Below are 59,146 nucleotides of genomic sequence, written 5' to 3' on the forward strand. Positions count from 1 at the left end.
GTCACTTCCGTTTTAGGATTAATTTTCCTTCCATTTTTCTGGAGGTGCATGGGTTTGGGCTCAACGGTGTCAATCATCTTCAGCGTCTGCTAGCTCCGTGATTGTGCCGTTCAGCTGTTAATACAAAACAATACAATACAAGTTAACAGGATACCTTTAGGTTCCCTTCTTTCGGATGGAATGTCGGAGAAGAAATAATGCACAACTGAAACACATAGTTGCCCTTAAAAAGATGTTTTCTGTCCCACAACAACCCTATGGAGATTCAAAGGAAGCTTTGAAGTGATACACTTTCAATCAGCTCACAATCTGCGTTTCTCCTCAAGTTTTGCATCTCTGCCTCCTGAAACCCCACCCCGCTTTTTTTAAAGCAGGCTCCATGCCCAGCATGGAGCCCATTGTGGGGCTTGAACTCAGAACATTGAGATCAAGCGCTGAGCTTGAGATCAAGGGTTGGATGCTTCACTGACTGAGCCACCCAGGTACCCTACCCCCTTTTCTATAGCTGTCAGCAGAAGGTTACCCTAATGCAGGCAGGACAAATTTGTTACCAGGAATCTCACTTATTCATTAATTTGTTCAACAGTTACTTACTGATGGGTTTGAACCTAGGTGCTGAGCACCTCCTACCATATCAGGGGCTTATGGGATGCAAACGTGTATGATCGGCAGCCTCAGGGGGCTTACAGTCTATTGAGAAAATAAAACCTGTTCCCAATAAGCCTGAATAAGATGAATTATGTGATAAAATAATGATGTATTTCTCATGTGCTTGCTGCAAATGACTGAACAATCTTTTTTTAAAAAAAACTTTATTTATCTATTCATGAGAGACACGGAGAGAGGCAGACACAGGCAGAGGGAGAAGTAGGCTCCATGCAGGGAGCCCAATGCAGGACTCGATCCCAGGTCTCCAGGATCACACCTGGGCTGAAGGCGGTGCTAAACCGCTGAGCCACCCAGGGATCCCATGACTGAACAATCTTATAGAAACACCATGACTTGATCTCTGAATATGTATAGCAGAGAGAGAGAGAGAGATACACAGGAGACAAGGATATCTTTGGTGATTTAGTACTTTCAAGTTTGTTTTTGTTTTTAAGATTTTGTTTGTCTGATGGGGTGAGGAGAGAGAGGAGGAAGGGAGAGAGGGAGAGCACAAGCAGGGAAAGTGGCAGGCAGAGGGAGAGGGAGAAGCAAGCTCCCCACTGAGCAGGGACCCCCCTCCCCCAAGAGGGACTCAATCCCAGGACCCTGGGGTCATGACCTGAGACAAAGGCAGACGCCCCCAGGTGCCCTAGTTCTTTTAAGTTTAAAGTGGCTAAGGCAGTGAACACTAGAGATTGTTCTCACTTTCTCCATCTTAGGAAGAGACTTTTCTCCAGTTGATGGATATGTTTACTTGCCGACTAGCAATGATGATCAGCCCACGAATGGCATTCACCTAAAGACGGCCAGTCCAGGAGCTCTGAATTGTATAATTCAGTCTCTGTTATAATTCTGGCTTGTCCAAAGCCTTATTTCTTTTGGTCAGTGCCTATGCTAAATATCGTGGCTGGCAGAAAACACTGCTAGGTTCAGATGCATTGAAATTCATGGCAAAAAGAAAGAAAGCCCTTAATCAAAGGCACAAGATAGATTTTGCAAGGAAATAACCGCCAGAAAATTAATCTAAAACGAGCTTTGGTTTGGGCTTCCGTGCAAGTGTGACTTGGCGGCAGGTCTGGACTCGAGGTTCTGGGAGTGCAGGAGTGGAAAATGGAAATGGCTCATCTGCACCTGCCCTTTCTCCAGAGATTTGGCTCATCATCTCCCATGACACACAAGGCCCGTTTGCACTCAGAAAGAAGGCTGCAGGCCACCCCCTCCCTGATGCCCAGGCACCAGCAGCCTGGTCTCACAAGTCACTGCCACTGAAACTTTATTGTTTTACAAATAACTATATGATTAGATATAGGACGTATCTCTGTGGTCTGTGTGAATTCAGATCGTTCGTCCTAGAACAGCTCTGTTCAATGGAACTTTCTGCAGTGGCAAAAATGGCAAACCTATAAATCTGCAGTCTCTGATACAGTAGCCACTAACCACTTGTGGCTATGGAGTGCTTGGAAAGTGGAACTGAATTCTTAATTTTATTTATTTTTAAGGGTCTGGTTTCTTTTTTTTTTTTTTTTTAAGATTTTTATTTATTTGAGAGAGAGAATGAGAGAGAGGGAGAGAGATCACGAGCAGCGTGGAGGGATAGAGGGAGAAGCAGACTCTGCTGAGCAGAGAGCCTAATGCAGAACTCGATCCCAGGACCCCAGGGTCATAATTTGAGCCGAAGGCAGATGCTTCATCAATTGAGCCACCCAGGCGCCTCTTAATTTTATTTATTTTTAATTAATTTTAATTGAAATAGCCAGCTATGGCTAGTAACTACCATAATGGCCAGTACAGCCCTCTAAGAGGACTTCATCCACTTGGGTTGCCATGAGTAGAAGTGAATAAATGATCACCCTATGACAATGACACAATTTTGACTTAGGAATGTGAACTAATTCTCTTATTTTTTACATAAATAGAATGAACTAGTGTCTGAAAGATTTTTTTTGTCCCCAGTATTCAGGTGGCATCTCGGGCTATGTCTCAATACCCAAATGTCAAGATAAAAAGAAGATAATTTAGGAGACTAGATTTTTTATCTCATGGTTACCTAGGTGTTTGGAATATCAGTAGATAATTATAGCATCAGACTTCTTCATGTCCCTGGTCAGCATTTGTAGGCAATTGAAAGTTATGTATTCTGATCAAGGGAATTCAGAGGAAAACTATTCAGCCTTTCTGCTATGGATAAAAAAAGTAAAGCTTTAACCTCAGCTATCTAGATTGAATATGTAACTGACCAACTAGAAGCTTTGATTTTTTTTCCCGTTGTGCATCTTTGCCATCTTTGCCTCCCACTCCCAGCCACGGACAAGTAAGACTGCAATTTACTAGTCTCTCATCTTATTTTTTTTAAAGATTTTTATTCATTTATTTGACACAGAGAGAACACAGCAGGGGGGCAGCAGGCAGAGGGAGGGGGAGAAGTAGGATCCCACTGAGCAGGGAGCTCCATCTAGGGCTCTACCCCAGGACCCTGGGATCATAACCTGAGCCGAACGCCAGTGCTTAACCTACTGAGCCACCCAGGCACCCCACTAGTCTCCCATCTTAGAAGCAACATTAAGGTCCTCCAACCAGGACCAAAAAACTATGAAAATAGATACATAGTAAATACAAGTAATATTAATAAAACCTCTAGCTAATTAACTCTAAGTGCTGTTTGGAGCAGACTCTTAAACAACGTGGTAACACATCTACCCTGAAGCTAAATCTGCCATTACTTGAAAATTAGAGAATCAAGTACAGAGACGATGTGTTCTAATGAGAAGTAAAGACAACCACCTCTTGAGTGTATGGTGATCAGTAGGACACTAGGCACAGCTAAAGACAAAGCAGCATTGAATCAAAAAATTTTTATTTTAGGTTTTATGATATCTCTAAATATAATGCACATCGTGTCTGGGAAAAAAATGCTCCCAACATCTGCAGCAGAAGTAGAAGCCACCGGAGACTCAGTGGGTCTGATCATGAAGACAGGACGTAAGCACTCCTGAGGGGCCACCTGCACCTCTGAGTCCCCCTCCTGGGACTGAGCCATGTCAGTCAGCCCTCCACACACAACACACTAACATTTTGTCACTTTTAAACCTACTGCTATCCATGAATATGGTTTAGACAAAACTGAAAAAAAGTGCAGTTTTTTTAGGGAACCAGTGGCTTCCGCCAAATTCCAGGCATGAGCTTGAGAGCACCTGCTCCTCTGGTTGCATGGCTATGGCTCCTGGCAAATCAACCCACTTGTTTATACAGCCTGCCTTACTTCACAGGATTCTTGCAAGAATCAAATGACCTCCCGGGAGAGTTAGACGCCTGCAGTATAGAAAGAGCAGTCTGATGATCAAAAACACCTGGATCCTAATCCCGGGGTTTGAGTGAATTTGAGTTTTCATTTTCTTATCTGCAGAATGAGGGTGGGAGTGTCTGCTCCGTGTGTCCCATGCAGTTGCCGCGTGAATTCCAGGAGGCACTCTCGGGGAGCACACTCCGTCATTCCCATTCTGTATAGAGATTTCCGGTCACTGTTTTCCAGATGACAGTCATTGATTCTTACCTTGTCCCTCGGTCACTGGTTGCACATAGATGCAAAGTGATTGGCTGGGATTAGCGGAGCCGTCTGTGAAGGTGAAATTGAGTGAAATGAGAAGAACCATCAACACCCCAAATCCGTGGCCTTGACTTCATCAGGCAGGCGCGATATTCATCAATGTGACCCATCTTCAGTCGAACGCAGCCCTCTGACCTTTTTTTTTTTAAATTTTTATTTATTTATGATAGTTACAGAGAGAGAGAGAGGCAGAGACACAGGCAGAGGGAGAAGCAGGCTCCACGCAGGGAGCCCGACGTGGGATTCGATCCTGAGTCTCCAGGATCGTGCCCTGGGCCAAAGGCAGGCGCCAAACCACTGCGCCACCCAGGGATTCCCCCTCTGACCTTTTGCCAGCTTAGCCCTCTGGTCTGCAGCTGGGGGCCCTGCCAAGGGCAGGGGGCGGCAGCACCAGGTCGCCAACATTGCAGAATATCTCAAGAATATTTGAGAAGGACTGTGAATAAACCCCTACTCTTGTAATTTTACTTCAGAAAGCAAAAGAGCTTCCAGATAATGAGTATTTTGCTCCAACAAGAACTGTAGGATTGATTAGGTTCAAACTGTTAACAGACATCCTTATGGTTAATGAAGCAGCATTGAAAATGCCTCTTGATTCTCCGGAAACGTAAATCATACAAAGGCAGCAAGGACCCAGAAAAGAACTGGAGGTGGGCTAGAATAAACTGTCTGCTCGTTAATGTACTCAAGATAATGAACAAAAAAAAATGTTTGTCCTTTGAGAAGTTAATATTTATTGAGAGTTCTCTCTGTAGTGGGCAAGCAATAAACTTTGATGATTATTGTTAAAACATTCTTTGGATAACATGTTTTTCTCTGAATCTTGAGTTGGGGGACGGAAGCTCCTGCCATTTTAATTCCTTTGTTAATGTCTTTATGAATGCAATTAACACTTCATTCACGCTTCTTTGTTTCTGGATCCCATTAGGATGTGGTTTATGCCAGTTTGTCTCTCCCAGGAGACAGCCCGCATCACACAACACTTCACTCAGCTGTGTGGCTGAGCACTGACAAACTCAATTTACCAAAGGCAAGAGTGAGTTGACACCATGCTGTGGCAGTTGTCCTGATGGGAACAAATGACTCATTTCATTCCAAGGTGGAACCCACCTTCTCTGCAAAGCGCGCTTGGGTACAAGAGTAGGGGAGACACAAAGTAGCATCACTGCAGGTCCAGACCTGCAAAGAACCAACTCCTGAAGAAGGAAAAGCCAGCTACTGTAGGCACCGCAGGCTGCTCCCACCTTTCTTAAACATTCAGTGAGGGCTGACTAGGTGGATGGAAAGTTAGGGACAAGCCTGGATGTAGGGGACACAGTCTCTCCCCTCTGGAGCTTGCACTGAAATGAGAGGCAGGAGACACACATAACAAATATATCAGCAAGGGTGCAGCAGCACAGCTAAGACCTGAAAGAGTGTAGACCATTCGACCATTAGGCTGGGGGGAGGGGGGCTCTGTGTAATGGGGAGTGAGGGGTGGGGGAGCTTTTCTGAGGAGGTGGGACTTGCAGTCAAAGCTGTTCCCTGGCCCTGCTCCGCAGATCTTCAGGAAAGAGGGGAGGGTGGGAGGGGGTGCCTGGAGGGAGGAGAGAGACGGGTATTAGCGAAGATGCAGAGGTGCAAAGTGAATAAGAGGGTTCATGTTCATGAGAAATTATTCTCCCTTTATATTAAAGTCTCTCCTCCAATTGATGGCATCATTTCTATTTCAAATATCAGTGTGATATTTGCTCAACGGCCAAAGGCACTGCGGATGAATATATCTGAATCTTACTAAGATACTGTACAGAAGGTGGTGGAGGAGGTCTGAGGGAACGTCAGAGACAAAGGAAGGAAAGCAGAAAGAGGTACTGCCCATCTTTGGGGTGACACGCTTTCTTAAATGAAAAAGAATCACTTACTTCTAAGCCCTCTACCTGTGCCATAATTTTAAGCTTGGTTCTTTGCCTGACAAAGGCAAAAAGAACAGGATTTCTAATAATCATTACGAAGCATGAAATATTACCAGGAGAGGAAGTAAAACAGCCTATAGCCCCAAGTCATCCGTGCCTGACATTAAAGGTGTGTGAATAAATCAAAGGATTCTATTTGCGGGTTTACCCTTACTTAATGATATGCAGATTGCTTGTTTTCTTTTCTCTGAGTTTCTCCCCAAATCTAGCACATGTTCCATTAGTTATATTTATATCCTTGTTATCAAGACATGTCTCCTGTCTTTTTCAACCAGATCTGGGCTGTCGACGCCACCGTATTCTATTATAAGGGCCGGGTACATCTCTGCCCTACTGGACACCCTTGTGCACTAAAGCATTATAGATACAGACATGCCCTGGCACCTTTTTGCATCAGGAATGGTTCTTTTTGTTTACATTTCATCATATGTGCCCCGCTCTGCATGGGAACAATGGCTTCCTGTCTTACAATGATTCTTGGCCAAAGGACAAGTCACAAAAACATTACCACCGATCCTGATCAAAGGTTCAAGTAAGTGTGGGTAGTCCTAGGGGTACCTGTTCCTTTTCTCTAAAGCAAATAGTTGTCAATTATTAGTTGTACAACTACTCTGTGATTTGCTGGAAGAATAACAACTCATTAGAATTACTTAATGTCCAAACTTTGAAAGGGGAAAGAAAACAAAGTGATACTCTGTGTATACGGAGGTTTGGGTGAGGGGGTCTTCTGGGGTCCCCCCCCAAAAAAAGATCTTTGCGAGAAGTGAAGTCCTTGTGCTTGAGTGTGTTATTTTTTGTTTGTTTGTTCTGTTCTTTTTTTTTTTTTTTGACAGAAAAAAGTCACTCTGCTTTCCCTGGCCTCAAGCCACTGGGTAGCTGTGTAAAACATAAACAGGGTCTGTGTTTTGGTGCCTCGGAGAAAGATGTAAATGTGTGAATATGATGGAAGAGGTTTTATTTTCTTTCCCCCTCACAGGAATGGTCTGACAGCCCCAGGCTGGAGAATGTGTCTCTCCCAAGTGCTCTGTCACCCTGGTAACCATGGAGACCATGACGATCGATTAGATGCCATCTGATCTCAACCTCATAAAAAAAAAAAGGCAGCAGATGGCAACCAGGCCACTAGACCTGTCTCAAGAGAGACGCAAAGGAAGAGACAGAAAGAGAAGGAAGGAGGGGAGAAAGGAGGCGGGGTGGGGGCGGATTGGTGTGGAGAAAAGAAAGCTCAGGAGCAGCTCTGGGAAATGAATGTTTTAGAAAAAAAAAAAAGTAGAAATAGAAACAGAAAACAAGGAGAGCAGGAGTAAGAGAAAGAGGACACACAAAGAAAAAATGAAATTAAACCTGATCATGCAATATGTGTTCCTGATTGGGGTTGGGGGCTGGGGGGAAAACCCGAGAGAAAGCAATCAGTGCTTTCCTAACTTGCTGTTGGTGTTTGCAGGCCTCAGAACGCTGGGGGACTGGGCCCCACGCCTTGCTGAGGGCACTCAAGAGCGTGGGCTCCTGGCTCTGCTATCAGTTGGGATCTGGTGCATCTGTCCAAGAATGCTGAGGGCTGGCTGTCAGAACACAGGGCCCCTGATCACACCGGGGTGGGTGTCCCCAGGGCCCTTCAGATGGCCAGATGCGACAGGACCTGCCACCTCCTCCCCGGCAGTGCTCTGCTTCACCCTTGAAAGGAGCAAGTGATAACCAGGTCAGCAGATACCCAAGGCAAACAGAACGGTTAAATCAGTGCTGGTAACTCAGTGTCTTAGCCCACGTCCCAGAGCAACACCATGGCTAGTATTTATAATGTGCTTATGATGCTGTGGCTGTCACATGGTGCTGATACAGATTATTTAATGTAATCAGATAGCAATGCTGTAAGACAGATGCCAAGCGCCTGGGTGGCTCAGTCAGTGAAGCCTCTGCCTTCAGCTCAGGTCACAATCCTGGGGTCCTGGGATCCAGCCCCCCATCGGGCTCCCTGCTCAGCAGGGAGTCTGCTTCTCCCTCTCCCTCTGCCCCTCCTCCCTGCTTGTGTTCTCTCTCTCTCTCTCAAATAAATGAATAAATAAAATCTTTAAAAAAAAGTGCTGTTATTATCTACATGTTACAGCTAGAAACTGAATTTGGAGAGGTTAACTCACCTTCATTAAGGGCACACCTAGAATGCAGAATGTATATAACAGTTTACTTGTATGAGGAGAGGTAATGGTGTGCTTACTCTTGATTTTTTCTTTCCTTTTCTGAATTTTTAAATAGTTGCAGATTATAAAAATTAAGACATGTTCAATGTAGAAAATGATTTAAAGCAAGAGAAATTAAAAAAAACTCCCATTAGAGATAAGCATGTAGGTTATATACTACACGACATTTTCTACGAGTATATACATTTCCATAGGAATATAGTACATTTTAACCAAATGTAGTATTAAACCTTAAATACCATTTGGTTAATCATCCCTTTTCCAACAATATGTTATGAACATCTTTCCAAATTTTTATTCTATTTCATCTTTATTTATTTGAGAGAGAACGTGAGAGAGAGAGAGAGGGAGAGAGAGAGAGCACACAAGCAGTGGGGGAGAGGGAGAAGCAGGCTTCCCACTGAGCAAGGAGCCCAACGTGGGGTTCCCTTCCAGGATCCTGGGATCATGACCTGAGCCAAAAGTAGATGCTTAGCCGACTGAGCCATCCAGGTGTCCTATTTCATCTTATTTAATGACTACATAGCACTCTACAGTTTGAAGGTACCATGATTTACTTAACTACTCCCTTATTAACTGATTTCTAGGGGTTTGCTATCATAAAAACGCTGTGGTGATCATTCTTCCATGTAAACCTTTTTTCTGTTCCTCTGATTTTTCCTTTAGGATGAAAACATAATTGCTAAATGAAAGGGTATGTTTTCAGAAAACTTTTTAGTTGAAATATAACATATATACATCAAGTGAATAAATCTTAAGTATATAGCTAGTTGAATTTTACATATGTGTGCACAACTGTATAACCATTACCCAGGTTCAATGTATTAAGCATTTGCAGCTCCCCAGACTTTCCCTATAGGCCCCTTCCTAATTGGTACCTACCCCCATCTTCTTGAACTTCATATAAATGGAACGATCCAGGGTGCATACTTCTTTTGTTTCTGGCTTCTTTGAGTCAGCATGATGTCTGTGATACTCATCCATGCTGTCGTGGTAACAGTGATTCACCCTTTATATTGTTGCACAGTATTTTATTTTTTGACTATACTACACTTTGATTCATTTTACTGTTGAGAGACACTTAGATCATTAGGAATAAAGTTGCCATGAACATTTCAGTACAGACCATTTGGAGGACATATGTACATATTATTTTGAAGCAAACTAGAAGTGGAATGAGTAGGTCATGGGGTAGGCATGTTTAGCTTTAAATGCAGGGTAAACATTTTTTTAAAAAAGGTTTTATTTATTCATGAGAGACACACACACACAAGGAGAGAGAGAGAGAGACAGACAGACAGACAGAGACAGAGACAGAGACACAGGCAGAGGGAGAAGCGGGCTCCATGCAGGGAGCCTGACCCGGGACTCAATCCCGGCTCTCTGGGATCACACCCTGGACTGGAGGTGGCGCTAAACCGCTGAGCCACCTGGGCTGCCCCAGGGTAAACATTTTTTAAAGGGTTTTGTTTGTTGCTGTTTTGGTCTACACTTGACCCTCGAACAACACAGGCTTGAACGGCATGGGCCCACTTACACAGATTTTTTGCAGTATAGCACTATGAATGTATTTTCCTTACACTTTTAACAAAATTTCTTTTCTCTAGCTCATTTTATTGTAAGAATACAATATATGATACATAATAACATATGAAAGATGCACGAATCCACTCCACAGGTTCTTGGTGAGGCTTCTGGTCAAGAGTAGGCTACCAGAAATTAGGTTTTTGGGCAGTCAAAAGTCATACACAATTTTCACCTGTGCGGGAAGTGGGGCCTTGGAGCCCCTAAGCCCCACATCATTCTAGGGTCAACTATATTTTTATTTTTTATTTATTTTTTAAAATATTTGATTTATTTGACAGAGCACAAGCAGGGGGAGCTGCAGGCAGAGGACCCTGGGATCATGTCCTGAGATGCTTAACTGACTGAGCCACCCAGACGCCCTCAACTGTATTTTTAAATTGGCCTCCAAACAGTTGTCCCAATTTGAACTCCAGGCAGCCAGTGGTTTGAGAACGCCTCTCCCTCACACCCTTACCATCTGGGGGCAGTCTTTTTCATTCTTCTTACTCTTTGTCAATCTGAGTGATTAAATGGTATTTGATTGTTTACACCATGTTTGACGACCAGGTATGTCAAACAATTCTTGCTATATTACCAGATATTCTTATTTCTTTCTTCATAAATTGTCCATACATGTCATTGCCCTATTCGGTATTAGCTTCAGGATAAGGCAAAAAGGTGAAACATAATCCATATAGTCTGTACAAATTCACCAGCATTGTCAGAAAATGCATTGACATTTATGACCAGAACAAATTTACATCCTTTGCATAAGTTGACATCCTGCTCTATGTATTTCAGAAGGAAGCTAACATTTACAGAACACCTTTTACTGAGCACATTGACTTTAGGATAGCCCTATTCATTTAATTTTTATAGCTTCATTTAATTTCAGTAGTAGCATTTAATTTTCACAAAAGCTCTAAAAGGCACTTAAAATTCTGCCTATTTTTGCAAATGTAGAAATCAAGGCCCATAGTCACACAACTATTAAAGTGGAGGGACTGGGATTTCAACCCAAGACACATGAAGTCTAAAGTCGGTTTTCTTTCCTCTAGATACCATTGCTCAGGGCAGTGACCCTCATTCTTTCTTCTACTTTAGAAAGTCTAGGAGGGCTCCTGAATTCCATCCTCAATACACATATACTATTCTACTATGATATATTTGTTACTTGACTATCTAAAACCCCTGTATGATTTTTCATTCTTTTTGTTTAACTCTGTATGGATTACCTCTTCATATGGCAAATATTTTGTATATTTGTTACCTAGAAAGTATAAATCAATCTTTCCTGTACATGGTTGATCAAATGTGTCTTTCATTGGTAATTTTGAAAAGTTTGTGAGCTCCTTATCTCATTATTGGTACCATCACAGAAGTGTTCAGGATTATAGTCTATCTGGGGAAACATTTTGTCATATATGAGTTATAAGATTTCAGAGCATTTCCAGGTTTTGGTGTTTGGTGCCAAATCATAAATGTTTTGAGTTGGGGCTCACTGTGAACAAATTTGTCGTCAATATCTTCACTGTAGTGATGTATCATTAGTTACATTATCTTTCTCAATATGAAATTCTTGTCAAATCATAAAGAAATTTAAATATTTTTCAAAAATGTTCTCGGAACTCACTCTTCTTCGTTAATTGGATCATTAAATAATCTAGGAGCCTATTTATTATTTCTATTAGCAATTTATCTCTTCCTCTTAATGATTTACTACTCTTGGAATCATCTTTTTTTTTTTGTTACAATTCACGTGTCTAGATGTCAGAATGATTTCTACTACCATCATTTGCAAATACATGAAAAATGATTTTATTATATGGTACCAAAACACAAAAGTATACCCTACATCTTCCTGTGCCTTCCCAAGAAGAGAAAACTTCATTTTGACTAGGTGTCAATGAAAACCGCTTTGTTTACAATTGATTGGAGAGAATTTTCCACAGACTAGCTCCTGGGCTCCATTTCAAATATTTCTTTTCCTCCACTAAGGTCATAGGACATATTCATATTGTGATACAACATTTAGATCTGCCACTTTACGTTGTTAGGACATCAGATGCGTTTCCACAGTTTTCCTGAAATCCACTCCCACCGGAGGAAGGCTAGAAATATCACATTTACAAGTGACTGGGAATCACATAAATATATCACGCTACACCAAAACTAATGTATTTCTGAATCCGCTTGCCTCAGCTGCCTCCCCCCACCACTACCAAATGCCCACAGCGACCGGGTAGGAGAGCCGTTGGAATGGAGACAGGGACACCTGGGTGGCTCAGCGGTTGAGCATCTGCCTTTGGCTCAGGATGTGATCCTGGGGTCTGGGATCAAGTGCCACATCAGGTTCCTTGTGGGGAGCCTGTTTCTCCCTCTTCTTTTGTCTCTGCCTCTCTCTCTGTGTCTCTCATGAATAAATAAAATCTTAAAAAAGGAATGGAAACAGACAGAAGTCTGATCTGTCCAGACTAAACTAACTGACTTTTACAAATTTGCAAAAACATGTGACAAGGGAATGCACTGGTAGGGTTCCTCCTAGCAGACTGAGGGGCACTAATGCTTACCTTTCACCAGCTGCGTGATAAATCCGCCTCTGGAGACTTTCTTCTCTCCTATAAAGGTTTGCCCTTGGTGAGACTCAGATATAGGTCATTCATTTAGTCATAAATGTTTCTTTTGCATGTATTGTGGCTTAAACATCCTTTTGGTTAGAAGGGATAAAGTGATGAACAAGACAAATATCTCTGGCCTTGCAAAGCTTACTTTCTAGAGTCAGTGAAACAGATTTTCGAATGGCCAAGTTTTTAGTACAATATATTAGTGCTCTCATAGAAATTTTCATTTGAGGTCCTTTATCTGTCCTCACTCCTAAGGTAACAATTGCAAACAGCAGGGATTTGGGGGATGTATTTCAGATGGGGGGGGAACACTTTTCCATTTCCTTAAAGCCTTCCATTTTCACTTATGCACAAAACTGACCTTCGCTTCCACGAATTTAAATGTCTTTCCTCCGGCCCATGCCCTTCCATCGGGAACTGTATTATTATTGTCAGAGCCTCCAGAACAATCTCTGGTATCTCAACCCAGGCATCTTGAGGCCCATTTTATGTTTTTTTTTTCCTTTTTTTAAAAGACTTTATTGACTTATTCATGAGAGACACAGAAAGAGGGGCAGAGACATAGGCAGAGGGAGAAGCAAGTTCCCTGGGGGGAGCCCAATGCGGGACTCGATCCCCGGACCCAGGATCACACCCTAAGCTGAAGGAGACGTTCAACCACTGAGCCACCCATGTGCCCCTTGAGGGCCACTTTAAATAGTATGCTAGGTTGCATCTATTTCATGCTCTACAACAGGTCTTATGCTGAGGTTGAGTACAGCCATGGTTGATGGCCAAGAGGGTCATATTCAAGCCATCCTGCGTGAGGACAGTGCTTTAGGTTTGGCACTAAATTATTTGATAGTTTAACCCTTTGCACTGGAAGGAAGCCATCTTATCTTAGTTCTATTACCTTGCAGTTTCTCTTCCTTTTATCCATTGGTCAATATTACATTCTTTCTTTACATAGGCCACATGCTTTGTTTTTCTCATTAGTACTTAGAAGTTTTTAGTTTTTGACAACTTGTATTAAGATTTCTTTATTGCAAGCAATAGAAAACTCAAACTGGCTTATAAGCTAAAATAAAGTACAGCCCCCAAAACCAAAGTCTAGAGGTTTGAGGCTTTGGGGTGGGTGGGGTCCTGTGGCTCCTGCCCCTTTCTCCCACTCTTCTCTTAGCTCTGCCCACTTGTGCTTGCACCTTCATCCTCAACCTGGCAGCAAGACATCTGTCGCAGAGGGACCTCCCATCCAGGAATGGTGATGTTCAGAGAAACTCTTCCCAAGGCAGTCTCTGAAAAATCTCTCCTTTTGTTCATCGGCCAAAATGATTACACACCCATTTCTGAACCAATCACTGGCAGTGGGTTGAGATGACCCCTGACCAGATCAGATCCAACCCCTGGGTCGAGTGGAGGCGGGAACTGGGGTTGGATCCACGTCCCTGGAGGCCGGAGAGCTCTGTGGCAGAAAGAGAAATGCCAGCGGGAGCCAGAGTTCGAGCAGCAAGGAGGAACAGGAACAGAGGACAGAGGCCAACACTGCCCTGCCACTTTGGATGGCATTCTGGTTGCCTCGGGGACATCTTGTTCATTTCTGAACGTACTTCTCCAGTTTCCAGTTAGTAAGACCAGGCTCAGACCTGCCAGATGATGACTATGAAAAAAAAAAAATTCATTGTGTTCAGTATGAAAATGAGGCTGGGTGTGGTACATACATGACTAAAGTACTTCTTTTTTTAGCCAAATCAGTTGAATTTTCGTTTTTGAAAATAGTCCACAGGCTTTAACTGCCAAAGTTTCCATGGAGAGGCTGGAGGGATTTTATGGAGCATACTTACCACACAGAACCAAGCTTCCTTAGAATTCTGCCCAGAGGTGCACATAACTGGGTGGTTTGGTTTCACCTATGCTTTGGCAGATCCTGAGCTACTGGGGGGCTTGGTCAGATTCTCTGGTTCTCTACCTTCTGCCTTCAGAGGCATTTTCTTTATTGAGTCAAACCTCACATGGCTACTGATGTTTGAAGGACATTTGCTGTCCTCTCCCTCTCTCTCTTCTTTGGGGGTGGGACAGAAGTGGGCTGTACAGGATTCTTTAATTTTATGTAAATGACCCACCTTTTCTTCTTCCTCTGGGGTGTTATAAAAATTAGTGTTCTAAAAACATTTTTACAAAGTGCTCCCTTGAGATGCAAAGAAAAGTGCTAGCAGCACAGCAGGTTCTCCATGAAACTGTTTAAGTGGGAGGAGGGAAGGGAAGAGTCATACACGTGCCTCTGGCATTTTTCAGGTATTTGGGAATTCAACGAAAATATATCCTTTTAAAAATGATTTTGGCTTTTCACCATCAACCAGGTCACAGACTGAGCCTCTGTTCACTTTTCCCACTTGGCTGGTTGTGGACTTAACTAGGGCACCTCAATGGGCAAGCTTAGTGCAACAGAGTGGTGTTTGTGGAAACTGACCAAGTGATGAACTAGGTTTGTATTTATTATCATCACGGATACTTTCAATGTCCTTTTGATGTGCTAATAGTTCTTCCTAAGGAAAATTATGCAAACTATTAATTAAATCAAGAGCAGCAGTCCCTACTGAACTACAATATGCAGATTTGCTGATCTAGATGGACCTGAGCCAGGCAGCGGCCTTTGGCTGCACAGATGCTCTCTGGGGTCAGCTCTCCCTCACATCTGTCACCCTTCCAGAAAGGGCTACAAGAACCCTGCATCCATTGGTTGCTGGGCTCTCAGAGCTCCCTCACTGGGGGGAATCCAGACACATTGCTGCAATTCACCCAGGAAAGACCAACTATAGATCCAAATGACTGAACTCGGGGACTCAGGAAGGCAATACAGAACCTTCCAGTTACCCTACGAATTCCTAAGTCGTCACTGGAGTTCCTGTATGGCTTACAAGTTGTAACGGAGGTGGAAGAATGATCACACTGAAACTCAAAAGCCAGAAAGACAATGTGATGTGTTAGAAGTCGAACCTTGGTAGGCTGGGTACGTTTCACCTGCTGATAGCTTTTGGTTCTAGGAGCTACCATCTATACATACGGTGTGAGCATTACTATCACTGGGCTGTTGATGCAAATGCTGGCCCAGGCTGGGCCTGACAATACATGTGCCGATGCCGGGCACACACAGAGGGGAGTCTTGTTATTTCTTGGTTCCCGATGTGTTCTAGTTTCATCCCTAGCCCCAACCAGCCTTTGCCCTCCTGGACCCTTGGCTGCTCTAGCAATGTCCAGCCTGCTGGCTGCCCACTCTTCCTGGTGGAGGACTTTCAGCAGCACAGCTGTAGACAGATGTGATGCACAGGATGCACAGGATGTTTTTATTTTCCTCTCACTCAAGGTTTATTCTCTCCTTCCCTTCCCAGAATAATCCCCATTTGCCCTTTTACTCTGCCCAAACTTCTAATTTTTAGGTCAGTCTTTTTCTCTAAAATGTCATTGAGTGTTGAATTTCATATTTTACGATGTTAACTTTGTGAAATGCTTTTCCATGAAGACCTTCATGACTCCCAGGTCCTGAGCAGGGCCTTTGTGTTAGGTTCTGTACCCTTGTCTCTGCTCCATCTTCATCCAGCCATAGAAGTAGATGGATAAATGTTCTTCCCATGGAGTAGGACAATAAAAATGACATGGAGGCTCCCCCTACCCCAGGTAACAGTTCCCTTGTTAGGGGAACCAGAAGCCTCTGAGGCCACTACTGGAGACATAATCCTTTGGCCTAATTAAGCCATTTCCTCTAGTTAAAATGAATCTTTCTAAGTGGGGTCGCTTCAGCATAAATGAGTCATTTGGGCCTTCTAAGGAGGTTTCTGAAGAAGCAAAAAAATGTCAGAAGATTATGGTGTAAGTTCAGAGTGGGAATGGCAGGGTCATATGGAAAAAGGTTGAGGGAGGCGGGAGGCACAGATACGAAGAATATGTTCTCAACTGATGAGCCTCTTCTGTCTCCAACTGTTGCTAAGGGTTGGTCCATCCCAGCTGCATTGGCTTCTGGATGAAGCAGGGCCCTGAAACTAGGTGCAGGGCTTGCTCATGCTGGGTCCTAATTGACCTCAAGACAACTAGCCTCAGTAGGATTCCTGGATTCTACAAAATAATCAGCTAATCCAATGGAAAAACAAAACAAAACAAAACTGGGCTCTCTGGTTGGAGAGTTTATTTTAGTTCTTTGTTAAACTGACTGGTTGTTCATGGAACTGACCAAGTGCGTCACTGAGCAACCTGGCTGCTTTGCTGAAGAATCACAAATGAATGACATGACAGTTCTTTTGTTCTTGTGTAACAACAGCCGCAAAAAAACCCAGTCTCTTTCAATGCACAAGCAAGGCCTCTGGGAATATGGCCTAGTACCTAAGAATGCAGAAGCCTAGGGTCAATTTTTGCAGTCCCTCTTTGTTAGCTGTGGGACCACTCAATGCTCTTTTCATCTGCAAATGCAGATAATAGTAACACCAACCTTGTAGAGAGTTTTCTTTTAAAGATTTTTTTAGAGAAAGAGCATGTGCAGGGAGAGGAGCAGAGGGAGAGGGACAAGTAGACTCTGTGCTGAGCATGGAATCTGATGTAGGGCTCCACGCAGGGCTCAATCCTATAACCCTGAGATCATGACCTGAGCAAAAATCAAGAGTTGGATGCTTAATCCACTGAGCCACCCAAGCACCCTGGCCTTGTAGAGTTCTTTAAGGAAGAATGATTCTGCACATGAAGTGCTTACTGAGTATCTGGCAAATACTAAGCATTTAATAGATGCCAAGTACAATTTTTAATATTAGTATGAGGCCAGTAGGTCAGTTTAATAACTACTGTCTTGACAATCAGGAACACCTACAGCATCTTCTCAACAAAAATTCATCCCCAGAGTAGTGTCTTGGGAAGAAGAAACAGCTGTGTACGAGGGTGGGGGCAGAAGGAAACAGGTTCCTCTGTCCAGTGTCCTACAAACCACTATTGCAATGTAGGAAACAGCGCCCACATTGCATGTGGCCTTCTGGGGGAAGGAGCAGGGACTGGGAATTTGGAGAACTCTGAGCCAGAGTGATTCCCAGTTCACTGCTCTCAGGAAAATGATTTGTGTCTACAATGCACGTATAAGTGTATGGCCTGAGCACATGTACATTTACACACACACTCACTCCAGGCTGGAACAACATGGCATCGAATGTATTTTCTTTCTTGTGTTCCTTCTTATCTCTTACATCCTTTGCAGTCCATTCGGGCATAATTATTATTGCTTTGCTGGCTCGGTTCTGCAGCTCTCTAGAGTGGAGCAGATGTCGACAGCTCTGAAAGATCCCATGCTATTACACAGCAGAACAAATGAGGATGTCAGAAAAGGCTCTTCAGTCTAACAAGAAAACAGAGGAAAGAGACAAAAAGAATAAAGCCTTTGGAGACCAGCAGACTCGCTCTGATTAGATCTTATGCTAACATGATGCCCACTCTGCGTACTAACAGTGATTTAATATGTTTAAACGATACTGGGGAAATAGGTCTTGGGGAAAAAAAAAGAGAAAGAATTTCTTCCCTGGCAGGCATGATTAAGATGGTGTGGGTTCCCTAGAACACACAACTGCAGCATGAGACTGTGGAGGGCAGGCCCAAGCATTCTTGCCTACAAGGCTGGACATGGTCTCCTAACACTGGGCAGCCGCAGCTCTCCCGCCATGGGGGAGCCAGACTAGCTGCTCTGATGCATTAGCTGGCTGGTGCAGGACGGGGTGGCGGCCTCACTGCTGGGCCACTGTTTCTTCTCTTGATATGGGAAGGTGTACTTTAAAAACATTTTATATTCGGGGCCACGAGTCCACATGTCCTAATTTTTCCTAATCTTTAACAAAGATACAAAATACTCTAGACTTTTGGAAGTGGGGGAGAAGGAAGGCTGAAATCAAATCAATGTATCAAAGTCCATGTATTACATATAGAACGGATGGGGCGATTTACTAATTGAACAGGTCCTTCAGTTCCTTGCTCTGAACCTATTTGTTCACTTCCTATTTGAAATTCTAACTACTAATGTAATAGTTCTTTCACTAGGCCACAGCAGAATAGAGAGAATTTAGAAAGGCCAACTTTGGGATAGAAAAGATGGAGAGACAGCTAGGTATATATAAAATTCTGACCATATGGAAAGGTGCTGATAAGTGGATGTGAAATGAGAAGGCACGAATACCACACTGAAGCAGAGAACACTTTAGGTGTTTGTTAACTTATTTGCTCTGAAGTCCTCCCACAGTGGGTCTGAAGCAGTGGTCTGGCAGCTTTTGTTATATGAATAAAGAATAGCACATACTTCAAAAATCCCCAAAGAATAGAAGTTCAAAAACAATAAAGCAGCTCCCTGGAGGGCAACAAATTATCAGTGTTCATTGTTGAAATGCATGCAATGAATTGAAAACCCCGGGACGTTCCTCTGCCCCTAAAAATGCCTGGACTCTCTCATCCAGGTGTTAGGATCCATCTATAAGCACAGAAGAGAAACTCAATAGGAAGAGAACTCGAAGGTCACCTGGTCCAGCATCAGTTCCTGCCAAGTGATTAGTTGGCCCATGCTGGATGCCATCTAATGACATTCCCCTGTGAGATGGGGCCAGTCCATTGTCAGAGTGGTCAAATTATTAGAAAGTTCGTGCTTGCTGTGATCTAAATATGCCTCTGTATTTTCACCCACTTGGCCATGGCTCCACCGTCCAGGGCCCCAGGAAGGAGCAATCTAAGCCTGTTACACATATGAGGACAGGGATCCTAATACCTGCCTCCTCCTCTGCATCCCTCCCACCATGGCCCAGCCCCAATCCTTTCTCGTTCTATACATCTATGATTTCAAGTCCTCAACTCTGCTTAGAGTGATCATTTTTATAAGGTGAACTGACATACCGAAACCTAGCACAGTTCTTTAGGTATCAACTGAATGGCCCAAAGGCAGTCTTGAGTGGTGAATTAGCACAAGTGCAGTCAGAACATCATGTTCATATCCAAGCTCTTGTAAGTAACTTGTTCAAAGTCACATAATCTCCCTAAGCTTCTGTTTCCTTATCTGTAAAATGGGATAATAGACTCGATGAGGGGATCTATATAAAGAGGTTTACCAGATAGCAAACACTTCACAAATGTAAGTCATCGTTTTGGAGGAAGAAAGGTAACTGCCTCCCTCATATTTGACCTGCCCTCCCATTACAATCTAAGTTTACAGTGAAAGGGTGGTTCATTTTGAGCTGATCACCAACTGAAACATCTCTATCATGTTCACATAGGCTACCATCAAAGCACATCTGCTGCTTATTCCCTCTTATTTGCTTGTTTATTTTAACCAAGTGCAGGACTTTACATTTATCCCCATTAAACATAATCTTATTAGATCTGGTCCATTGTTTCAGTCTGTCAGATCTTTTTTGCATCCCAATTCCACGGTCCAACACATTAGCTAGCTCTTCCAGCTTTGTGTCACCCACAAATTTTATCACCAGGCCATCAATGTCTTCATCCAAATCATTAATAAAAATAGTTAACAAGGCAAGACGGAGGCCAGAAACCTGTGGTGTGAAAGATCCTTTCTCCAGATCGTCATCAATCTATTAATTAGTACTCTACATTCAATCAGTTACTCATCTACCTGACCTGGCTACCTTCAGCTCCCGCCCAGAAGTGCATCTTATATTCAAGGGCAGGGACTTTATCTGCCAAATGTACCACTGCAACCCAAATGCATTGTTTGCATAATACCCAAAAACCAGTCTAGTAACTCTCAGAAACATGGTAAGTCTGGGAAAATGCAGGGACTCCTTACCTCTCACTGGAAGACCACATCCAGCTCACCTGCCAAAGGTCCAAACTGCCTGCCCATATTATATATTAAAGGTCACAGGGATGCTTGGATGGCACAGTTGGTTAAGCATCAACTCTTGGTTTCTATTTAGATCATGACCTCAGGGTCGAGAGATCATCCTTCCTCAAAGCTTCAGTCCCCAAAGCAGACAGTGAACCACCTAGAGCTGAACTTAGCTGGCTGGGCCCCAGGATCCCAAGGGGGCCTTTAGAACCTTTTTTCTTGCCTGGGCTTCCATTTTTTGTCACCAACATCTGTGGGAACCTTACCTCTTCCAGCTTGAAGTTACTTTCCTGGATAGAAAATATGGAAAGAATATAAATGCTAAACAGGTCTGTTTCATCATCTGTTCCCACATTGTGCCAATAACAATATTGATCAAGCAATGGACATAGTTATGTTTGCCAGAAGACAAAAACAATAACTTGGTTTGAAGAATTTGGGTGTCTTTTAGCGGTCTGGGGAGCAGTTGCAACAAAAAACTAGATGGCTCACCACTAGCCATTGTGGGAAGATGGCTTACCACAAGGTAAGCAATAGCTACCAGGAGAGGGATCTGTCCCAGTCCCTGGGTTTCTGACTGTCCCCTGTCTCATTCTCCCACCCTCAGATTCTGGTCCAAAACCCCCCACTAACACTACAGAGAAAGTGTTTAAGATCTTGGAATTCTAAGTTCATCAAATGCCAACACATACTATATATGTGGCCTGGGGCCAATCTGTGTCAGGGAGGAACACCTTACCTTACAGTAATTACCTCAGAGTGGCTATGAAGATCATAGGATATAATGGCCTTACAAGTGCTATGTACAGTGCCTGGCCTGTGTGGGGTTGAATAGTGGTAGTCCACTATTACCTTCTGGTCTCTGCCTTCTTCTTGCCACATTTGGTTCTACTCTTGTCTCCAGTCCCCTGTCTATCCCTTCTTCTCAGCCTTTGCTAGGTCTGTCTCAAGCTTTAATTTTCTACTTACCCTTCATAAACTGGCTTCTTCCCACTCCACCCTTCCCATCGGCTTTTGACAATACCTCATTTACACTGAAAATCCCTTGTTGACTCTACTTCTGGAAATACAGACCAAGTATGTGTGCAAAATCCTATCCCCTACGTGGACGTCCAAGGTCCCCATTTATGACAAGCCCCAAGGAATAAGGAGTAACAGCCTTCAGAACTTTTTCATCAATCTCATTAAGGTTACAGTGTTTGGGATCAAATCATGGCTTCTTCATATTTTAACCACATGACCTTGGACAAGTCAGTTTCCTGCCTCAGTCCCCTCATCTAGAAGATGGATACCATAAGATAGGATTGTTGGGAGCACACACCATTCAGCATCATGCCTATTACAAAGCAAATGTTCAGTAAATGTTGGCTGTTATTACCAGCCTCATTTGCACCAGCCTTCTATACTTTATATTTATTCTAGTATCCATTTTCTTTTTATTTTTTTAAAAGATTTTATTTATTTATTCATGAGAGACACACAGAGAGAGGCAGAGACAGGTAGAGAGAGAAGCAGGCTCCCTACGGGGAGCTCGATGTGGGACTTGATCCCAGGACCTCAGGGTCACAACCTGAGCCAAAGGCAGATGCTCAACCACTGAGCCACCCAGGCACCCCTAGTATCCATTTTCTTAATAGATTCTATTTATTTTATAAAGAATTATTTATTTTAGAGGGAGAGAGTGTATGTGAGAGTGAGAGCATGGTAGGGAGGGGCTTTAACAGATTCTTGTGATTCTATTAGATTTGCTCTTGGTCATGTATTATTCTCTTAAGTTTACTAAATTTCTGAGCTCAATAGCAAGGTCTCTAGAAGCCGTATGAATTATTCTAGATGATGCCTTCCCTTCGATGAGGGAAAGCACACTAAAAAAAAAAAAAAGCACAATGAAAATGATGATTATCGTACTACAATATTTTTAGATCAATTTCAACCATATTCAGATTTTTAGAGATCATACCCATCCTATCCTCTTCCTACAGTTCTCTCAAAACCTATATGGAACCATGTGCTTACGTGTTATACTATGAGTTATTTGACAATAAATCCATGCTTTAGTCACAACTTCCTCCATCTTCAACATTCATAACTTAATTCTTTTTTTTCATAACTTAACTCGTATATTTAATGAGTTTCTGTTATGTGGCTAGCACGACATATAAAAACACTAAGGTGTAATTCCTGCCTTCAAGAAACAACTAAGTTAAGTGGGGGGAGAATTCTGTTTCGGGTTAGCTTGTAAAAGATTGCAGCACATCTTCATTCCCATGGTAACACCAAGAAAAATTTGGATAATATAAAAATTTGGATAATATAAAAATACAGAGCATATTTTCTGGCCACACCAGAATTTAATTATAAACCAGTAATAAGAAGAGATCTCAAAAATGTTAGAATATTTAGATGTTAACCAAAAATCTACAAAAGAAAAAACTCAAGGAAAATTAAATAATATTTTTAAGTGGAAGATAATAAAAGCACACAATATCTAAATTTCTAGGATGCAACTAAGGTGATGCTAAGAGTAAAATTCAGAGTTTTAAATGTTTCCATTAGGGGCACCTGTGTAGTTCAGTGGTTGAGTGTCTTGTCTGCCTTTAGCTCAGGTCATGATCTTGGTCCAGGGATTGAGTTTCTCTTCAGGCTCCACGCAGGGAGCCTGCCTCTCTGTCTGCCTGTGTCTCTGCCTCTTTGTCTCTCATGAATTAAAAAAAAACAAAAAAGTGCTTCCATTAGAAAATAGGAAAGGTCTAGCTAGACAGCCCTTCCTCTGCTGTCCTGCCTGCCACCCCCTTGCGGTGTATTCAGTTAACTTCTAGTTCCTTTAGACCTTATTTTTTAAAAAAAATCACTGATCTAAGCTTCTATCTTAAGAAGCTAATAAAGGAATAAATTAAATAGAAGATGGGAAATAATAAAGAGTGAAGAATCCATGAAATAGAAAACAATGGAGAAAATAAACAGCCAAAAAAGTGTTTTTGAAAAGATCAATAATATTGACAAATTTCTAGTTAGACTCAATAAGGAAAAGAAAATGCAAATGACCAATATGAAGAATGAAAGGAAAGATATTCCCTCAAATCCTACAGATCTTAAAATAAGAGGATATTATGAATAACTTTATGCCAACAAGTTTTACAATGTGAAAGAAGTGAATAATCCCTTGAAAAATACAAATTTTCAAAATGGACACAAGAAGAAATAAATGATCTGAAATCTGTTAAAGAAATTGAATTCACCATTAAATTTCCCCCCCTACGAAGAATGCTTCTGGCCCAGATAATGCTAATGGTGAATTCTATCAAACACTTAAGAAATAATACCGATCTTAATCTCTTACAGAACCAAAGGAGAAGGGGTTACCTCTCAACCCTTTCTAAGAGCCCTCATATTCCTAATACCAAAATCTGACAAATGCACCACAAGAAAACTACGAGCCAATATTCCTCATGAATAGAGATGCAAAAATCCTCAGCAAAACATCAGCAAATCAATGTAGAAAAGGGATAACATATCATGGCCAAGTGAGATTTATCACAAATAAATGCAAAGTTGGTTAAAGTGAGAAAATAATGTAACCCATTCCACTAAAAAAAAAATTAATAAAGGGAGAGAAATCCTATGAACATCTCAGCAGATCCCGGAAAGGAATTTGACAAACTTCAGCATCATTTCAAGATAAAATCTCTAGGCAAATTAAGAGTAGAAAAGAACTGCCTCAATCTGATAAAAGGTATTTACAAAAACTTATACCTAAGACCCTCTGTGGATGAGAAAGTATGGAGCGTTTTCCCTCTAAGTTCAGAAACAAGGTAAGGAAGTCCACTCTCACTGTATCTAGTCAACACTGGATGTGACTCCTTTCCATTAGGCAGAAAAATAAAAGTCATGAAGACTGGGAAAGACAAAGTTTAAATAAGACAAAGTTATCTTTATTTACAAAGACATGATTTTGCATATAGAACATTCAAAGGAATCTACCCCCAAATTCTACTGAATCTAATCATTAAGTGAGGTTTCAGGATACAAGCTCAATATAGAAAATGTAATTATTTGTCTATGTATTATCAATAAACAACTCGAAAAGGAAATTAAAAGTCAATAGTATTTACAATAGAATCAATATGAAATAACTACAAGTCACTTTTTAAAAAGATGCGTAAGACTTTACACTTAAAACTATAAAATAGGGATGCCTGGGTGGCTCAATGGTTGAGCACCTGCCTTTGGCTCAGGTCGTGATCCTGTGGGATCCAGTCCTGCATTGGACTCTCTGTGGGGAGCCTGCTTCTCCCTCTGCCTATGTTTCTGCCTCTCTCTGTATCTCTCATGAATAAATAAAATCTTTAAAACAAAAATAAGACTATAAAATATTGAGAAAAATTAAGACAGACTAAGAAACAGGGAGAGATATACCATACTTACAGTGTAGTATAACCAATATTGTAAAGTCGGTGTTTCCTCACAAAACTGACTTCTAGATTAAATGCAATTCCACTCAAGTTCCCAGGAAGGTTTCTGTAGAAATTGATGAGTTGATAAAAATAAAATAGTTGGAGGGATTTACACAACCTGATTTTAAGTGTTACTGTAAAGCTTTATGGTATTTTTTAAAGACTATTTTGCTTTTTTATGTTTCCATATAAATGTTAGTATTAACTTGTCAATTTCTGAGACAGTAAGTTATTGGTGTAAAGACAGACAAATAGATCAATGGGGCAGAAAAAAACCTCACAATTACTATCTAATGATCTTTGCCAGAGGTGCTGAGGCAAATCAATGGGGCAGGGACAGGCTCTTTAACAAATTGTGCTGGAATCTATTCAGTAGCAAAAGAAACATGGATACTTGAAACAACATGAATGAACCTCAGAAATATCGTGTAATAGTCTGAAAGAAACCAGATGCAGAGGAATACTACTTAAAAATCATATGAAATTCCAAACATCCAAAACTAGTCTGTAGGGATAGAAATTAGGATAGTGGTTACCTCTGGATGGAGGGGGTGAGGACTAGTAAGGTGCACAAAGGGATTTTCTAGAATAATGGCAATGTTTTAGGTCTTATTTGGGATATTAAATGGGTTTTTACATTTATCAAAACTCATTGAATGGTACATTTAAGATCTGTACTTTACTGTTATTATACCCCCATAAGCAAATATTAAAAAAAAAAAGAACCCAGAAGCAGGAAAAGAGGGAAGAAAACACAAAGAAAAATTATAATATGTTGTAAGTATAATGCTAGAGACATGCACAGTTTGATGGGAGAACATGGAAGGAGCATAAACAGCTTGATTGTGGACAAGTCTTCCAGCTGAGATCTAGCTACATGAGAATGACACTTCTCTACCCCTCCTGGCATCCTTGTCAACTTGCTCTGAGGATCTCCTTCTCCAGTAGTTGACTGACTTAACACCAGGAAACAATTTGGGGTCTGCCCTGACTTTTGACTACTTGAACCTAGGACAATTCATTGAGGTATAGGGAGAACCCATACTTGTGGGGAAGGGGAAAAGGAAGAACAATCTAGAATCCTCTCAGTAGCTGTCAAATACTTGTTTTTCCTGTTTTCCTTTCCTGGTGCTCACCCAACAATCCATCAGCATCCTCAACAACCCAGGTGTGAATCCCTCTATCACCAAATCCTCCTAATTGCTCCCCCTTCTCTGCCTTTTTGGTCCAATTTAACATCAAGATTCAATCTCTGCAAATCTGTTGAAAAATCTGGCTATTTGCAAACAAAGAGAAAATTTATTGCCTTACATACCATATATCAAAATAAATCCAGATGGATAGGAGAAAATTATAAAATGGAACCAAAATTTGAAAATATTGGATGAATATTGTCAGAGATCTGAGTGAGGAAAGGACTTCCTGTACAGATAACTAAGAGGGGAGTCAGAACAAAACAGATTCCTTAATGAAAATACAAAACTTAAGTACATCAAAAAGTCATTACAATTTTTAAAAGCCTTACAGCAGTCTGGCAGAAAGCATTTTCTACAAATATTTCAGAAAAAGGATTTATATCCTTAATAACTAAAGAAGGAAAGAGAAACACTGTCATTACAATAAAAAATAAAAGTAGGCAAAGACAATATAAATGATTAACTTAGAAAAACAAAAGTTCACCTCAGGAGTATCCAAACAAATAAAATAACCTTGAGATATCATTTTTAAATCTATTGAAATAACAAAGTGTTTGAAAAATGACAACACTCAAAATCCAGTAAGATCAGCATTTTTTTCCCCACTGTGGAGGGAGTATAAATTAGCGCAGTCTTTCTGAAAAGCAGTTAGGCAAACTTGTATCAAAAATCTTAAAAATGGTCTTACCCCTTAAGAATTCCACATGTATGAATCTATCCTAAACAACCAGAAGGGCAAACACATTTTATACACAAAGATGTTTAACAAAAAAGGAGAACTACCGGGCAGCCCGGGTGGCTCAGTGGTTTAGCGCCGCCTGCAGCCCAGGGCCTGATCCTGGAGATCTGGGATCAAGTCCCACGTGAGGCTCCCTGCATGGAACCTGCTTCTCCCTCTGCCTGTGTCTCCGCCTCTCTCTCTCCTCTCTGTGTATTCTCATGAATAAATAAATAATATCTTAAAAAAAAAAAAAAAGGAGAACTACCTAAGTGAGTACGGATGTGATAATGGACTGAACAAATTGTTGTATATCAAAATAATGGAATATTTTGCAGGCTTTTAAAAGTCGGTTTTTTAAAAAACAATTTTAAATATACTATTGGGATTACACACACACACACACACACACACACACACAAGACCAAGTTTTTACACAGCAAAGGAAACTACCAATAAAATGAAAAGGCAACCTACTGGATGGGAGAAGATATCCTCAAATGACATATCCAATAAGGGGTTAATATTCAAAATGTATAAAGAACTTATACAACTCAACACTGAAAAAAGAAATCCAATTAAAAATGGGCAGAGGACCTAAATAGACATTTTCCCAAAGAAATACAGATGGCCAACAGACACATGAAAAAATGTTCAATATCACTGATCAGGGAAATGCAAACCAAAACCACAATGAAATATCACATCTAGCAGAACGGCTAGAAAAAAAAAAAAAGAAAGAAAAGAAAAGAAAAGAAAAAAGAAAAGAAAAGAAAAGAAAAGAAAAGAAAAGAAAAGAAAAGAAAAGAAAAGAAAAGAAAAGAAAGAAAGAAAGAAAGAAAGAAAGAAAGAAAGAAAGAAAGAAAAGAAAGAACGAATGTTGGCTAAGATGTGAAGAAAAGGGAACCCTTGTGTACTGAAGGTGGGAATGTAAATCGGTGCAGCCACAGTGGAAAACAGTATGGATTTTCCTCAAAAAAATGAAGACTAGAAATACCATATGATGCAGCGATTTCACCATTGGGTATTTATGCAAAGAAAACTAAAACACTACGTCGAAAAGATATATGCACTCCAATGTTTATGGCAGCATTATTTACAATAGCCAAGATATGAAAGCAACCCAAGTATCAATCAATAGATGAATGAATAAAGAAAATGAGGTACATACATGTAATGGACTAATACTCAGCCCTAAAAAAGAAAGATCTTGCCATTTGCAAAAACATAATGACCTAGAGGATATTACACTAAGTGAAAGAAGTCAGACAAAGGCAAATGCTATATGCTTTTACTTATATGTGGAATCTAAGAAATAAAACAAACAAGAAGCAGAAACAGACCCATAAGTACAGACAATAAATTGATAGTTGCCAGAGGGAAAGGGGTGGGGGAGATGGGCAAAATGGGTGAAGGGAAGTGGGAGGTACAGGCCTCCAGCCACAGAATGAATAAATCACCAGGATGAAAGATGCAGGATAGAGAATATAGTCAATGGTATTGTGATAATGTTATATGTGACAGATAGTAGGTAACGTGGCAAGTGTAGCATAGTGTGTAAAATTGTCAAGTCACTATGTTGTATACCTGAAACTAATGTAACATTGTGTGTCTACTATATGTCAATAAATAAAAAATAAAAATTATAAAAAGCTTAAAAAATTTGGACACTCAAAGATACCCCAAATATGTTAATTGCAAAAGGATATAAAACTTTATACATCGTGATTTTATTTTATTTTATTTTATTATTATTATTTTTTATTTATTTATTTATGATAGTCACACAGAGAGAGAGAGAGAGAGAAAGGCAGAGACATAGGCAGAGGGAGAAGCAGGCTCCATGCACCGGGAGCCCGACGTGGGATTTGATCCCGAGTCTCCAGGATCACACCCTGGGCCAAAGGCAGGTGCTAAACCGCTGCGCCACCCAGGGATCCCACATCGTGATTTTATTATGCAGTAAAACAAAATACACACATTGAAAAATACTGGAAGAAAATATGCATATTTACCGAATCCTGCCTCAAGAGCATGCTAGAGTTCCTGGTTTAGGACTCCAGCCTACATAGGCAACTGATTATATACTGCCATGGTTATGCAGAAGAATGTCTGTTTCTCACTATAGGGTATGGGAGGTCCAGTGATGGAGAAAAATGGTCTTATTCCTTAAGAATTCCACATGTATGAATCTATCCAAAGTACTTAGGATCACTCAAGGACAAGAAGTGCTCTTCTAGATTTCTCCCCAGGGTCACAGGTCCTAACAGCATCCCTATAGGATTCTCCCCTTGAATAATAAGCTGGAAAGAGCTCTGTTTGGAGAAGAGCCAGACTGAATTCTGCCTCTTTAGCAGGAATGCGAATCTAAAGTGAGGAAGAGAAGGTTAAAGCCAGTGGTTATCTGGACTATGATGGTCAGGGCTCTCTGCCAAGCACTGATGCTTCTCTATTTGGTAGAACATTAACCCTCTTCTAGAGCAGAGCATCTGAAAATGGAGGGACAAGGCCATGCCTTTCCCTGGCAGTTTTGGGAACTAGAACTTAAAGGGGATGTTTAGGTCTATAAAGAGGGCTAGAGAGCACCAGGCTAGAAGTCGGTCTCCATTGGGCAAGCTGTAGCTTCTCTTTTTCAACTGCATGGTGACCCTGGGCAAGTCACTTTCTCTGGGTCTCGCCTTCTTCATTATATAGTGGGCACAGTGGCACCTACCCACCTTAATTCCCAAGGCAATGTGAAAGGCATATCTAGCTTGTTATGATGTACAGATTTAAGTCTTGGATGATCTTGTACATCCTCTGCCGTGTGGTTTTGGGGTGGAGAACAGATCAGGTTCATAGCTGAAAGCATTTCCTTGCTCATCACAAGCCAGGCAGAATGGTGTGCACCACAGTTAACACCTGACTGGGAAAGCCACATAAAAATAAAGCAGAACAAGTGTCTCTCTCTTTCTAAGATATCAGATTCTGGTAGCCACAGCCGCCTCTCTTTTTTTTTTTCTATATGGCTCAAAGGTTAATTTTTTAAAACTTAAAAACAAATTTAAGTTCATTTAATTAACATATAATGTATTAGCTTCAGAGGTAGAGGTGATTCATCAGTCTTCTATAATACCCAGTACTCATTATGTTACATGCCCTCCTTAATGTCCATCACCCAGTTACCCCATACCCCAACCCCCCGTCCCCTCCAACAACCCTCAGTTTGTCTCCTATGATTAAGAGTCTTCTATGGTTTGTCTCCCTGATTTTGTCTTATTTTTTCCTTTCTTCCCCTATGATTCTGTTTTGTTTCTTAAATTCCACATATGAGTGAGATCATATAATTGTCTTTGTCTTATTGACTCATTTCACTTAGCATAATACCCTCTAGTTCCAACCATGTCATTGAAAATGGCAAGATTTTGAAGATTTTGTGTGTTTTTTCATGGCTAGGTAGTATTCTATTACATATTTATTACATCTTCTTTATCCATTCATCCCACAGCCCTTTCCTTAACCTCCCTCAACTCAAGGAATTTTGATTATAATAATAGGGACAGATGTTCTTGCTAGTAAAGGAAAAAATGGCTCATGTATTAAAGACACTGGTGACCATACTCTTAGAGAACCAGTTTTCCACACTTTCTGTGGATGGTCAATTTGAGCAATGTAGAGATACCACCTGTATGGAAGCCCTTACTGAGAAAGCAGGAAATGCAGAAAAATTATAGAGTGGTTAGTTTTGTTATTGTTGTTTCCCTTAAAACCAAGGACTGCTGGATTGGTGTCAGGAGTGTAAGTTTAGAGTCAGAACAGTTTAAGATTGAGCCCTACTTGCTCACTTGTCTAGATGTGTGACTTTAAGTAAGTGCTCCAATCTCTCTACACCTTGGTTTTCTAATCTGATAATCAGAGTTATTTTCAAACTCATAGGGCTGTGCTGAGAATAAAGGAGAAAATGTATATTCGTACTTAGCATCATGGCCAGCAAGGAATAGGTGCTTAGCAAATGAAAGCTAAAAATACTGAATGCTAGTTGCTGTCATGATCATTATTTTCACCAGAACATTTTTCTCTTGCAGAAGTCAATTGCATTCACAGACAATAACAATCAAATTAGAAAGTGCAGTGGAAAAGAAGATACCATTTACGACCACCGCCACACTATACACAAAATCGGGTACCCAGCAGTAAATTGAACAAAATATCTGCAGTATCTCCATGAGAAATAAGGAAGACCTCAATAAATGGAGAGACAGAACATGCTTCTAGGTTGGAAGCCTGAACAATGTAGATATCTTTCCTCACAAAAAGAGCAAAAAGATTCAAGGCAAATTAAAATGCCAACATATTTCATAGAGGTTGAAAAACTGATCTTAAAAATAATAACTTTTAAAGAATATAGGACTTATTTTTTGAAGAATAAAAGAATCGTGATTGGCCAAGATGTTTCAAAGAATAAGGAAGAGAGACTTAGAGCACCAGATACCAAGTTTGTAAGAAGCTATATTAAGATTGTGTTTCTAGTGGAGACAATTTGTCCAACATAATAGAAATCTCAGAAATAGACTCTTGAATATATGGAACTTTGATATTTGAAAGACCTGGCATGGAAGGTCAAAAGGGGAAAAAAAGACCATGTAATAAATTAACCTGAGGGTGGGGGGAAGGATATCCATATGGTGGGGGAGAAAAGTAAAGTTAGTTCTAAGTTTGTACCATATACAAAAATAACTCTTGATAATTCAAGGGCTTAAATGGCAAAAGCAATATTTTTCTTTTTAGGAGAAAATATGGGAAATATATTTCTAATCTTGGGATAGCAAGAAAGTTTTAAACTAATTCTAATTGTGAAATTAAAAAGTTTTATTGAAGTTAAGAATTTCTGCTCATCAACAGACCTTAAAGAATGTGAGAACTTACAAATCGGATTGGGAAGAGATATTTTCAACACATGTAACCAGCAATGGATTATCAGGGGGCACATAAAGAGCTCCCTCAATTCAGTCAGAAAACACCCCACCCCCTCTTTGCTTCCCAAAATGGCAAAGACTTAAACAGACAAGTTTCAGGAAAGGAAGTAACATAGAAAGTTGCTCAGCTTGAGGGAAATGCCAATCACATCCACAGGGATATTTTATATTCACTTAAGTAGCAAAAATTAATAATTCCAATACCAAGTATTGGAGAGGTTATAAATCCATAGGATCTTCTATACTTTATAGGCAGGAATATAAATGTGTATAAACTCTTTAGAAAGCAGTTTGACATTAGTTTAAATGTTGGCCAGGTACCTACCCCAAGACCCAGAAATTTCTAGACACATATACAAATTACTGAGCATATAAGGAATGTTTATAGCAGATTCATCATAATGGAATCTGGAAATCTGGAAACAACCAAGATATGCAATTATTTGAATATACTATAATGTATTTATCCATTCTCTTGGTATATTCATATAATTGAACACTATATAGCAATAGAAGGAATACATTTCAGTTACATGCCACAGCATGAATGTTGTGTTTGACCAGGTCTTCTAAGGAAAGATGCCAAGGTAGGATTAACTATGGAAAGTGCTTCTTAGGAGATGCTTGTGGGAGAAAATAGGAGGAAGGCTGAGAGAGCCATAGCCTGAGATGCAGGTCTGACCCCAAAGGACAGAGGAGGAAAAAAGGGCAGGATGGAAGAGGTGTAGACTGTACTAGGTCTACAGACCATTTAGTAAGGTCACCCAGGTGTCCGTAAGCTTGCGTCAGCTGTCAGAGGAGCCCTGTGTCTCCCAGGACTGGGGCTGCCTCAGTGTCTCAACCACACTCCGTCACCAGCTGGAAGCAATGACCCAGGGAGCAGAGGGAGGCGTGGTCTTGGTGCAGCCCAGCAATGTTCACAACAAAAAGCACAGAAGAGGGCCCTTGGTCGAGTACACTTACATTCTCACGGTCACCACTGTTGCCTTAGCAAAATAATAGTGAGTGGGGAAATGAAACCAAGAAGATTGCATTCAGGAGGATATCCTTTGATATAAACAATAGTTAAAGACAAGAGTAAAAATACTAAAACAAAACTACATGTTAAAAAAAAAAAGCAGGGGAATGACATACACAAGAATCAGCATTGTTGGGGCGGGGGGGGTGCACAGAAAGATAGGACCCAAGAGGAGTACATAAGCGTTGTGATGTAAGCGGTTGCCCATAGTTTTGTTCCCACATTCATAGAGGGCTCATGCATTTTGCTTCTGTTTAAGAAAAATGAGTCAGTACATATATATGACATGCATAGAAACAAAAGGGGCCATGCATGGATCAAAAACGAGAGTGTTTCATGAGAAAGGAATTGTCATTAATGTAATTCTGAAAAAAAAATAAAAATTAAAAAATTAAAAAAATGTAATTCTGTGACTCTAAACCCTAATATATTGCCTCCTTTCCTACGCTCTGATGTGTTTATCTCTAATTATTAGTGACTGAGACATTCCCTAATATCACAGATTAAATTACAGGTTTGTTAGGATCTCCCCAATATGGTAATCTGGAATCCAGATGTCCCAATTTAGGATCTCTTAGATGGTGTGTTCAAAGTCCAGGTGCTCAAACAGGAGCAGAGAAAGTAGTTAAATGGTAATAGCATTGCTGTACATGGGCTTTCTCCAAGGACTGGTTAGTGATCTCCTTCTCAGACAAACTAGAGCCTGGAGTTTAGAATTTTAGGAGTACAGACCTAGCCTCTGGGTCAGGCCCAAGGGAGTAGGGAGGCAGCAAAGAAATAGGCCACAGGGTTATCAAGAGGCACTATGCACAATGATCAGGAACACAAACTCTAAGGCAAACTCCCTAGGTTTGAATCCCAGCGTTACCACATTCCTCATTTGTCACCCAATCTCTTCGGGCCTTGATTTCTACATTTCTAGAAATAGGGAGAATGTTGCTTTCTCAGTAGTGTGTTTATAAAAATTAAATAACCCGTTATACCCAAAATGCTTAAAAGAAGGCCGAATGCACTAGGTTATGGTATAGTAATTGGAAACTCCCAAATATTACTGTCTTAACATAAAAAAGTTGTGTTCTCCAGGCATAAAAGGCCAAGTATCACAAGGGAAGCAACATCATGCATAAGCTTTGGAATGGAGTGTCTTTAAGCCCTATATAATGAAGAAGGCTTTCTCTACCCAACACCAAGAAATGCCCACTAAGCCCCATGTGGTTTCTGTTGCTCAGGGTCTGTTCTGTATCTCCTCATTGCAAGATCTAGGTAGACAGAGCTTCCACTATCAGAACTGTCAATTGCTTTGGCAAGGGAAAGAGACACGATAGGATGTGCACCAGTCTTAAAATTTCTTCTCTGATAGGTCACACAATTCATGGACTGAAGCAGGTGACTGCTTCAACTGGACAAGGAATTGTGAGCCTACCACATTCCTGCAGGAAGGAAAGCAGAATACTTGTGAACAATCTAGTTGACTGTGATGTGTCTGGTGCTATCTATGGGTTAGTTATTATAATTCTGGAAGATTTGCAGAGCCAGCTGAAATACATTAATAGGATACCCAGGAAGAACCAGAAAGGCAGTTCAGTCTATGTACATATCCCTCTTCTACCAGTCTGCCCTGCCTCTGAAGGACCATGTCTTTTCCATGCTCATATCACTAACACCTAGAAGTACCCGGTCAGTCTGTGATAGGTAACTGAGACATTCGCTAGGGATCAATGGACCAAAGAATGAAAAATGACTTCTAGGGAATGCTCCTAAAGTGACTTTTCCTGGGCCAATTCCCAGGTTACTAGCTGAGGCCCCCAAGTGGGTTTTCTGGGCACCCTCAATCGTGTACTTTCTGATGTCAGAGACCTGGAAGGAAGGGTTTCCTGGGCAACCACTTCTGCTACGTGGATCAATTGCTCCATGCTCTTTGCTGCCACTAAATATTAACAGAGCCAAGTGAAAGATCTCCTGTGGCATAACAAAAGTGTTTGAAGGAGACAGAAGAATAAATTTCTTTGGATCAAAAAGAAAACCCACAAGATCGTCAATGGCAAGTACATGATACAGGGCTCCGGTCTACTTCATCGTGAGAGCTGTGGCCATCCTGAACAGAGTTATTGGACTTCTTTAAAGCCTATAAGTTTCTTCTATTGACTTTGAATTAATCACTCAGGAACCAACAGATACCATTTGTTCACATCTAGCAAACATTGCATATATGATGACTATTAACATGGTCCTTGTTTTCATGGAGCTTTCAGACAAGTGCAAGGGTAGAGGAGAGGACTGTCATTAAACGAACACATAAATGAGTCTATAATTAAAGTTGATATATGTACTTTGAAGGCAAAGGTCATCATTCTATGAAAACATGTAACAATAGGACCCGATCTAAGGAGGGGGAGTAAAAGGGCAGGGAGGGGCATGCAGGGCATTCAGAGGTACCTTTCTAGAAATAATGTTGGAGCTGATATCTAAAGAATAACTAGGGATTGAACAAATCAAGTTTAGGAGTAAAAAGTGGTTTTAGGCAAAGTGAAATATAGGGCCAAAGAAGCTGGAGTAGAAGGGTTTAAGTTTTTATTTTTTATTTTTTTGGGGGGGCTTAAGTTTTTAAAACTAAAAAATTTGGCCAGAGTGTGGGGGTGGAGAGGGAGAGGGGTATAAGACAAAGCTGTGCTGTAGGTTATATTAAGAACTTGGTCTTTCTACTGCAACAAAAAGCCTTTGACAAAAGGCCCTTTACGTGACTCTCTGGATGGGAGACCAGAGAGGCAGAGCTTACGTGAAAAAACAGCAATGACCTTAACTCTGGAGTTAGGGTTCCCTGCTGTATCCTGCTAATGTGAAGGATGGATAGTGGAGACCACCATTTGCTAGAGAGTTCCCCTGAACACAAATCTTTCAAGTGTATCTTTCAAAAAGTATTGCATTCAAATAAATTTTCAAAGCAGTTGTATACTACCTAGCACCTCTGGAGAGTCATAAGACAACATAACTATATACAAGGTCAAGTCGTACCAGAAAGATCAACATTACTTAGCTCAATATTTCTAAAACTTACGTGATTATGGAGGCATCATATTTTCAAATAAATCTGACTTCCAACCTGTGGGGCTAATATTTGGTGAAATACTCTTTTCAGGATAGTATAGACAATCTGGGTCCATACATGATCATAAATACAAGTTTAAAAAATGCAGTAGTCCTCCCTGATCTGTGAGGTATGTTAAAGACCCTTAGGGGCTGCTTGAAACTGTGCAGAGTACCAAACTCCGTATGTACTAGGTCTTTTCTTATCCATATGTATGATCATATGTATAAATCATATGATCATATGATCATACATATGTATGATCAACAGTATAAATTACATACACTGAGGGATTAACAATAACTAATAAAAGGTATATGAATGTCGTTTTCCTCAATTTCTCTCAAAATATCTTGCCCTATACTCATCCTTCTTAGGATGATGTGATGAGATGAAGTGAGGTGAAGGATGTAGGCATTGGGACATAACATTAGGCTACTGTATTTTTAAAAATATTTTATTTATTTATTTGACAGAGAGAACACAAGCAGGGGCAGAAAGTAAGGGAGAGAGAAAGGGAGAAGCAGGCTCCCTGCCGATACAGGGCTAGATTCCAGGACCCTAGGATCATGACCCCAACTGAAGGCAGACGCTTAACTGACTGAGCCACCCAGGCAACATAGGCTACTATTGACCTTCTGACAATATATCAGAAGGAAGATCATCTATACCACCTCTGGCCATGGGTAACAAACCATGGAAGGCAAAACCACAAATAAGGGAAAACTACTGTAAAAAAGGAAATCTTTCATAAACACGAGTTTTAGAAATATAGTTAGTAATAGGTAACCTGCCAGGAAAACCATAACACCAGTGTGTCAAAATCTACAGTTGAGGACCACTGGGCAGGCGGCTAATAAGAAGAATGATATTTGGCCAAGGAACGGCTTGGCAACCCCAGGGAACCTATTGATGGATGGCTCTATTGACTCTAGACTATTCTCTGACAAGTGTGTCAGGAGAAATCAACTAAAGTGTTCTGCACAGTTCTGCAAGCTTCAAGAACATGGTCTTTGACAGTCAACCTCACGGCAGTCTTAATCCATGAGTTGTGGGTGTCATTGCCCAAGATTGCTTAGGCCAAACCCCCTTTTGTCATTACTAAGTCTGTGAGGAAAATTAAACCAAGATTCCTCCCAGAAGAAGGGTCAGAGCTTGTGGTTCAAAAAAGAGAGAATCAAGGACTGTATGTTGGACACATGATGGTAGATGCAGAGAGCTGGAGCAGAGGACAAACCTTGAAGCTCTTGGGGTGACTAATATATAGGAGGAAATGAGCAGAGTGTGTCCCAGACTGGAGGAAGGAGGATGTGGTAACACGAGGCTTACCAAGTGTTGGGGCAATGGAAAGCGAAGGCTGGAGGAGAACTCAGAAACCCCTGTAGTCCTAGTTGCTGTTTTTATGGTTGGAGCCCTGAGTAACTACAGAACTTCTCTGAAGGTACACAGCCATGGAATGTTTGAGGCCAAGCTAAAACGCCATGCATGTACCCATCATTGCAGTCCACATCAGCCAACGATAAGTGTGGTGGCAATGCTGGCAGTGTCATATTAGTTATTTAAATAAAAACCGAAATTAATCTCTTTGGAGCCTAAATTATAAAGAAATTTTTTTCTTCCTAAAGAGGCAAGAAAGGCCAACATTTTTAGGTATACATAAATCTGGAAATAGAAATGAGGCAGTTCCTAAAATGAGATACAATTTTTTTCTCCCCCCGCCCCATTCATTCAGAAAAATTTATATTCACTTTTTTGGCTTGAAGCAAGATCAAGGAAGTACACTCAACCTCATCTCTCCTATTAACTACAGCTAAAGACCCTAAACGAATCACACATAACTATCAGAAGGCTCTGACAGGTGGATCAGAAAGGCACAGTGGGTTAGAATCACTGCACTCATGATGATGACCTGGTAGTGAGGTCTGAGGATTTTTAGGGTTTTTGTGGAGGGGTCTCCTTTTAGCTTCTTCTATATCCTGACCCAGATATGAAAACAGCCTAAAGCCTGGAACTGCCAGTGGATGCAGAGAAAAAAACCCCAGGGAAAGCCAGAGCGTATGAAAAAGGAGGACCTGATGGAACCAAACCTTTTTGACCTTGCCAGCCCTTCTCCAGGAAAACACCAGCAAATACTGGTTACCCTTTCACACACATTTCCCCTGGTAGCTAAAATGGTAACTAAGGGACAGAGCCCTGTTGACCCTACCCACCCCACACCAGCCAAGTCCTAGCTAAGAGGCAGAGCTCCTTCTTACCACCACAGCTGACCCCATGGGCAAGCTAAAACCCCAGCTTTCCAACCACAACACTAGGAAGGGGAAACCCTGGGAAAGAGAGTCTACAGTGTGGGGTGGGGAGTCATGAGCCAGGAACTAGAGAAATTGCTCCTTTAATATCGCAATGTGAAATTCCTGGCTCACACTTGAGCTGAGCATGTATAAAATGACCTAGAATCAACACAGTGGAGACTTTGAATACTGAACCATAGGGTAGACCACAGCCCAGGTTTCAGACTGGCAGCTGGGTGGTATACAGGCAGAGCGGAAAGAAGAGCACTTAGATGCTTTCAAATCTAAATGGACATTGGACTCACAGACCATAGAAATTACAGCAGGTTGTACAGTCTGAATCTAACCAGGTTGCCTGCCTCACTGGGAAAAAAAAAAAGGAAGAAATAAAAGTCTAAACTTTCTAGATTTAAAAAGGACTCTGTTTCATGACATAATATTCAAAATATCCAAGATTCAACCCCAAATAATTTCACATACAGAAGACTAAGGAGACCTAAAGGGAAAGGCAGTCATCACAGCTAACACTGAGAAGACTTAAATATTGGAATTTCTAGACAAAGACCCTAAAATAGTTATTATAAATTATGCTTCCAGAAGGTATGTATTTTTTATGTAACTGGAAAGATAGATGCAACAAAAGCTATCAAAAGGAGCAAATGGAAGTTTTAGAATTGAAAAATTCATTGGAAAGACTCAACAGAGTGGAAAAGAACTCTACGTTATGACATAGACGAAGTTTAACTCAAAATGGATCACAGAACTGAGTATAAAATTATTTTTAGGGGATCCCTGGGTGGCTCAGCGGTTTGGTGTCCGCCTTCAGCCTAGGGCATGATCCTGGAGTCCCGGGATCGAGTCCCACATTGGGCTCCTTGCATGGAAACTGCTTCTCCTTCTGCCTGTGTCCCTGCCTCTCTTGCTCGCTCTCTCTCTGTGTCTCTCATGAATAAATGAATAAAATCTTTTTAAAAATTATTTTTAAACAAAGCAATTAAATTAGAACTAAATATAAAAGTAACTTGAACTCATGGGAAAAAAAACTGGAAAAAACTTTGACTTTGAATTAGAGTTCTTAGAAACAAGAAAGAAGGATCATCCACACAGAAAACATGGTTAAAGCTGACTTTATCATAATAAAGAAGCCTTTACTTTACAAAGGACATTGTTAAGATCCTATGAAAAGATAGGTCATGAGCTGGAAGAAAATATTTGTGATCGCCTATAAGACAAAGGATTTGTATCCAGAATATATAAAGAACTCAAGATTCAATGACCAGAAACAAAGACCATATTTAAAAATGGACAAAAACTTGACATACACTTCACCAAAGAAGATATATGGATAGCAAGTAAGATGCTTCAGACTAATAAGATTAATAACATGGATGAAAAGATGCTTCAATATAATTTATTAGTGATATGCTGATTAAATGACAATTCTAAGTGTCAGTGAGGATGCAAATCAACAGGAACTCTCCTACATTGCTGGTGGTAATGTAAGATGGTACAGCCACTCTGGAAAATTGTTTGGGAGTTTCTTATCAAGTTAAATACGTATTTATCATATAACCGAGTAATCTCACTTCCAGGCATTTATCCTAGAGCAATGAAAACTTAGGTTCACACAAAAACACTACACAAATGTTTATAGCAGCATTATTCATAATCACCAAAAAAACTAGAAACAACCAAAAGGTTCAGTGGGTGACTGGATAAACAAACAATAGTCTATGCATACAATAGAGTACTACTCAGCAATAAAAATGAACTATGAATATACACAGTAACAGAGGTGAACTCAAATGAATTATGCTAAGTAAAAGATCTCAGTATCAAAAGGTAACATACGTTAAGATTCAATTTATAGGACATTCTGGAAAAGACAGTGTTGGAACAGAGGATGGATCAGTGATTTCCAGGGATTATGAGTGGGAAGAGGAGTCTAGCTAAAAGAGGTAGCAGGAGAGAACTCTTTGGGATAGTCCACTTGTTCTATGCCCTGGCTATAAAGCTGGTTATAAGAATCTATGCATGTGTAGGGACGCCAGGGTGGCTTGGCGGTCGAATGTCTATCTTTGGCTCAGGGCGTGATCCTCTGTCCAGGGATCGAGTCCCACATAGGGCTCCTATGGTAGCCTGCTTCTCCCTCTGCCTCTCTGTGTCTCTCATGAATAAATAAAATCTTAAAAAAAAAAAAAAAAGAATCTATGCATGTGTAAAAATTTACACACTCTGCACCAAAATGTGAATTCTACTCTATGATTTTTAAAACTAAAGAAAACTTTTATGGAATTTCTACTGTACACCATAATCTCTAACAATAAAAAGACAATTTGATCTTTTGAAAGGGAATTATGTGCATAATGTGAAAATGTCACTTTTGAGATTTCTAGGAGACTGGTTTTCATCCCAGAATTCTAATCAATTTCATCTATTCTAGGACTTTCTGTGTCTGCAGGTCTACTATGGACTAGGGGAAAGGAGGGTGTAACTCATGATATTAATAGGAGTCTGAAGTAGGCCTTAGGACTTAGAGAAATGGTGTTTGATTGGAAAATTTAAGAATTTCTTTCACTCATGGTTGGTGCTGACAAGTAACTTGAAACCATGGAGCAGATGCTGTGACGGGGAACAGCTGGGGTCCAAGCACCATCTTGCCCAGAGCAATAGAGGCAGAGTTTCAGCTAATCCTGTGGTTGCTTAACCCTCCCTGCATACAGTTCCAGCTGGCCTTTTATTTGGGGTGGAAATGGTGGGAATGGGAATTTATATTCAAATGTATTCTGTAAATATGATAAAGGTTCTGCATGTCTGAGAGGACTCAGAGGGGGAAAAAATAGGTGGCGCTGGCCAGCTATAAGAGAATAAGAGCATGAGTACAAAAAAATTGAGTAATAACTTCATTATTGAATGTAATACCCTGATACACATTTCTTCTCTCAAAGGTGCCCAGACTCCAGGGCAGAACTCTCTGAAGCAATGGAGTTTACTACAAGGAAACCCAGGTGGCTCCAGGCTAGAAACAGAGTAAGCTCTACTTTCACTTAAAATGAGACCAACTCATTCACTGAGGAAAATTAGCTTAGAAAGTACAGGTGTGCTCCCCAGACAACAGGCACACAGCCCCTCCCTCCCACAATTAGTGGAAGCAAAAATCCCAGCTGACCAGGGAGATGAACACTGCTGTGATTATTTTCATTTCAAAAAGGATCCACTTAAAATATTTACTTTGGTAGTACCTTCAAGTGTGGACCACCTCTGGGGCATTTGGATTTTTCATAAATCATTAAGCACTGGGCTGAGGGCGTGCAGTGATGGGGAGTTCAGAGTCTTTGCCAATTGAAGATCAATAGAAATGAAGGTGCGTCATCCCTGAAATGATGCTGTGAGTCAATGGGAGGGATGGGGTTATGATTTACACCCAGTCCACTTTAGGAAGCCTGTCCATGGAATGAGGGGAATGGTCCCGGTGATGTGGAGGAAGGAAACCATTCCTCCCAAAGTGGGTTGCCGGGTGTCACAAGAAAGCCAGGAATGTCCTGTCACCTCTGCCTGTTTGTCCTCTCTCCACTCAAAGGGCCTATGACTGGAGGTGACAGGTCTTGGTGAAGCTCAATGCATTCTGCCTCTGGGCCTCACTTGCTCATTATAGAAGGCTGCAATTTCATTTCAGATCGGCAGTGTAAAACCTGTTGTCATATTTTATGTGATGATGTTAACTCTGCTATGAAATTATACCCTGAGAATACCCCAGAGCCGGCTCAGTACATATAAATAGCCATTTATCAGATGCAACCCATAATCTTCCCGCTGCTGTGACCCATTCTGTAATTTCCCCTCAGCTGACAAGCTACAAATGAAGAGTGTACTTAGATTTCAGTTATGAGGTTTAAAATATGGATGTGGATATAAAAAGCTAAGCCCTTCAAGAAGAAACCGGGGAATTTTTCCATTAAATTCTGAGGGCCTTCATCCATCTGCTTTATAATCATACAGGAATCCTATGATCCCTTCACTGACCTCCCACACAATCTCTCTCCCCACTGATTCCATCACCTCCCCCCCGCTTCTAACTGGCCCACCACCCACTTCCGTGCCCACACCCTCACACCCGCCAGCACATGTGCTTTCTTCATACGTGCTCACAGAATGTCCCTGTAACCTCAGAGTCTGTGGACATATCGATATAAGCTTTAACCACAGAGTTGTTTTTTTCCACAAAAATCAACGTTCATGTAGTATGAGTGGGTACCAACCACTATGTACGAGATACCTCATGCATTTGCTCTCATCTTATATATGAGCAAACAGAGGTTCAGAACAAACTACGTCTAAGATGACAGTTAACACTCTGAACCCAGAATCCGAACCCAGAACAGTATCAGACCCTGTCCTAGTGTCTGTGCCTGTGGTAACTACTACAAGTTGGTGGCTAACAGGAATGTATTCTCTCATAGTCCCGAAGGCTTCAGAAGCCTGAAGTCAAGACGTCAGCAGATCCCACTCCTTTCCCTGTCTCTAGGGGAGAGCCCCTTCCTTGCCTTTCCAGTTTCTGGTGGCTGTCCATGTTCCTTGACATCTGGCTCCTTGCCTCTGCTCCGTCTTCACATCACCTTCTCTGTGAAAGCTCCCTCTGTCTTACTCTTACAAGGTTACACGTGATCGCATGCAAGACCCATGGGGCTGTACTAGGAGATGCTCCTTAACTTAATCAAGACCCATGACTTAAGCACACCTTTTGCCATTTAGAGTAACATTCAGAGGTTCCAGAAATTTTACATGGTTACCCTGGGGTGGAGGTGTGGACTAATTTTTAGTTGGCCACAGACTCCAGAGCTGTCAAAGTCCCCATTCTGCGCCCCATCCCCACGGCCACCCCCCCCAACCCCCATCCCCACACTAACGCGGAAGAAATCCTTGAGCTGCCGTCACCTACGTAACCTACGGGTCCAAGTGTCTCCTTCGCCAGCCAGATCCAGTTACTTGAAATTCCCAGGGACCTGAATTCACAAACTCCTTTGGATTCAAACATCGAGACATCATCAACAGAACAAGATATCTGGGAAGGGTAAGTGATGAGGCATTACTAGTTCAATCACCTCAACAGAGATCAGGTTATCAGTTTACCCTGGTCACTCAGGGAGGGCCCTGCAGAAACAAGACACCAATCAGGTCAAATCTGATGGCCTAGTCTGAGGAATGAATATTAACACTTTCTTCAGGTACATTAGGTTAACGGGAACAATGGCTCTGAAACACCCCTTGAGCCTTTTATTTTATTTTAGTTTTGAGGCCTTATCTGCTGGACACAATGTCTGGATGAAAAAGATGCAGTATTTAATTAATTATGTGTACATTTTATCTTTTATATGCTTGGTTGTTCACAGAAGTTAGCTAGCAGGCTGTCTCCTTTTAGGTTTCAATTGTTTGTCAAATTGGCATTTCCTAATCCATTTGTTAGTTATTCCCATGTCCCCACGCTGAGAACTCTCCAAAATGTTTTACCTCCTGAAAAAGACCTTTCTGTAACCTTTTTAAAAATGCTTATTTTTCAAAGAATTTTATGTCGACATTAAAGAACACCTTTGAAAGGATAAAAGAACATCACCCATAATCCCACCAACCTAGCAAACAAGAGTTTTCAGGAGGAGAATGTTCTAACCTTATCGAACATCCCTGTGCTCCTCCAGCAACAGCTTGAGACTGTATGTAAAAGAGAAACAGGAAAATATTTGCTTTTCAGTTGTGAGGCAAAGAACTATTTCAAGAACTGATTAAAGCACTTAGGTACCCTGGCAACAGTCTTATGAATAAATAGGTCTTCATCATGCCCTGGCACCAGAAAATGCTAACAGATGTGATCAAATAAATGGGCAATCACCTGGTAAAATCCTCAGTACTATATATTTTCATTGTGATGCGTTGGAACTTTGTGCTAGAACTTTGCCATAGAAATCCGAGTCCCTGGGAAGTTTGCATTTTCCAAGGCAGAATGCCTTCTCGGTGTCTCACCAACACCCAAGTCACCCCTTTGAGCCCAAGGAATGTACTCTTACATTTAGGATTACCAGGAAATACTAGAGAAACATTTTTTACCCTTGGGGGAAAAAACGCTAACATGAGGCTCTCTGGGGAGCTTTGAGGGGGCACCAAGGGATGAATCTAGACTGGTGGCACTGGGTTTTCTCTCTCTCTCTCTCTTTTTAAAGATTTTATTTATTTATTCACGAGAGACAGAGAGAGAGAGGCAGAGACATTGGCAGAGGGAGAAGCAGGCTCCCTACGGGGAACTCAGTGTGGGACCCCAGAATCACAACCTGAGCAGTTGAGAAGGCAGATTCTCAACCACTGAGTCACCCAATGTCTCAAGAATTTATTAGATGTTTCAGTGGGCGGGCGGGGGGGGGGTATGTTTTGTTTTGGGTTCTTTTTTTCTTTTTTTTTGGAGGAGGACAGAATGAGACTTTCATTAATTATTTTAAGCAAACTTTTCATTGGATTATAGCATAGATACAGAAAACACCTCCAATCCCAAGTGTAGAGCTCAATAAATTTTCACAAAGTGAACACATGCCTATAGTCACCTAATCATGAAACCTAACAGCTCTGCTGAAACTTCCCTCTTCCTCATAAATTAGTTTTAATGGAGTTATAATCTGTGCTGGAAGAGGGCAATTATCCTAACAGGAGCTAACACTTGTTGAGAACTTGAACTACGTGTCAAACACTGTGCAAAACAATTTGTATGCATCGCCTCTTTTCATCCTCACAGGAACTCTATGGGAGGGGTCTTATTACCTCCCCTATCTTAAAGATAAAGAACCAAAGTTTGGAGAGGCCAGATCACTAGCAGATAGGAAATGAAGCTGGGGTTCAAATCCAGGTCTAGCTAATTCTAGATACTGAACTTCTATACCACTGGAGGAGCTACACCATTTCCAGCTTCTACCCAGTCAGCCAGGCATTGGGGCAGATAATTCTGTCTTAGGAGATGTCCTGGGCATTAGTATGTATATAAGCATCCCTGGCCTCTACCCATAAGATACCAGAAGCACAATTCCCTCTGCTTCAGAGATAATAAAAAATGTCCCCACACATTGCCAAATGTTCTCTGGAGAGTAGAAGTGCCCCCAGTTCAGAATCACTGCTATAGATAATACCATATTGCCATGCTTCCCTTCTTTCTCCTTACCAATTTGCAACCTGCATTGAGTCCCTCTGAAATAAATTCATGTTAGCACAGGTGTGCACCTTTCTGGTAGGTAGTGCAATCCTCAACTCCTGGGATCCATCAGTTAGTTTCCTTGGAACTACTGCCTCACTGCCTGGCTTGCATTTAAGAATCTGAATTGAAGGGATCCCTAGGTGGCGCAGCGGTTTGGCGCCTGCCTTCGGCCTAGGGCGCGATCCTGGGGACCCCGGATCGGATCCCACATCGGGCTCCCAGTGCATGGAGCCTGCTTCTCCCTCTGCCTGTGTCTCTGCCTCTCTCTCTCTCTCTGACTATCATAAATAAAAACAAAAATTAAAAAAAAAAAAAAGAATCTGAATTGAAGACTGCTTCGTTTTATTATGTAAATACATTCTTTGCCATGCAGTCTTCTTAAGCCTCAGCTACCACTGCTCCTGCCACAACTGTCATGGCTGCTGTGTCTGTTCCTTTTGACTTTTTTTGGTAGAAACTCAGTGAACACTTCTTCTCATACACTCCCCTTTCCTACCTCACACCCATCATCCTCCACATATATAACTATCTGTCACAGTCATGGAAGGAGAAACTGCCATACTCAAAAAAGGCAAGGTGAGAAGCGATTAAGAGATATTATTTATGAAGGAGAGAGCATGATTTGGGGAAACTGGGAAACTGAGGCAGGATACTGCAGCACTCTGGCTGTGGTAATGGTAGGGAGGCATGACTGGCAGGTGGAAGGTGTGGTTATTTGAACCCAGAGATGGTTCCTAAAGGGTGGCTCTCATTGTCTCAAGCCAAATAGAAGGCATGGGGGCCAAGGATGCAGCCTATATGGTCAGATCCCCAGGGACAGAGCAGCAGGGAAGAGGGCAGAGAGGGGATCGGGGACGGGTGATTGGAAGATGTACAGCACAGTATCTTTACGGTTTTATCTGCTCCCTTCCCTAGATTTCCTTTTGAAGTCCTCTTTATCAGAGCATAGGACTTCTTGCCAAATATGTTATCCTGGTTTTAAAAGATGCCTTCTTCTTCTTGCCAGGAGCTCATTATTCTGGCATCTCCAGCCATGATTTAGAAAACCAAATCCTAGTTTTTGATACCACCTATTTAGCCAGCTGGCCATCTCTCCTCCCCTGCCTTCTCTTCCAAAATTGCAAACTTCAACTGGAAGAAGAAATGAGAAAACCTGATTTACCTTGTGAGTTCAGGGTGGGTTTCTCTATCAATCTCAGGTAGGAGTAATTCACCTTTTAGCCCTTTCTTTGCCTGAGGTCCAGATCAGGATTTCTCAAACCTGTCCGTGTCTGGATGTTCTCTCGATTAATCTGAAGGACACAGAATGCTGCTTTTCACTCAGAATCTAGATTCATCGTGAGCAGGAAGGTCTTTGGGGCCGGGGAAAAGAGAGCTTCAAGATGGAAAGTTTCTATTTTTTTGTCTTTTCCCTCCAAGCCATATACCTGCTGGAATACCCCTCTGCCTTCTTAAAAATTTCCTCTTCTTACTACATGCTGGGTTATTTCTGCCATCTAGTCTAGGAACCCTTTGTTCTCTCCTCTAAGGGCTTCCTCCAAGCCTTTCTACCTTTTATAGGGAGAGCATGGCATTTATAGCACATCTGAGAGAGGCAGACAGAGAGATACCAAGTAAGCAGACTCCAGAGAGTCAAGTTGAAAAAAAAGAACCTTCGGTAGTTCTTTATATAAATTTCTGCTCCTCTTTACTTTTGAGGTCCGGGCCTCTTGGGGAGTCTTGGTAGCAGTGCCATTGAGTTGACATGGCTGTGTTCCTCCCCCTCCCACCCAACCCCCAATAATCTAATAAATTGCACCAGCTATGTATCAAGTCTAGTTCCTTGCCATGAACACAGAAAGTGCGGCAGTGCAGCTCTTGATCCGCATAGACCCACCATGGCCATGACTCACGCGCACTTCCCCACCTCTTGATATGTTGGCTGTTTTGCTGTTGGGCTCCTTGGTATAACTGTAGACTGTATTATCCTGTGTTAAGACTCTCCCTCTCAGTCTAATGGTAAGCATAACTAGTGGATTTTTTTCTTTTTTAAAAGATTTTATTTATTTATTTGAAAGACAGAGAGAGAGAGAATAAGCACAAGTGGTGGGGAGGGAAGAGAGGAAGAATCAGACTCCCCACTGAGCAGGGAGCCTGACGCGGGGCTCGATTCCAGGACCCTGATCATGTCCTGAGCTGAAGGCAGATGCCATGCAGGCACCCCTGGATTTTTATTTTTTAACAAAGGTAATTGAGCATGTTAAGACAGTGCTTACAGGGCAGCCCGGGTGGCTCAGCGGTTTAGCGCCGCTTTCAGCCCAGGTCCTGATCCTGGAGGCCCAGGATCGAGTCCACATCAGGCTCCCTGCATGGAGCCTGCTTCTCCCTCTGCCTGTGTCTCTGTCTCTGTCTCTCTCTCTGTGTCTCATGAATAAATTCTTTAAAAATAAAAAATAAAAAAAAAAAATAAAACAGTGCTTACAGTAGTTAGACTTAAGAACAACTACATACACAAATACAAATAAAATTGAAGTAATTATGACAATCTTTAACATGTGACCTTTAAAAAATTTTTCAAAGTGCTTTCAACATTTTCTTAATGCTGAATCTTTAAATTCTGTCAAATTCTGTCAACATCACTGTTAATTTCCTGATTTGGATAACTATAATGTGGTTATGTCCTTATTCTTAGGAAATATACACTGAAGTATTTAGGAATAGAGGGACACAACCTGCTCCTCATTCTCAATGGTTAAAAAAGGAAAGATTAGGGGTGGTTAATTGACCCAACTCTTGATTTTCTGCTCAGGTCATGATGTCAGCCACTAGTGGGGCTCTGCATTCAGTGCAGAGTCTGCTTGAGGATTCTCTCCCTCTCCCTCTGCCTCCCCCTGCTCTCTCTCTCTCTCTCAAATAAATAAATAAATCTTAAAAAAAGGAAAGATGTGAGTGCATGTATGCATATTTATATACACCTATGTATCCATCTAAATCTAGATCCAGGGATCCCTGGGTGGCACAGTGGTTTGGTGCCTGCCTTTGGCCCAGGGCGCGATCCTGGAGACCCGGGATCGAATCCCACATTGGGCTCCCGGTGCATGGAGCCTGCTTCTCCCTCTGCCTGTGTCTCTGCCTCTCTCTCTCTCTGTGACTATCATAAATAAATAAAAAAAATTAAAAAAAAATCTAGATCCATCTAGTTATCTTTTTTTTAAAGATTCTTTTTTTTTAAGGTTTTATTTATTTATTCATAGACACAGAGAGAGAGAGAGGCAGAGACACAGGCAGAGGGAGAAGCAGGCTCCATGCAGGGAGCCCGATGTGGGACTCGATCCCGAGTCTCCAGGATCACACCCCAGGCTGAAGGCGGCGCCAAACCGCTGCGCTACCAGGGCTGCCCTTTTTTAAAGATTCTATTAATTTATTCACAGAGACACAGAGAGAGAGAGAGGGCGGGGGGCAGAGGCATAGGCAGAGGGAGAAGCAGGCTCCACCCAGGGAGCCCTATGTGGGACTCGATCCAGAGACCCCAGAATCAAACCCTGGGCTGCAGGCGGCGCTAAACCGCTGCGCCACCAGGGCTGCCCTAGTTATCTATTTATATCTATCTATCTATCTATCTATCTATCCATTTAGGCAGTGCAAATAAAGTGTCATTGGTTACATTTAGAAGGAGATAAAATTCTACTCAATTATCAGCCATAACTGAAAATTGGGAGATAAAAAGAAATAATAAACAAAATTCTAGTAGACATGTATTAATGGTGAAAAGGTCATTTGCTAAATATATTCTTTAGAAGGCGCCCACTCTCTAGGGACACCTGGGTGGCTCAGTGGTTGAGCTTCTGCTTTCGGCTCAGGGCGTGATCCGGGAGTCCTGGGATGGAGTCCCACATCGGGCTCCTTGCATGGAGCCTGCTTCTTCTGTCTCTGCTCTCTCTCTGTGTCTCTCATGAATAAGTAAATAAAATCTTAAAAAAATATAGAAGGCACACTCTCCAAACATTTGATCACATATCACAATTGGTAAAAAAATATTGCTTGAATACACTCCCCCAGCATATGTTTCTTGGTTTATTTATAAATCACTTCTAGCACTAAAATACCAAGAGGGAATATATGAATAATAAATCATATTTTTTAAAAAATGTTTTGTTTATTAACAATATGAAAGCCCTTTTTAACATCACTAAGACGGATGTTAACAAATGATACATACAGCAATGTTATTGGATACACTTAATTTTTAAAACTCTTGGCTGAATTCTGTGTTTCAGAAATTCAAAGTCCTGTCTCCAAGCTTGTATATCCTGATTTTTGGTTTGAAAGACTGCCATAGTGAAGAAGATATCTCACAACATGTGCAACTGAAATGAAAGAGGTATATCATTGCCTGCACACTGTGGTTTTCATTCAAATTGTGCGAGTGAAGCTCCTTTTGTCCCTGCTGCAAAGCATTTCTTACAAATTAATGAGAAGGCAGTGCACTTTAATATTTACCACATCTGGGTCTGAAACTCATGGAAAGCCCTTGTTTTGGAAAAATTTAATTTTAATTGGTTTCTAAATTGTTTTTAAGGGTGTAAGTATGAGGTTTCTTTAGAGGTGACACATTTTTTTCTGGCGTCAGAGTCACATTTCCATCTTTCAAAAATATTTCTCGGGGCACCCGAGTGGCTCAGTGGTTGAGCGTCTGCCTTTGGCTCAGGGTGTGATCTCTGGGGTCCTGGGATCAAGTCCCTTATTGGCTTCCCCACAGGGAGCCTGCTTCTCCCTCTGCCTATGTCTCTGCCTCTCTCTCTGTGGCTCTCATGAATACATAAATAAAATCTTAAAAAAAAAAAAAAAAAAGAACGTATCCTAGAGGTTCTCCGATGGTTGAAAAGTCTGGCTCTACTGAAACTGGCCAGTGCTACCCTATCAGCACTTAGGCTACAATGCCTGGCAGTCCCACTGAGAGTGAAATAACACAGGGGGTTTCTATGGCTGCGCATGTGGCTGGTGACCAATCACAAGGCACTGGTACAGCGAGGTCAGTGTTGTCACTCTGTGTATTAACAGAGTTAATAAATATAAATAAATATAATATTTATTTCATTTTAGCTAAAATTTAAACACAGTTCAAATCTTTTCTTCCTGGAACCCAAAGGATTAATATTCACCTTCCTTGAGGTACATACACTCTTCTTTAGGGACCACTGACTTCAAGAATATATTCCCTGCATCTGCTCTTCCTTTCATTACCTCCCCCCCCCCCCCCATTGTAGGTTTTCCATCACTAGGTTGGAGCTACATGGCGTTCCCTGATGTCTCTGTGCACTTTCTTTCCCTCTCTGGCAGAAGGGGAGAAAGGTAGCAAGGTGGGGTAACTGGGTGATGGGCACTAAGGAGGGCACTTGATGGGATGAGCACTGGGTGTTATACTATATGTTGGCAAATTGAATTTAAATTTTTAAAAATGTTATAAAAAAGAAAAAGAGAGGTGCCTGGGTAGCTCAATGGTTGAGCGTCTGCCTTCAGCTCAGGTCGTGATCCCAGGATCATGGCATTGAGTCCCATATCGGGCTCCCCAGGGGGAGCCTGCTTCTCCCTCTGCCTGTGTCTCTGCCTCTCTCTCTGTGTCTCTCATGAATAAGTAAAGAAAATCTTTTTTTTTTTTTAAGGAAAACAAATACTTTCCCCCTCTGGACCTTAAAGACTGACAAATCTACGCAGAAAACTATGAAAGGAAAATGTCATTTTATTTTCAAAAGTTGACATTACTTAAGATATAGGCATAAGTATTGCTAATAATCATAAGATACTGAAACAACCTAAAAGCCCATACATATGACGGTGATTGAGTAATACAGGATCTCACAAGATGAAGCTCTGTGCAGTTGTGAAAAGGAATGTGGATCATTTCTGGAAAATGAAGTAGGGGGATTTCCCCGACAAAGCATTAAAGCAGAAGGGCAAGCTGTAGAGAGAAGAGGCCATGGCGACAGACATCCTACTTTGGCCCCTATGGTTCTGTGGCTGCCCAAGTGCACCAGATCCTGCTGAACCAGCTAGAAGGCACTAGAGGGCAGAGATTGCCCTCAGGTTAGGGCCAGGGAGTGTGTCTTCTCTGCCTGATGAAGTACCTCAGCCCTCCCCACAGTCTCTGCTGGTGTGGTTGACCCACAGGGACCGCAGCTCCTACTCCTGTGATCATGTCCTCACCAAGACCCACACATGCTTCAGTTTGTATGTAACGCTTTTTCTCTAAAACCAAGTGAATGTTATCATCAGTGTGGTACACCTTACTTAATACATATGATCTTAGGTAGGTTTCTGTTTTTTTCATCTGGCTGTCATAACTGACTCAACCCATTTGGTGAGAAACAAGGCTTCCTGAAACCGGGAATCACACGTTTGCTTATTCAGCAAGAAAGCGTGTTGTCTACCTACAAACCAGGAGGCCTAGAGCAGGCGGTGGGGTGCAGGGGGTGGGGCAAAACAAACAGTGTGCTAGAAGTTCTACCCCCACAAGGAACTCATAGTCTAGTTCACTGTCTCCGAGGGGTACGCAAGCCAGGGAGTATACTAGAAGATCTACTGAGGTCTAGGGTGGAAAATACTAGAATTTCCATTATGTCTAATTTTTATCTCTAATATTCTAGCAGATGTTTTATCTAAAAAAAGACATCAAGCCTTACCAACAAACAATACGTAAACTGAGGGCAGCCCCGGTGGCGCAGCGGTTTAGCGCCGCCTGCAGCCCAGGGTGTGATCCTGGAGACCCGGGATCAAGTCCCACATCAGGCTCCTTGCAGGGAGCCTGCTTCTCCCTCTGCCTGTGTCTCTGCCTCTCTCTCTCTCTCTCTCTGTGTCCCTCATGAATAAATAAATAAAATCTTAAAAAAAAAAAACCCAATATGTGAATCGATCCTGGTTCCTTCAGTTCTGTTTAGGTCATATAGTTGTGTGTCATGTATGGTATAAAAGCACCCTCAGGGCAGAGTGGGAGTGCTCAAACCTGCAGGGGCCCACAATGGAGACTTCTGCCACTTAATCACTCTCACTGTACTGTGATGTATTGCACTTTGAATGTGCTTGGTTAAGAGAGTTTGCAATTATATTATCTAGCTTTAAGAAAATTAACCCACACAAAGAGACAAATGGCTTAAAAATAATTCATTGAAAGATGCCATAAATTAAACTTTATACTAATAATGCAGGCACCAGCAAACAACGAGAAAATGGCAGCTGGCACTCTCCCCACTATAGACATGAATGCCTCATCAGCTATACTTCAATAAAAAACATGCTGATCTAAGCAGATCCAACAAGAACTCACCTAAAACTTTAAAATTATCAAGAGTGTTAACTACTTAACAATTAAACTCAACCTAAGTGTATCTTTTACCTTTAGATGGAGCTGATGAGAGTTCCATACCATCATGATAACCAAGAGTCTTTAAAATTACACACAGAGTTTCACTTCCCCTTAGGATGTGGAAAGCTTGCAAAGATGTTGTTCCCATCCTAACAAAAAGAAAAATTCAGATGAAAAACTACATTGGAAATTTCAGTGAACGTCTCCGAGAGCTGGGGTCACAAAACGATGAACAACCTGAGTTCCAAAGACAGTCAAGTCCTTCTAAAGAGGGTCAGAAGATGGGACGCCTGGGTGGCTCATGGGTTGAGCAACTGCCTTCGGCTTAGGGTGTGATCCTGGGGTCTCAGGATCAAGTCCCACATCGGACTCACTGCGGGGAGCCTGCTTCTCCCCTTGCTTATGTTTCTGCCTTCTCTCTGTGTCTCTCATGAATAAATAAATAAAATCTTAAAAAAAAAAGAGAGAGAGACAGAGAGAGAGGCAGAAGACAAACTCTCTCACTTACAGGAGGGTACATGAGAAAAAGGAGTAGGCCAGGGAACACGAGGGGAGGAATAGCTACAATTCTAAGGAACTGACAAAGGCTGAGTGGGAGCTGTGTGTCAGTCCAGAAGAGTGAGGGCTCCACCAAGGGGAGTTCAAACTTTTCACAAGCTCTTATCCTTAAACCTTTACTGAATGCTCATGAAAGAGAGTAGGGGTGCAACACATGTATAGGAGGTAATTGGCAGGCATGGGGTTCAGGCAGAAGACACCATGCATTTCCCTAGATTCTTGTCATGTGTGTTAACATTCAAGCTTTTGGGGGACTGGCAGCAAAGACTGTTGCCCAAGGCACAGGAAAAGATGTATTGTGGGAAGAAAGTAGAGTATAAAAAAAAGACTCTCCTTAGGGAGAAGCACAAAACCATCTTGGGCCCAAGATCCCAAAATAATATCAAGCAGAGGTTTCCTACCAGTGGGGAAGGGAAAGAAAACTCCTGCTCAAGATCAATCACAAATATAAAGCAGAATTTGGCTGTTGTAAGGAGGAGGGGCAAGGAATGCATAGAGGAGCACATATCTAAGGCTGAAGTACATGGGTCCTTCCCTAAGACTTAGACTGAGTAGAACAACAGAAAAATCATCATATTGCCAACACAAGCCTGGGACAAAGTAATGAGCACCAGCAGTCTAAGGCTGGGGATGGGGCCCGCACATGGTGATAGATCTAATCTGAAAGCTGATGGTGCAGTGATAGTCCCGAGAAAATTATCCATCGTGAGGCTCTCATCCTAACCACAAGGCAAAAGTAGCCCATTGCTAGAAGAATTTGAAGTCTGTGGTGTACTGACACTCAGCATAGCAACAACAAAACCCAAAGCCAGCTCCTCTGCTAACTTGACCCTCATGACTCAATTCTCCATACTAAGGGCCTGACAAAGGAAGAGTCATGATTGTTTTCTGGCATTAATAGTATTTACCTCTGTCTCTACTGTTCTACATGAAACATCTGGTATTCCCTCAAAAACTACATTTATACACATGTACACACACATAAAACCCACTGTCAACAGGACAATGCAATCAATAGGAGCAAATTCAAGTAATACTTGGATAATAGAAGGACGAGCAGATAGGGACTTTACAATAACTATAATTAATATGTAAGAGAATATAGTGGAAAAGATAAACAGCATGTATAAACAGATGGGGAGTTTCAGAAGAGAGAGGGAAATGCTATAAATGATAAACCCAACATCAGCTGCAGAGTGCCTTCGACCTGTTCATCAGTAGACTGAACCCAGCTGAGAGAACTGATTAACTTAAAGATCTATCAATCAAAGTTACCACTTCCCACCGAGAGAGAGAGAGAGAGAGAGAGAGAGAGAAAGAAAAATGAAAGCAAACCCAGCAACAACGACAACAGAACAGGCATCTGAGAGATCTAGGACAGTATCAAACATTTTAACATACTTATAATTGAAATTCCAGAAGGCTAAGAAAAATATAATGGAACACAAAAGATTTTGAAAAAATAATGGCTAAGAATGTTTCCAAACTGATGAGTAACAGTAAATCACAGATCCAAGGAGCTCAGACAACCCCCAAGAGTATATACACCAAACAAACCAAAACACTTCACACATACCTATGTACATCAGTTAAGCTGCTGAAAACCCAAAATAAAGAGAAAATCTTGATGGCAGCTAGAGGAGAAGAGGGAGGACCACATCATATACAGAGGAATAAAGATAAGAATTAGGGTAGACCTCTCATCAAAAACTACACAAGTCCCCTCCAAAAAAAGCAACACATTTATAAAATACTGACTGAAAGAAAAAAATAAAAACAACTGCCAGTTGATAATTCTATATCCAGAGCAAATATTTCGACAATGAAACCAAAATAAAGACATTTTCAGAAAAACAACAGATGAGAAAATTCAGCGCCACTGGCCTGCTGTGTAATAAATGTTAATGGGTGCTCTTCAGGCAGAAGAAATATGTTACCAGGTAGAAACCTGTATTTATGCAATCATATAAGGAGCTCTGAAGATGGTAAAATGAGTACTACCCTGCAATAATAAGGAACAGACTACTGATACATGTAACAACGTGAACGGACCTCAAAATAATGACTCATTGATAAAAGGCTCATTGATAAAAAAGAAAACATAGTATTTGATTCCACATATAAAATTCTAAAAACACAAAATAATCTCTGGTGACAGCAATTAGACCAATGGTTTCCTGCGGGATGAGGAGAAGGGAGGATGAACAGGGATGGATCACAGAGTATAATGGATATGCTCACTGCCTTGATGGCGATGATTGTTTCATGGCTCCACACATATGCCCAAACTCATTACACTGTGCACTTTAAATGCATGCAGGTTTTTCAATATGTTATACCTCAATAAAGCTGAAAGGAGGGCAAATGCAAAATAAAATTACAATGAGATACCACTAGATATCTGTTAGAATGGCTTAAAATAAACTTTTAAGAGCTAATAATAACAAATGGTAAGGAAGATGTTGGAAGCTAGAGCATTGCTGGCAAAAATGCAAATGGTAGAACTACTTTGTAAAACAGTTTGGCAGTTTCTCATAAAGTTCAACAAACACTCACCTTACAACGCAAAGATCTCAACCCTAATTATTTACTCAGAACTGTATACATGTGTCCTCATACATGCCTTCATGTGCATGCTTATACCAATTTGTTAGCTGTATTCTTAGTATCCAACTGGAAACAACTCAAATGTTGCTTTATTAGTGAGTGGATTAACAAACTGTGCTACATCACACAATGGGCTACTTCAGAAAAAAAAAAAAAATGAACCAAATTACTGATTCATTCAACAACATGAATGAATCTCCAAAGCTTTATATGGAGTAAAAAAGCCCGACTCAAAAGTCTGCATACTAGATGATTCCATTTTTACAACCTTCTAGAAAAGGCAGAACTATAAAAACAGAAATCAGATCACTGGTTGTCTGAGGTTGGTTGTGGACAGAGGGATTGGTTACTAAGGAATACAGGGATATTTTAGGGGGATAGAAATGTTCTATATTTTGACTGTGCTGGTTACATGAATGTATGCATTTGTCAAACTCATAGAACTGAACATCTCTGAAGGGTGAATTTTCCTCTATATAAATTAAACTTCAATGAACTGATTTTAAAAATTAAGCATCCAAAACATGAAAGCAAACCTCTGAAGTTTTTCAATGATGTTTTAAAGTCATGTCTTACTCAATCTAGTGCTTTTAAACATTTTACTAAATATAATGGTAAATGGTTAGAAGCTTTTTTTGAGGTTTCATATTTCATAGCAAAAGCCATTCGTGGGGAAAAGGCTGAGGTAGTACACAGAAACCAATAAGGTAATGAAAATGCATTCCTGTGTTGGCAAATTTCACTGATACACACTGGGAAAACACTACTGGAGATTTGAAGAAACAAGCATGAGGCCAATTCATATTGTGATGCAAGTTTGCTATTTAGCTGGGTGAAAAAGAACAGCAGTGATTTCTAACATATTTCAGCTCACAATACTTTAGAGATTCTGTTTCAATAATCAAACAATGGAGAACTTCTCTTTTTTAAGGGGGCATGAAGGTGAAATATATGGGGGAAGAGCTATTCACAACTGAAATGATCTTTAATAAAAGAATGATTTATGGAAAAAGTGTAGATGTAAAAACCACTGAGGAAATGGCTGCTTTAACTCAAATATAGAGCCTAGGGCCAGAAACACCATCACAAACAAAATTTATTCACCAAATAATTCCTATGTAAGAATTTTCCATAAGGAAGTTGAACTCTATGAGATATACCCATGTAGTTAGTTTTAGAAATACAAATCTTCTAAAATATGGTAGGATCTTTGCAGTAAGTGAAACTGGAAGAGACTATGAAATTCTACTGTCCCACAAAGAATTAGTATGTAGTTAATATGTAGTATGTAGAATCTTTTAAGGAATCTTGCTCAACTTTATGTGTTCCAAATTTATTTTTCTTTCATGACTAAGGGGTGTCAGTAGGATGCTAACAGCAGATTAAAACCAACAGACCAACAGACAAAACACCCTAGTGGCTCTCTTTAAGCATTTTTAAAAGAGTTAAATGGCAAATTTTTAAAAAGAAATTTGTGCTATGGAAGAGACATTTTAAAGAGATTTTTGGGGAGTGCCTGGGTGGTTCAGTCAGTTAAGTGTCTGACACCTGGTTTCAGCTCAGGTCATGATCTCACGGTCATGATCTCTGGGCCCTGAAATAGAGCCCTACGTTGGGCTCCTCGCTGGGTGTGGAGCCTGCTTAATTAAGATTCTCTCTCCTTCTCCCTCCATCCCTCCTTCCCTGCAGGTACACACACACATACACACACACACACACTTTCTCTCTGCCCCCCCTAAAAAAATTAAAATAAAAAATAAAGATAGATACTTAGAAAATTTTCTATTGTTACATGATTTTTGCTGCCCAAAGTAATGGAAATGTGTCTGTATATCAAAATCTCTTACATGTGAACACTTAAAATACTTAGAAAAATCAAACTGTTAAAATTCTAAATAAAGAGTTTCAGGGCTTTTGAGATCCTTTGACAAAAGAATAAAGAATTCCCATTAGAAGGAAATTTGTTAGCCTAATTTCAACAAAACTTTGGCTTATTTGGTAGATGAGATAGAAAAAAGAATCATAATTTAGTTAAAGTGATGAACTACTATTTGGATCTTTGAATTTTTTTATTGCATTTCTTTCTGCTATATGAGCCCTAAAAACTGGATTCTAAGTAAACTGAGCTTAAAAACTAGGCCATCAGATCACATTATCACAAAGGGTTAAGCAATGATTATAAATAAAATGAAGCTTATTGCTTAAAAAAACTATATATTATCTTGTGTTGTTAATAGGCTTTTGTATTTAATAATAATGATAAATAAAAATTTTTAACAAAGATTAATTTTATGTTTAGTATTCCTTAAAAATGTCTTTTTGTTTATGGTTTAGAATTATAGAATATGCTTGTAGAGTAAGTCATGTGTAAAGTTTGTTAATAATAAACATACATAAACTGGTTGTGTGTGCTCAAAATTTTTACTGATGGGGTGCAAAATTTAAGAAAATAGATTGGAAACAGCTGTCTAGTGGAATTAACAAATAATTATAAAGCCTTTGTAGTCCAATAGCATCTGGCACAATGCTATATGCACAGTAAGTATTTGAAACTGTTTGCTCATTGACCACTTTTGAATGCAAAATGTGGTTGTCTATATATGTTTTGTGCACATGTATATTTCTCCCTCAGAATATGCATTTCATTTGGTGAATAATTCCTCTGCCTGAGTATATTTGTGTAGAACATCATGACCATAGAAGCAGTAGTGCACAGTGGTGGCGGTTTCCAAATTTAGACTACCTGAGTCTAAATCTTGGCTCTATAATTTATTAGCTATATAACCTTGCATTCTGTGTCCCAGCTTCCCTACTATGCATAATCAGGACAATAACAGTACCTGTCTCATTGCTTTGTGGTGAAGAGAGAATGAATTAAAAAAAAAATTAATTAAAAAAAAAAAAAGAGAGAGAATGAATTAATATGTGTAAAGTCCCTAGACCTATGTCTGACATCTGGAAAGCGCTCACCTGTATTTCGCAGGTTAGTTGCCAAATACACACACACACACACACACAATTGGGGTGAGTATACTGATATGTTTTTATGTCATGTAATTTTACTTTGTATTTCTGGTTCCCAATATGTATGCATTTTGAATAATAACTAATATTGTTAACAACAGTCAACACTGATTAAGCATGAGTTCTGGCCTTTCATTTAAGTACTTTACATAGATGATCTCTGTTCATCTTTAGAAAAAGGATGACAGAACACAAAACATAATATACTTTTATTACTCCCATTTTATAGATGAAAAACTGAGGTCCAGAGAAGTAAAGT

At 40.9% G+C, this 59,146-nt stretch overlaps 1 long non-coding RNA gene across 19 annotated transcripts; it reads right to left on the reverse strand.

Annotated features, from left to right (window-relative positions):
- Positions 1–13,592: 13,592 nt before the first annotated feature.
- LOC144280566 (uncharacterized) lies at positions 13,593–44,058 on the reverse strand. 19 transcript variants are annotated; one of them, XR_013348999.1, is made up of 6 exons: positions 44,016–44,058; positions 43,797–43,837; positions 24,843–24,935; positions 20,684–20,707; positions 17,722–17,933; positions 13,593–14,225 (listed from the first exon to the last, which is right to left on the reverse strand). It is a non-coding gene; the product is annotated as an uncharacterized LOC144280566 (long non-coding RNA). The 19 variants fall into 19 exon arrangements; XR_013348993.1 differs by lacking the exon at positions 44,016–44,058 and adding an exon at positions 43,926–44,010; XR_013348995.1 differs by lacking the exon at positions 44,016–44,058 and having other exon boundaries at positions 17,785–17,933; positions 43,797–44,005.
- Positions 44,059–59,146: the final 15,088 nt, after the last annotated feature.

The sequence above is a fragment of the Canis aureus genome, chromosome 12 (assembly GCF_053574225.1).
Source record: "Canis aureus isolate CA01 chromosome 12, VMU_Caureus_v.1.0, whole genome shotgun sequence".
Taxonomy (NCBI): Eukaryota; Metazoa; Chordata; class Mammalia; order Carnivora; family Canidae; genus Canis; species Canis aureus.